At 61.9% G+C, this 54,226-nt stretch overlaps 2 protein-coding genes across 3 annotated transcripts; one reads left to right on the plus strand and one right to left on the minus strand.

Annotated features, from left to right (window-relative positions):
* The first annotated feature begins 10,113 nt into the window (after positions 1-10,113).
* Positions 10,114-27,055, plus strand: ADGRD2 (adhesion G protein-coupled receptor D2). The gene is given in 20 exon segments (XM_045845907.1): positions 10,114-10,188; positions 11,055-11,118; positions 11,454-11,548; positions 11,550-11,673; positions 11,952-11,989; positions 11,992-12,289; positions 12,292-12,490; positions 12,492-12,610; positions 12,959-13,028; positions 13,383-13,494; positions 13,685-14,041; positions 14,258-14,364; positions 15,684-15,748; positions 15,751-15,802; positions 16,912-17,017; positions 21,558-21,601; positions 21,950-22,092; positions 25,464-25,567; positions 25,657-25,687; positions 26,979-27,055. Coding segments are annotated over 20 exon segments (2,280 nt in total).
* Positions 27,056-30,879: 3,824 nt separating this feature from the next.
* On the minus strand, positions 30,880-51,553 carry NR5A1 (nuclear receptor subfamily 5 group A member 1). 2 transcript variants are annotated; one of them, XM_045846340.1, is made up of 7 exons: positions 51,504-51,553; positions 49,990-50,106; positions 49,711-49,852; positions 47,022-47,647; positions 40,306-40,425; positions 38,487-38,634; positions 30,880-31,408 (listed from the first exon to the last, which is right to left on the minus strand). In XM_045846340.1, exons 2-7 carry the CDS (start codon positions 50,089-50,091, stop codon positions 31,161-31,163), a joined length of 1,386 nt encoding a protein of 461 aa, XP_045702296.1. In that variant the 5' UTR covers positions 50,092-50,106; positions 51,504-51,553; the 3' UTR covers positions 30,880-31,160. The 2 variants fall into 2 exon arrangements, with proteins under 2 accessions (XP_045702296.1, XP_045702297.1); XM_045846341.1 differs by lacking the exon at positions 51,504-51,553 and adding an exon at positions 51,301-51,329.
* Positions 51,554-54,226: the final 2,673 nt, after the last annotated feature.

Consider the following 54,226-nt stretch of genomic DNA (forward strand, 5'->3'; position numbering starts at 1 on the left):
CCAGAGGGTAAATGTGCGGAGCAGGGAACAGGCAGAATCACCGTTCTCTGCGGGGGTCCGACTTGAGTAGGTGGGCGTATGGTCCCTTTGGGACACGTGTTGGAGGTCTGGGTTAGGGGGGAGGGGTGGGAGTTCTCCAGCAGCAGACAGAGAGCCATTCAAGTCCTGAGTCTGAGCCAGACACCGCAGCAGAGTGGGCAGAGGGTGCGGAGCGAGCAAGGTCAGAGGTCGGGGGGCGGGTAGTAATCTTCAGGCAGGCAAAGGTGAAGGATGGGCGAGAGGTGGAGGGAGGAAGCAGGCTGGGAGGAGGGCAGGCCTGGGCCGGGGGAGAGTGACGTCACAGCTGCAAGGCTGGGGACGGAGGTCGGCCGGAGGGGTGGGGGGTGCCGGAGGGCGTGCGGGAGATGGGAGAGTCGCCCACGTTCCAGCAGTGGAACAAGATGAGTGAGGAACCATTCCCACCGGCAGCACTGTTTTTTCCTATCAGATAGGGCAGACTTATTTCTAGTAATAATCCTCAGGGTGAGGGGTGGTCTGCGTGAGTTTGCTCACGCAGTTTGGAGCGGGACGTGGTACACGCGTTCTGGAAAGCCATCTGCCAAGTAGTTCAAGATCCCCTATGACAGGGGCCTAGAGGTAACGTGTGTCCCCTGGGCAGCTGTCCGGTTCAGCGCTCTTGCCGCGCACGGACTCCTGGGAAAAAAGGGACCGCGGAGAGGGGAGGGGATGGACCCGTGTGTCGCCTGGACTGGGTGACGGTCCCCGGGGGGGAGGCAAACACCCAAACTCGTCAAACTGGGTACATTGAACCCGTGCAGTGTTTCTCATATATCAATTAGACTTCAATAAAACTATTTTTACAAAGTAGTAGTTCAAGGTCCTTGAAAAAAATTCAGAACATTTACTTCTAAAATTCCCCGTCTAGGGCTCTATCCTCAGACAAAAATCAGTATGTAAAGATGTTCGTTGTAGCGTTGTTTATAATGAATATACTCAGATTACATTTTATAATGGATTATATCTTAGACATATGGACAACGGATTATATGTATTGGGTATATTATAATGGACTACATGTTACAATATGCAGCAATGTTACAATGAAAATTCAGAAACTGCTTTAACGTCAAACAAAGGGAAGATGGCTAACTAATGCATCGTGGCGTGTATGAGGTGATTAAAAATTGTGTTTTCAATGCACATGTGATGACACGGGAGAAAGGGCAAACACAAGTGGAATGTATGTGGTGCCAGCTTCACGCATGTGCGTGCACATTACATTATATATGTAAAAAAGAAATGCGTCCTATTGCCAATCATGCTACTTCCTCAGTGGGATAGCAGGTCATTCTTTTCCTGTTTGCGTCAAATTCTCCGCCCCGCATAGTCACTAGTTTCCCCCGTTTTCTTCTGAAGTGTTTCAAACCCTCGGGAGGTCCCAGAGTAGCACAATGAGCCCTTCCCCCAGCCCCCTCCCTCTCTCTCCAGAACCAACTGAGCGTCTCACGACACCCTACCCCTAAGTGTAGAGCATGACACTCTGAAAACGAAGGACATTCTCCTACACAACCACAAAACTGTTCTGCGGATTCAGCATTTTCACCTAATATTTAGCCCACTTTCGAATTTCCCCAGTGATGCCAATAATAATCACCATCATGGTTTTTGTGGTTCAGGATCCAATTAAGGATCGTTCGGTGAATACAGTTGTCCCTAAAAGCTTCAGCAAGAGTCTCCTAAAAACAAGGACATTTGCCGACAAAACCACAACATCGTGGTCACGTTCAGGAAATTGAAGACGGGTTCGGTGTTATTATCTGATCCCCAGTCCTCACCCCCATGTCCCCCATCTCACCTTTGGGGTCTTTGTGACCCAGGATCCCCACAAGGGCCCCACCCCCACCCCCCCAGTGACGTCATCCCGAGGCTGGTCAGACTCCTTCCGTCTGGAACCCTCTCCGGCCCTTTCTCCCTCTCCTCATGCGGAGGTCAGCCACCTGTTCGGCAGAATGCTCGTCACCGTGGATTTACCTGATGATTCTGGCAGCTGCGCGTCATGAGTCACGCTGTGTCCTTCTCGGGGCACCCCACCAGGGGGCGTGTGATGTCGGCTTGTCCCAGAGTGAGTGGTGTTCCGTGTAACCATTTCCGAGAGCTGGTGTCTGTCGTTTTCCTCCATCTGTACAGGCACCTTTTTCTCGTTGTCGTTAAAAAGTGATAATGTGGGTGACTCTTCAAGACTGTGCATCCCCTCTTCCCGGTCTTCCTCCCAGGGCTGAGAGCTAGCATCCACGTGATGTGTTTTGCCCAAATCAGTCATCGTGACGTTGAGTGTAAGATTTTCTCCGTCCTTGGGTGGCACTCTTCTGTAAGGAAGCGCTTCCCCTTATTCTGCTCCCTCTGTTTTTTTAATTATTTTTTTTTAATTCAAGGATTCTGCCCCAACTGGTGTGGCTCAGTTGGTTGGAGCGTCGTCCTGTCACCAAAAGGTTGCAGGCTTGATTCCCGGTCAGGGCACGTGCCTGGGTGGCGGATTCCATCCCCAGTCCAGGTGCATAGGTCCGGGCACGAACAGGAGGCAACCAACGGATGTTTCTCTCTCTCCCTCCCTCTCTCTCTAAAAGCAATGGGGAAAAAATGTCCTCTGGTGAGAGTAAAAAAATAACCATCATAAAATAAAATATAATGAAATTCAAGGATTCTTTTTTTATTCTATGTGTTATAATCCATTCTTTTTTTTTTTTTTTTTAGAGAAACATCAATGTGCGGTTGCTGGGGGCCGTGGCCTGCAACCCAGGCATGTGCCCTGGCTGGGAATCGAACCTGCGATGCTTTGGTTTGCAACCCGAGCTCAATCCACTGAGCTATGCCAGCCAGAACTATAATCCATTCTTGTTATTCATCATTTTGATCTCCCGTTGTCCCAGATCTAACCACTGGAGTTCTTTCAAACTGGCCCCCGGCAGTTCGAGTTCTTACTCGATTTCTGGCGCAATACGGTGTTCCGGACGTGGTGGGGAATGCTCGCTGGGGCCACCCAGCCTCCCGGACCGAGGGAGCAGCCACTCACCTCCGGACCCATGGCGGGCCTGCAGGAGGTTAGCAGGCAGCAAGGGCAGCAGATTCAGAATTCTTCATCTCAGAAGCAGTAATAGCCTAGCTTTCATGAATGGCTTGGCTTCAAGGAGACAGGGCACCAACCCATTTGGGCATTTCATCTCACATCTCATCTGTTCATTTCTGGCGCCCAGAAGGAGGTTGATGATGGCACAAAGATGAAGAAAAACTGTGTTCTTTTGCAGCTTCCCAAGGAAAGGAAAGAGTAGAAGGGAAAGCATGTGAGTGCGTGTGTCCCCAGGTTCTCTCGGCCTCCGCATCTCCTTCCTCCTTCTTTACCCCCCTCTTTCTCTTGTTGAGGCGTAGTGTGTGTGCAGTGAAATGCAGAGATTTTAAGGACCCTGCTGGCTGGGTTTTGAGAAATGTGTCACCAGCACCCCGACCAAAACATAGAACCTTTCGGCCACCCCCAGAAAGTTCCCTCATACGCCTTCTAGTCAGTCCCTCATAAAGGCAGCCAGTGTCTGAAATCTGAAACTTCTAGAACTTCACATGAGCAGAGTCGTACCATGAACCCACCACCTTCCTGCCACATAACAGGGCGGTGGGAGCGCAGCAGCACCACACTCGCTCCCAGCGTATTTCTGGGGCTCTCCCGGGGGGAGAGAAAGGAGCAGAGTGCTGGTGTCCGTCCGTGGGTTTTCTCTCCACCCCTGCTCCCAGGGCGGCGGCTGAGAAGGGGACCTAGCTCCGGCTCATTCCCCTCCCCGGAAAAAATCACCTTCCTTAGCCAAGAAACTATGGTCAAGAAACCCCACCGGACATGGCAGGAGCCTGTCTACCTGGCAGTGGGGCTCAACCACTGATGCACCCCCAACCCTGTGCCCCTTACTGTGGGGACCCCCCGCCCCAGGGGACTATGGTTCTGTCCCCCCTGCCAGCAGAAGCAGCGAACAGCACCAGTGACCGGCCCATCCTCCTGCATCTCTGCTGTCAATCTGCCCGCTGCCCTGGGTTGTTTACTGGAAGCTGGCCTCCCTGCGAGGGTTCAAAGCCCTGGCCCTGGGCACGTCTGCGGCAGGAAGCAGGCCGGCCAGTAATTGGCGGCGCGGCTGTGTTAAGCGGCCAGCCCTGACCCAGCATCTTCCTCCAGCCGCCGCCTTTGAGTGGCTCCACGCTGACCTTCTAGCCCGCAGGGACTTCCTGCCGAACGCCAAGCCGGCAACAGCAACAAATTACTCGTTCCCCAAGAAATCTATTAAAAGGTGACAGCAGTTTGGGGGCCAGGGGGCCAGGGGGCCCCCAGTCCAGGAAGCCTAATGTCTTCTGTTCCCAAGAGCCCAGAGTGAACTCCTGCTGAACTGAGAGGGAACTGAACTAGAACTCGACACTGGGGCTGCAGGAAAAATGACTCAGAGCTCAGGAGAGGCTGGGGCCCGTCCGTGGGTCCACAAAGGGAGAGGAGGCAGGACGTGGAGTCCCCTAGGTCTCGGTTCCGACCTGCCACTGCCACTCGGTGTAACCCTGGGCAAGCCGCTTGGCCTCTCCGAGCCTTCCACGCCTGTGAAGGAGATGAGACGCCCACCCTTCGGCTTGGCAAAGGCAAACGAACGCGCGTGAAGTGCCAGGCACCGTGAGCCTTGCTGCATCGGAAGCGGGCTATGTTTATTTCATTCTCCAGCCGAGAGAGAAAGGAGCCCAGACTGACCTCCACGGACGTGCCCACATCCACAGTGATGCGGGGGCCGAGCCACGGGGTCAGGTGGGGTGGGGCTGCAGCCACACGGCTTGGGGTGGGGGCAGGACACGGCAGCCTCTGGTTTGCCGTGGGTGAGGAACTCCTCCCACCTCCAGCAAGGCTCTGGCTGAACACTGGACCATTGGATGAATGAATGGAATGAATGAATGAATGCCCACATCATTGGTCGGTGCAGCACGCTGAATAATGCCCCCCCAAAGATGTCGACACCCTAATCCTCAGAACCTGTGAAGATGTCACCTTACATGGCAAAAGAGACCAAAGGGGACTTTGCAGATGTGACTAGGTTAAGGGTCTTGAAGTGGAAGATCAGCCTGGACTCCGCAGGGGGGGTCAGCGCAACCACAAGGGTCCTTAGAAGAGGGAGGCAAGAGGCTCAGAGACCTGGGCCTCACAGGCATACGATTTCCGTCCTCTGGGCCTGGTGGGGCCCAAACTCCAACGTATGATTTTCATCATTTGAGGAAGAGCGGTTGTGCCCACATGACCTGATGATGTGGAGGACCAGAAAATGCCAGCTCTGCCCTCGCCGATGTGGCTCAGTTGGTTGGAGTGTCGTCCTGTAAATCGAAAGGTCATGGGCTCAATTCCCAGTCAGGGCACATGCTTAGGTTGCGGGTTTGGTCCCATAGTAAGACGTGTACAAGGGGCAACCGATTGATGTTTCTCACGTTGATGTTTCTCTCCCTCTCTCTCCTTCCCTTCCCCTCTCTCTAAAATCGACAACAATGTCTGCAGGGGAGGGTTAAAAAAAAGAAAAAGGAAAAGAAGGAAGAAAGGAAGGAAGGGAGGGAGGGAGGAAGGAAGAAAGGAAGAAAGGAAGGAAGGAAGGAAGGAAGGAAGGAAGGAAGGAAGGAAGCAAGCCAGCTCATGACGGACAGACAGTTCCCATCTCACAGCTGCCCCACGTCCCTCGTCCCTCAGGCAGATGCTCAGCGGGAAACCAGAAGCTGATTTCCTAAGGGTGAGCAGTTCTCTGCCACAGTCATGGACTTGCTTCCAACCCCCAGGTAAAAGAAACGATTTTTGTTTAATAGATGCATCTGATTCATTTGGCAAATGGCCCATTTCTTAAATGCGTTAATCATTTATTAATTGACTTTTGGTGACCTGGCCTTTTGGATCATTGGTTGCTAGCAACACTGACCGGTGCCGGCTTCAGAGCCGGCTGATCCAGGTGCAGAGAGATTGGCCTCGAGAACTCTTTTTGGGCAGCTCTTACCACACCGTCCCCACAGCCCGAGAACCACCCATCCCTGGGCCGACGCTGTCCATGCAGCACTGTGTGAGGGCGGGGGTGGCCGGGACTCCCATCTACCCCCGGCACCCAGCCCCGGCAGCTGGTGGAGAGGGGACAGAAGAGGGGAGAGGAAGGAAGGGAGATGCAGCCCTGCCCCCTTCCTTGTTGAAACGGAGGGACGCACCAAGTCCCGCAGGAACCCACAGACGGCAGCTCACTCCTCCTGGAGCAGCAGGAGAGTGGCCAGTGACACCAAGCTGAGCCTCGAAGTGCGGCTAAGAACACCCCAGAGTTTCTGGACGTCCACCAGGCAGGGAAACAGGGGAGCGGCCATTCGGACGGACGGCACGGCGCGTACAAAGGCCCGGCGTCGGGCGAGAAGCAGCACGTCTGGGCCTTCGAGAGAAGCCTGGTTCCGTCCCAGCGGGTGTTTGGAGAAAAGAGGGGACAGGAGAGGGGGCTTGGGACATCAGAAAGGACTTCCTGAGCTGGGCAGAGGAGTCAGGACACCATCCCCTTGATTTCAGGGAGCACCTGCCAGGTGCTCGCTGAGCCTTGGTTGCATCACAGCGACGTGGTCAACCATTAAACCAGATCAGGAGGAGGGAACCCCCAAGTCCAACCACTGGGGGGGCAGGAGGCCCAGGACCCCGTCCCCTGCCTGGGCCTCCACGCACCTGCCCGCCCCCCTCCCGCTCACTCCAGCCTGGATGTTTTTCTCTGCGCTTGATGAAGTTAAAATAAACCCTCTCTGGGGTGAATCACAGGCGTTCAAATTGGATTGGCACGCAGACATGGAGCAGTTGGTGGCAGGAGCCAGGGGACCCAGAGAGCAGGTTTTCGCTGGAGGGGACGTGAGCTTTATTTCCCTCTTGGTTGCTGACAAGGAAGCAGCTGTCCTTCCCTGATTATTTTTACCTCAAGTCACAGGCGCTGATGCCGAGTCTCCCAAGTGCCCGCCCGCCTGCCAGGGCCAAGGTGCGGAGCCCAGCACCCGGCCCGGCTCTGCCGTGCACCTCGAGCTCCACCTACCGCCAGCTCCTTGCGGGACATCAGCAGCCCCTGCCCCGGGTCCAGACCCTTCCACTCTAGGGTGGGTCACCGCCTAGAAGAGGGAGAGCCAGAGCAGCCTTGAAGAATGTTTGAGACCAAAAAAAAAAAAAAAAAAAAACCAAGAAGAACAAATTCATGATCATTTCCCTTCCTCTCACATGATAGCTCATTTCTTTCCTTTGTTTTAGTTCAGATTTTTAGCTTAATTCAACTAAACCTAAACAGCACTGTTAACGGAGCTCTTCCAGGTCTGTCCTGTCTTTGCATCCTTGAAAAGCCTGGCAGGTAGGCGCATTAGCTCCATTTTACCGCTGAAGAGACCGAGGCTCAGAGGGGAAGTGGCTCGCCCAAAGTCACACGGTAACAGAGTAGAAGTGGGGCTGGAACGTGGGTTTCTCTGACTCCGAATCTTGTGCACCAGCCGCTGTGTTTTCAAGTCTCTGTCCGTGTATCGGTTGGAAATGCCCGGCTGCAACCAACCTCAGGGCCGTGAACAAAGGGGCTGTTTTTTCCCTGGCAGCAGCGGGTCTCCGGTGGGAGGCAGCCCAAGCACGTCATGGACCCGGGTCTTTCAATCTTGCTGCCCCAACGTTCTTCCCCCCACCCTTTAAGTTGACTTTATTTTTTGAAGTGGTTCCCAGTCCACTGAGCAAAAGGTACAGAGACTTCCCAACTACCCTCTGATTCACACGTGTGGGGTGTCCTGTACCGTCATCAAGACCCTTCCCCAGAGCGGTGCCTCCGTGAAGCTGGTGAACGCGTATGAACGCGTCACGACCACCCCAAGTCCACGGTTTACGTCGGCGTTCGCTCCCAGTACGGTGGGTTCTGTGGGTTTGGACAAGAGGGTAGCCACTTGTCGCCATCATTGTGGGGTCACACGGAGTGTCTCACTGCCCTACAAACCCTCTGGGCTCCGTCCGTTCACCCCTCCCCTCCCGCAGCCTCTGGAAGCCACTGGTCTCTTCATGGTCTTCGTGGTTTTGCCGTTTCCAGAAGGTCATATAGTCGAAATCATATGGAATGCAGACTTTGCAAACTGGCACTTTCCCCTTAGTACCACGCATTTCAGTTTTCTCCGTGTCTTTTCATGGTCTGGGAGCTCGCTTCCTTTAGACACTGAATAATATTCTGTTGTCTGAACAGACCACAGTTTACTTATCCACACGCCTGTGGAAGGGCATCTTGGTTGCTTCCACGTCTGGGCGGTTATGGGTAAAGTGCTATACGCTTCTCCATGCAAGGGCCTCGTCATGTGTGACAGGTTGCATTTGGACACGCTGGCTGCCTCATCATCACACAGAGCTGCTGCTGCTCCAGGCATCTTAACTTGCATTCATTGTTTTTCCTTTACTGCTATGTCATTGGCAGTTTTCTTTTCACTATGTTGTTTTTATAATTCTCACTCTCAATGGTTTCATAATATTTCTTTAAGGGGCCAAGTCATAATGTATTTGTTGGACATAGGTAGCTTCCATTTTTTTCTGTATTATCCATAATATGGCAATAAACATCTTCATGCTCACTTCATTGGGTGTCTCCCAAGCATAAACTCCATGCGGAAGAATTAGTTGGGTCAAAGGTGTTAACATGTTTGGTGTTTTTAATGGATTCCTCTTGCTTCCCCAGACAACCATGCTCCCCTACACTGAGATGCGACACTCACACGGCTCCTCTGGCAGTGCCCTGTGTGCGCCTGAGAGGCAGCGTCTCCCTATTCCCTGGAGACGCAGAGTAGAGAGACATGCCCAGTCACCTAAGAGCTGATGACCAAGCCCCACTTCTGTGGGTTCAGGGCAACCCCAAAGGGAAAACACCCCAGCTGCTAGCTCCTCCTTCCTGGCCCTGCACTGGGGACAGTTTGGCTGACAGGCCAGACCAGACTAGGCACAGGGATGAGGACGCTGCCCTCCCCACCCCCACCCCGTTGACAGAGACAACGAGCCCAAGGCCCCCTGGCCATCGCTCAGCCACGGCCTCCGGGCCTTGCCCATGGAGACAAGGGGCCTGTCAGAACCGCCCACCAGGAAAGCCAATGAATGACCCTTGGCGGCCAGGCGGACAATACCCAGGCCCTGGGGAGGGGAGATTAGGCCAGGCCTCGCCCAAACTGCTCCTGGTCCCTGCAGCGCCCCCACCCTCGGTGCTGGCCATCTCCAGGAGTGACTCCTGGGAAACGTGAGCCCACAGGAGAGAGGGACTTGCACCGGGGGCTCCAGGGGCAGGGGTACCGCCAAGGACGGGGGTGGGGATTGTAACTTAGCTACAGGGATGAGATTTGGGGTTCTAAGGCAAGGAGGGCTGGGAGACATCCAGAGGAGATGGGGAGGGTTGGCATCAGCGGCCCAGCCGCAGAGAGAAAGAGCGCAGGCGCAGGAGGAAGGCCTGGGTCCACGCCTCCCCCGACGCGAGAGCCGGGCCTTCTTTCTGGACTCGGTTTGCACGGGTGTAAAACGGGGCCGTGGGGGAGCCTGTCTTCAGGGAGATGGTCCGTGTGTGGAAGGGCCCGCCCAGGGCGGGGCACGGCAAGGGCTCCTCCCGCTTCTCCTGCCCGCCCTCCTCGCTGGCTGGGGAGACTAGGATGGGGTGTGGGCAGGTCACAGACACGGGGAGCAAGTTCTGCCTATTTCCTGCCAGCCCAGGACGTGTTTGACTTTCATGCTTATAGACTGTACCTGGGAGAGGGAATGGGAATGAACCGTCACTGGTGAGGGCTCCAGGCCTCCCGGGGGCGGGGGGCCAGCTGGGGAGCCCAGGGGAGCAGTTTTCCTCTCCAGAGTTTCCTGAGACCCGTTTCTGCCCGGCCGGGCTCTCCCCTGCCTGAAGAAGCAAACAGGCCAACAAGAGCAACCCCCCAATCCCCTGCAATTGGGGTTTCCTCGGTTTACCCAGCGCCTGGCCGTGGCAGGCCTGGCCTTGGGCTGGGTGGATGAAGGGACAGCCAACCGGTCTTGCAGGTGGCGCCCCCGAGGGACTGGGAGGCCAGTCCAGCAGGAGGGACGGCATGGTCAAAGGTCCGGAGAAGGGGATGCTGCCCGGGGAAAAGGGGACATGGGAGCGGCTTCGGAGCAGGGGAAAGGTGACCGCACGGGGCGATGGGGAGGCCAGTGAGCTTAGCAGAGGCCTGACGAGCAGAGCTTTGAATGCCCAGCTGTGAACCCCAAAGAACTGGAGGAAGCCTACAGGGCCCTGAGCTCCCCGCCCCTCTGTGGGGGCCCAGCACTTCGTCCCCCTTGCCCCCAGCTTACCAGGGCGACAGCGTTTCCCAGCGGTCCTGGAAGGGGCTCCTAGAGACCATCCCTTTGTGCAACTAAACGTCATCCCCGGTGGGTGGGCCATCCCATCCGGGCGTCCAGCCCAGTGGGGTGTGGGAGCCAAACAAGGGACAGGATGGCCCGGCAGACAGAGGGGTAGCGAGGCAGGACACTGAGCTGATTTTCTTTGCTTTCTTCCTTCCTCAGCCCACGTGGGCCACACCTGCAAGCCCCACAGCTCCTCACCGGCCCCGCTGGGCCCAGAATGGCCCACTCTGCCTGCCACTGCCTCCCCTCCCTCCTGGTACCTGAGCTTCTGGGATGGGGGTGCCAGGGAGGAGGCCGAGAGGACTCACAGCCAATAAGGTTCCAAGTTGCCACCTCACACCATGAGGTCACTGCAAAGATTACAAAAGACAAGCCCCTGGCATAGAACTAGAGCAAAAGCGTGTACTAGATGCTACACCTTTTTACACTCACTCACTAGCTTCTTGATTCCTCGCACGGAGGAACCAGGCTCAGGACAGGGAAGTCGCCCACCCAAGGCCACACTCTGCACGGGCCTTGAGCCAGGTCTGCCTGCAGAGCCTGCAGCTTCTACCGCACCCCACTGGGGCACACAGTCGGCATTCAGTGTCTGCACATGTGGGGGTGCACACCTGACCCAGCCCCCACCCGTCTTCTCTCTCAGACACGGGGTCTCTCTGGGACCCCCTCCAACTCCCCAGGAGAATCGAGGAGCCCTCGGGACACAGGTTGGTGTGAGGGAATCCCCCAGAGGATCCCCCTCCCCGAGTTCCGCCAGTCTGTGGTCCCTGGGCTGCGGAAGTGAGGAAATGCCATTCGGTTCAGGCCCCACACACCTGGCCTCAGGCTGAAAGTTTCTCTCCTGTCCATCTCGCTCCTGCCATTACACCGATGACGAAACAGGCTCAGCAAGGGAGACAGCATGGCCGGAGTCCGTCCCCGTCCAGCCCAGAGTGACTCCACGCTGAGTGTCCCTGTCCTCCCACCCCCACCCCCTGACCCCCGACCCCCATCAGTTGCTCACACACTGCTCTCCCACACCACCCCTCCTCTAGCCCTGCAGCCCCAGTGGCCCTCGGTGAGGTGGTGGAGACGGCAGGTGGGGGATGCAAGTTCCCAGGGCAGCGGCTGAGCTGGTGGCACGCCCAAGAGTCCTGCGGCGCAGCAGTTTGGCCACTCGGCACTGGGTGCCCCAGGTGGGGTCCTCGCTTCACCGCTGCCCGACACCATCTGGGTGGCCCAAAGAAAAGCCCCTTTACAAAGAGGCCCACGGAGGCATGAGTGTGGGCCTGGGTAGTTGGGGAGGTAGAGGCTTTGGTGATCTCCAGAGACGGGAGCCCACCGTGGAAGTCCTTGCAGATTGAGCCCAGAGGAAGTCCCTGTCACAGAGAGGGTTGATTCCCCGGCATGGGCACTGGAGCCCCCACTCCTTCCTTCCCGAGGGAGACAGGCAGGCACCCAAAGCCAAGGAGGGACGCTGCAGCGGCGCCGAAGGGGCTTCAGGGGTAGGGTGGTGTGCGCAGCTGGGGAGACTGAGGTCCCAGCCGGTATATCCCGGCAGGCGCGCGAACCACAGCGGCGCTGGTTCTCCAAGAGAGGGGACCACAGACCCGGCGGCACAGCTGCGGAAACCCCTGCCCGCGCTGGGGGCGCTGACGGTGTGCGTGCACCTGCAGTGGGACGCTGCCTCTACCGACACCGCCGCGCTGTTCTCTCTCGGCGCGCCAACGCTGGCTAACGCGCAGCAGCTGCGCGCTTTGGCCGAGCCTGGCAGCGCCGTGCCCGTCGTGCTTCTGGTGCGCGGGCACCACGAGCCCTTCCTCGCTGCCCTCCTCGCGGATGGCCGCTGGCACCACATGTGCGCCACATGGGAGCAGCGTGGCCGGCGCTGGGTGCTGTTTGGGACCGGCGGCGGCGCGGAGGAGTTCAGGGACTGGGCGCAGGAGTTCAGGGACTGGGCGCAGGCCAGCTGGTGCCACCTGGCGGCATCCTCGTGCTGGGTTAAGATCAGGATTCTCGGTGGTGTCTTCTCCGTGGGTGATGCCTTTGGGGCAACCTCACCGACTTCCACCTCTGGGCCCAGGCACTGAGCACCACGCAGCGCACAGGCCTGTGCGCCGCCCACCGACAGCCTGCCCTTCTGCTGGGACTCGGGCGTCCCCGACCTCACACCCTGGCGGCTGCTGCTGCCACCGGTGCAGGTGCGCCTTCTCTGTCCCAGTATGGCACGCCCCGCCCTGTGGCTGCCAGACCCCGTCCTGCCCTTTGACTCAACTCCCCACCCCCTGGACCCCTTACCCTCCCTTCTGATCTTGGGACCCTTGACAACCTGGCCACCGGCAACTCTGGCCTGCCCTGTCCTCTCCAGGAGGCGAGTCCCCTGAGTATTCGCCCTGTGCCAACAGCTTGAGCCGCTCACCCCCTGGCCTCCTTGCTCCACCTTCTCTCAGTTCCCAGGCCATGAGTCCTGGCACCCTCTCAGGGGTGCAGGCACCTTTAAAGAAAGTGGGTCTTAGGCACCGATGGGGAGCCAGGATGCGGCCCTGACACCTCTCCCACCGTGGCCAGTGCCCTCAGAGGAGTGCCCTGCGTGGGACTCAGGACCCTGCATCCAGGGCTCTTTGCCCCGCCTGCGGCGGCAGCTCTTCCTCTGCTGCTAGGGGACAGGTGCGCCTGCGCAGGGTGCTGGGTTCTGCTGAAGGGGAAGCTGGGTGTGCACCAGCGCAGGCCGAGCGGGAGCCAGCAGTTGACACAGCCTGGGAGTTCAGAATCTTTTCAGAGTCTCAGGGCTTCCGGGGACCGCAGGTCAGTGGGTCCATATAGACCTGAGGGTGAATCCCAGCTATGTGACCTTGGGCAAGTGATTTTGCCGTCCTGTGCCTTGATTTCCCCACCTAGAACACCACGTAAAAGACTGGACACACAGCCGTCATAATGTTCCTCCCCATCAGCGCAGGGTGGGTGGGGCTTCTCTGGGAAGAGTGTTGCCCAGATCCCAGCCCGGCGCCCCTTCCGCGGAGACCTATCGGCGGCTGCAGGAGGCCCAGCCATGGTCTGGCCAGGATGTTATCAGCCGAGTCAATGCCGCGGACAAGGCCATCGTGGTGAGCCCCCTTCCGGGGTGCTGAGGAGTCTGGGGCACCATGGGTCACCTCCCTGCACCTCACTTTCCTCACTAGCAAAGGGGACACCCACCGAATGTGTCTGCAGGAATTAGGGTTGCTTATGCTCCCTATTTTGGAGTCCTTGAGAACTGGGGGCTTGTGACAAGTTAGACACCCACTCACCAAGAAGGAAGGCCCTGGCAGAGCCCAAGTGTGGGCCCCGGGGATCCCCCCCGACAGCCAGACCAGCAGTAAGTGGCCCCTCTGCCCACGGCTCCTCCCTGACCCTCTCTCGGAAGCCCATGGAGACCTGCCCCCTGACAAGGCCTCCAGCTTCCTGGAGGGAGTCCTGGCAAAGGAGGCCACTCTTCTGGGGCTGGCTGCGCTGCTGGCTGTCGTACACTTCCTGAAGAGGGTGACAGCCCTTGGGGCTGTGGGGCCAGAGGCCTTGACGGGACCCTGGGAGGAGCTGGGCCAAGGCGTCCCCTCTGTGGCCAGCATGGTCCCGGAGCAGCGGCCGGCTGGTGCGTGGCTGTCGGTCAGCGAGGTGAGGTTCACGGAGCCGGCGGGCAGGGGCCTGGGCTCTGGTTCCAACTTTGCCACCAGCAGGTGGCGCAGCCATGCGCTCCATCTCTCCGTCCAGCAAGAGGAGTTCCTCTTTGGTCCTATTTTATAAAGTGAATTTTCACATACAACTGCTCTTGAGCAAGAGTTAAAAATTATTGAGAGGCACTAATCAACATGGGCTTCCCCCATGTCCAAGAATCTGCTGACCGCCTCAAGTGCGATGTCCTCCGAGCTGAGTGTCCAGCCACCGTATCTGCCGAAAAGGCCCGGGCACTCGAGAACACCAGTGACGCTGTCCAGATGGTGAGGGTGTTGGAAGCCTCATCCTAGCAAAAGTGACTGCAGGCTTGGGAGTGATCAGCCTAGAGAAGGGAGAGAACAAGGGGTCACAGACATTGCCTGCAAATCTCTGGGGCCGAAGGAGCAAAGATGTTCCCCCTTGGGCCCCAGAAGGCAGAACTGGGACCGGGGCTTGGAAACTGGGCGGGGATGACACAGCACAGGAGGCTGGTTCCAGGGAATGGTTCACCTGTTCAGGTGGTGAGCTCCCCATCCTGGGAAGGGTGTAAGCCCACGTTTGACTGGGGATCCGAGGCTCTGTGGTAGACTAGGAAACGCTGGACTCTGAACCTCATCTTTTTCCTGGAGAACAGGGATGATATGCTTAGACACCGGAGAGAAGTCAGGGGGCACCAGGGGACTTGCCCAGCCCTGAGCGGGTGGGTGCCCGTTGGTGCACTGCTCCCCTCCCTGCCCTGTCCTTGCCGTCCCTGCAAGGCTTTCCTTGGGGGTCTGAAAGGCAAGCCCCTATTACAGGTCTAGCTCTGAGTCAGGCCAAAGAAGGGGGAGGCATGGCCCCTCCTTCAGAGCATTCAGAGTGCACACCCAGCACCGCCAGGCTGCTGAGGCTGCTACCCATCAGCCCCCACATCAGGGCTCTGGGCGGGGCCTGGGCTCCGACAGCCCCCTCAGCCCTGCTCCCTGCGAGCCCTCTGCACTCCCAGACGCCCCACTTGGTTTCTGCCTTTGCCCACGCTGTGCCCTCCAATCAGAACGTCCTTTCTCTCTGACCTGGCAAATCCCTGCATAGCCTTCAGAACCTGCTTAAGCATCGCCTCCTCTAGGAAGCCCTCCCTGGTTTGGGCTCTGTCCCGACAGTTCCTCCCTTCTCTGTTAGCCTAGCGTCTTGAACGTACCTCCTGTTGCACTTGCGGGGATCACGTCATTCCACCCGAGGCTTGCAGAGTGCCAGGGCAGGGCTCTTTCCCACTCCGTTCCGCATCTCAGGGCCAGACCCAAGCGCATACTCAGGGAGTGCTTGCAGACCGAATGGGGGAGCACTTCCGGTGGAACGCCAGGCAAGACTTGCGTCCTTCACGTGCCCATCGGTGTCCGATGGCTCACAGATACTCAGGCCCTGCCCATCCCTCCACCCCTGTAACTCCCTTTGCGGTGACGCCCTCCCCCTGGGTTCACCCTGAGCAAGTTGCCAAACCTCTCTGAACAGAACAGTGGCCCCCAGACCTGTGGCAGGTAGAGCAGGACCAGACTCTGCCAGCTGGGCCAGCCCCGCAGAGAGACCTCCCTGCGAGGTCCAGCCACCCAGCCCCATTTGACCCCAGGAGCTTGAGAGAGGCCAGCGCAGAGGGCTGCGTGTTCACAGTGCCCGGCGGGCACCCGGAGGGGCCGGCCGCCTGCAGGTCCCCGCAGCTGAAGTGAGGCGGCTCCTTGGGAAAGGCGGGTGAGGGTGGAGGGGCGGTGGGACCTATTGGGGTCTGGGCCAATCACAGCGGCCAGCTCTGCTACTTAGAATAAGTCACCTCACCCTTCAGAGGCCATTTCCTCATCTGGAAGATTGTCGCCGTGTTAGTAGTGGCCTCGTGGGTTGTTAGGAGGTTGAAAGCACCTGGTAGCAGGTGTCCACTGAACGTCCCCCACTGGACCCCATAGGTTCTCCCTCAGATGTGGGTGGCGGAGGGAGCCCCCACCCAGTGCCACCCGTGGGTGGAGGATTAGAACAAGGAGCAGAGGGCCCTGGAGCTGCCAGTTTAGACCTGTGAACTGGGGCTGGGATTCTGGCTCTGCCACTTACTAACTGGGTGATCTTCGGGAAGTCATGTGACCTCTGCGAGCCTCGGTTTCCCCATCTGTAAGAGGGGCAGAGCCTTTCCCTCGGGCGAACCCATGGCGCCTGCTCAGTCAGTCACTGGCTGGGGTCTCGGGCCCCCTCCCACCTAGCCAGGCCTCTCTGGAGCCACGGCGTCCACAGCTGGTTCTGCTCCAGCGTCTTCCAGCACGCCCTGGGGCAGCCTGGCCCGGGGCCCCAGGCCCCCAGCGGCTCTGAAGAGGTGAGCGGGATGCACAGTGCATGCGCCCCCTGGCAGGCTGCTGAAACCCTGGGTGCCCTCCCCGGGGTAGTCCAGGCCTCCATCCCCTCCCAGAACCCCTCGTTCTAGTGGGCAAATCTGCCCTTAGCCCGGGGCCAACCCCCTTGCCCCCGACACACACACACACACACACACACACACGATTCTGGGCCTGCCAGAGGTGTGTGCCTGTGGGGGCGTGGCCTGTGGGAGCGTGGCTCGTGGGACCCTGCCTGGGTCCTGGCTTCGGTGCTGAGACTCAAGGACGGGGCAGGTCCTAACTCGAATTACCAGCAAGTCCCCAAGACGAGACTGGATGGAGCGCAGGTGCCGCAGCCCCCAGCACAGGAAACAACCTCCTGGTGTTTCTTTGGACACAAAGGGTGTCGTCGCCACCGTGGCCTGGATGAGAGGGTCCCCAGCCAAACACGACCTCCCCCTCAGAGCCAGCTGGGGCCCTTCAAAGCTCCCTCTCTCCCCACAGATTGCGGCACACCCACGTGGGCTCAGCCGTCATTTCTTCTGAGCTCCGGGACGAGACCGGGGAGGTCACCACAGCTGTGACTTTTCACTGGCGACACCAAGCCCAGGTACCGGGGACACGTCTGGGAAGCAGCCACCTCGATACACTTATCTTGGGTGGGCCTCTCCCTCCCCCTAATATTTGTTCACTGGACAAGCAAAGTCTAAAACTGTTCAAGAAAACTCCTCATCCACAAGCCATCCCCATGTCCTCCAGGGGCGGGGCGGGGGGGAGGAAAGTGTATCCCACATTATGCCCGGGGCCTCAGGTGAGCCCCATTCATTTGCCCCTCCAACTGCCCGTACCACGTTCCCCGTAGGCAGAAAGGGAGCTTGGGGGAGGTGCTGTGATCGTCCCAGAGCTGGGGTGCCCTAGGTGCCCATCAGCAGGTGCCTGGACGCCCATCCACAGGGAACCATTTAACAAGCCATGTGGAGCCGCACAATGGAACAGGCAGCTGAAGTTGAGTGAGAAATGAGGTATTTTGCCGTACACTGACACGGAAATATCTCCAAGATCCGGTGTTTAACTCTATTACCTGTAATATACCCGTTCTTTCTTGCTTCTGAAAAAATATTAGCACATTTCAGAGAAAGCTAAAGTCTCCTTTGCTCACCACCCACTACCCCTGGACACACGCATGTGCACACAAGTGCACACACACACATAGCTTGCATACCGTCCCAAGACTTTTTGAAAATCAAGTGCACTGAAGCGCACAGATCCCCACACACCGATGAGCTGGGACCAGTGCGTCTGCACACCGCACCGCCGCCCCGGTCAACGCGGGGAACAATCCCACCTTCCCCAGACTCCTTCACACGCCCCCTCCCCTGCTCTCCGAGCCCCAGGAAACCACGGACCCACCCGCTTTCGGGGACTGTAGGTCATACCTGTCTCTTCTGAAGTGTCACCTGAATGGCACAATGTGGTGTGCGCGGTGGGCGGCTTCTTGTGCTCGGCTGGTGTTTTGGCGAAGCATCGTGGCGTCGCCGTCTCAACCATTCGCTCCTCTTCGCTGCCGGGCGGAAGTCCAGTATGTGGCTGTGTCACAATTTGTCTTCCCACCTACCTGCTGATGGAGCGCTGTTTCCACTTCAGGCTACTGTGAGCAGATCTGCTGGGAACACTCATATGCACCTCCTCGTGGACATGCGGCATCTTTCTATGGGGTGAGCACCCAGAAGTGGGCTTTCTGGGCTGTGTCAGTGTACGCTGAACTTCCTAAGAAACTGTCTGTTTTCCAAAGGGGTCGTACCATCTCACGTTCCCACGGGCAGCGTAGGAGAGTTTCAGCCGTTCCTCGTCGTGTGTCTGAGTTTTCCACGTCGTCGTTCGTCACGGCCGTGCGTTAATATCTCACTGCGGTGCTCAGCTGCGGTTGGCTCAGGACCGAGGGTTCTGCACATCTTTCTACGCGCTCACGAGGCGTTCCTGCCTTCCTTTGTTAAGTGTGTGTTCGAGTCTTTTCCCTGATTGTTAGATTGTTTATTTTTAACTTTTAAGAATTCTTGCCCTGGCTGGCGTGGCTCAGTGGAGTGAACTCAGGCTGTGAACCAAAATGTCTCAGGTTCGATTCCTAGTCAGGGTACATGTCTGGGTTGCAGGCCATGACCCCCAGCGACCGCACATTGATGTTTCTCTCTCTCCCTCTTTCTCCCTCCCTTCCCTCTCTAAAATAAATAAATAAATAAATAAATCTTTAAAAAAAAAGAATTCTTTATATATTTGGGATCTAAGTCCTTCATCATATATGTGTTTCGTGAATAAGTTCTCCTAGTCTATGGAGTGTCTTCTCATTTTCTTAACAGTGCCTTTGGGAGACTGTGATGAAGTCCAACTCATCCATTTTTTTCCTTGCAGTTTATCATTTTAGCTTTTACATGTAGGCCTATGAGATTTATCTCATGTTAATTTCTGAGTACGGTATCAGGTAAAGGTTGAAGTTCATTCATTTCGCAGAGACGTCCATTCCCAACGCATTTGCTGTAAAAGCTGTTTTTTCTTCCACTGAATTGTCTCGTCACCTTCATCTCGTTGAAAGTCAGTTGTCCACCTGTGTGCAAGTCTGTTTCTGGGCTCTGCTGTTTCGGCCCCGCTGATGTCTCTGCCTGTCCCTTGCTCAGCCCATACTGTCCTGATCTGCGTAGCTACATGGTAACCTTAAAATCAGCTAGCGTAAGCCCTAGGTGATCCAAGGTTCTTTGCATTGCCATGTAAGTTTTAGAATCAGCTTGTCTACAAAAAAAAAGCCTCCCGGGATTTTGACTGGGACTGCATTGAACTGGCAACCTCAGGATGAGTCTTTCATTCCTCGATCGAGGTGTGTATCTCGTCTATTGGCTTTCCACAGGTGCCCCTTCAGATTCAGTGCCCTTCTATCGAAGTTCACCCAAGGTGTCGTTTTCTCTCTTATTCTATTAATATAGGACATCGCATCGCTTGATTTTCACATAGTAAAGCCACCTTGGACTCCTGAGATAAACCTCATTGGTTATATTGTATTATACATTGCTGGACTCATTTCGCTAATATGTGTTCAGGATTTTTGTGTTTATGCCCATGAGTGTGACCTGTAGCTTTCTCTTCCTCTCTTCCTCTGGTTTTGTGATCAAACCAACGCCAACCTCATCGAGGGAGTTGGGAAGTGTTCTCTCCTCTCCCGTTTTCTGAAAGGGTTTTGCAGAGTTGGCACAATTTCTCCCGAAATGCTCGATGGTAGCGGAGACCAGTGAAGTCTTCGGGGCCCGATGTTTCCTTTGTGGGAAGATTGAAAGATGCGCCCGACTTATGTCACTGACAGGAGGCTATGTGGGTGGTTGATTTCTTCCTGGGACGGTTTGGTAATTCGTGCCTTTCCAGGAGCTGGTCCCTTCCACTGGTTTGCTGCCGTTCCGGCTGCTCGTAGACAATTACCATCCTTTTCCCACCTCGGCGTCTGGAGTGACCTTTGCCTTTTCGTTCTTGGCCGGTCTAGCTGAAATTTCAATTCTGTTTACATTTGCAAAAAGCTGTTACGATTGTATTTCTATATTAACTCTATGATTTTAAGTACCTTAAAATAAAAAATAACGGAAAGTGAGAGATCGCTCATTGTGGCAAATCTGGAAAACACAGGAAACGGCGAGGAAGACACGGCCCCCTGCTCGGAGATAGCCGCCGTGCACGCTTCCCTGTGTGTCCCCCCTCAGTCTTCCCCCGGGCGCGTGTGGTGCTTACATTTTCCCCCTTTTCACAACCACAGCCCTTGCTCGTTCAGCTGAGCCAAGCCAACGGTGCGTTTCCCACTTCCCCTGCAGGTGTCTCTGCATTGTCTCCATCACAGATGTCCCTCGGCCATCCTGCCCTTTCAATGCTGTGCAGGCCTCGACTGCAGCCAAGTCTGAAACCACCCCCTTCCCGTGGCAACGGTCCAAAAGGAATGGGACTCCCTCCCGGTCAGGCACACAAAACAGCGACAGGCTTTCCTTCGATCCCAGCTCACCCTGCGAACCCTGGGAACATCCTCGCTCCTAACACATGTTCTGGTGGCTTTCTCCTGGGGCTACACTGCCAGGTTCAGGGCCACTGGCCACAGACACCGTGGTGGCTTCTGAGTCTCCAGAAGTGCCCAGTGATGGCTCCGTTTGCCCCACTCGGAGGCGCTGTGGGTGGAATGATAGTCACCTGCTGTGAAAGCGTGCGGCAGCTGTCTTGGCGCTCCGGGCACCTCACCCAGGACCCGAGGCCCCGGACACGTGCGGTGAGCACGTGAATGCCTGGGGTGACGACTCAGTCAGCCCGAGCAGCAGCGCGTTCTCTGCAGGCGGCGCCACGGCGCGGCGGGAAGAGCGTGGCGCTGATCGAGTCGGGCCAGGCGTCAGCTCAGTGCTGCGTGGCCTTGGGCAGACGGACTCCCCTCTCTGAGGCCGTTTCCTCACCTGAATGACAGGACCGTATACCTGTCTCCAACGTTACTGCGACCACGCACACCAAATCGCATGAAAGAACTTTGCAGAACACGACGTTGTAGGGAGGTGACAGTGCCGTCACCCTCCCCGTTTGGGACACGGAGCCCAAGTCCGGCGCTCAGGCTGCCTCCCTGCGGGACAGGGGCTGGTACCGCTGGCCGCCAGCTGTCTGCTCACCGCTGGTGACAAAAACCCCTCTATCGTCACAGTTCAGGGGCGGTCAGGTAGCTGTGTGTTTGACTGCAGCCCCTCATGCCAGTTTTCTCACTACACCGCCCTCACTTTTTTCTACATAAATGGGTTCCTGCTCTGCACGTGGTCGGGCAGCTTTTCTCTTTACTGAGCAACGTGGCGGAGCTCCCTCCCCGTCAGAGGGTAGAGACCTGTCCGTCCTCACCTGGTGCAGAGCGTCCAGGTGGCTTCACCCCTCCCCAGAGGGCAGCTCGCTTGTCCCCGTGTTTCCACATCATGCGTGAAGCTCGCCTCGCTTTGCTTCTCACGGACGTTTCCTCCAGCCCCTCCACCCCTGACCCACGCTGGGCAACCCCAGCCCCTCCAACACAAGGAGGGGCATCCCCTGGATGTATCCCCTGGTCTCCCTCCTTTGCCACACACACCTGCCCTCTCCCTGTTCCCTGCCCTCGGGCCTTCTCGCAGAAGCTGGCGGAGCCGGTCTGCGCCTTCTGGAACTTCAGCATCTGGTGATATTCCCTTGTCAGGTTCCTTAACGGAGGCGATTCTTTAAAGACATCCATTCTGCCCGAGGATGAGGCAGGACTCAGGTGTTTTGAGCTTTCATTCACTGTCTGCCTTGTGGGGGTAGCTTCAGGCCCCACTCAGGGGGAGCCTCTTACCCGTAAGGTAGTGAGCTCCCTGTCATAGGAGGTATGTAAGCTTACCGCCTCTGGGTCTTGGGGAAGGGACAGCCAAGTCCAGCCACACCTGAGTCCTGAATCGGGATCCTGCTCTGCAGCTCCGCCCCCCCAGGCTCCTCCCACATGCTGCCCCTCCCGGAGCCCTCCTTCCCCAGCCTGGCCTGCTCTCCACAGGGCGGCTGTAAGGCCCCCGCGGGTCCTGCAGCCCGTGCTGGGCCTGACCTGGCTGCTGGGCACGCTGGTGCACCTCAGCCCGGCCTGTGCCTACGCCGCCGTGGGCCTTAATTCCTTCCAGGTACCTCCAGGCCCTGGAGCCGGTGGGACCGGGGCTCCGACATGCACTGGAACCCGGAGGGGGTGACTGGTTTGTCAGAGGACCGGGGAGTCACCTCCCCTTCATGGCAGGTACCAACAGCAACCGGGGACATTGTCAAGAGGAGGGGGTGGGAGCAAAACCTCAAATGCAAGTACTCCATGGCCCATTTAACAGTTGGGGAAACTGAGGCCCAGAAAGGGAATCGTTGAGATCCCTCTGCCCTAACGTTCAAGGGCGAGGTGGAAGTTCCAGCGCCAGGCTGGTGCCAAAGTCACTTTGGCCCCAGCAGGAAGCTGGGGATGGTGGTGCAGGGCAGAAGGGACATCTCTCCCCTCGGGGCCTGCGGCCTACCGTGTGGTAGGTCCATGTGGGCTGCTCCGTCGGTGGGGGCAGCAGGTTAGCCAAGGGCATGGCTGGGAAGGCCGCGCTTGACCCACGTGAATGAAGCAGGAATGCTGGGACCAGGAAATCACCCCCGCCCCGAGTGTTTCCTGTGGTTTGAGCCACGGAAATGGGACAGACGAGGTCCCTGTCCTCAGGGGGGTTGCACACCTGTGGGGACCTGGACATGGACAGAGACAGCTGCAGCCCAGGGGGGTGCAGGTAGAGACGGGGGTCCGAGGAGGGTTCCCCTGCCCCCACCCTTCCCCTCCACCTACCTTGCCGTACTCCCCCCTCCCCCCACACACATGTTCCTGTTGTCTGTGCCCACCCGGCGCGCCCCAGCCCAGGTCCCTCTCCGGGCCAAGAGGTGGGGCGGCCCATCACTACACAAAGGCAAGCTCAGAGACTCCGGTGCGAACTCCATCCTGGGTCCGCATGCCCAGAGCCGGGCCTCCTGCTGGGAGAAGGGGGCTGTGGTCGGGGATGGGGGGGGACAGTCCCCTCGGATGCGCCGGTGCTCTCTCTGAGCCCCAGCTCCTGTTTTTATCCCCGAACAAGCCTTAGAAGTGGAGAAATGGACACCCTGCAAAACCTGCCCAAGGCCTCAAGTAGGAAGGGGCGGCGCTGGGGACAGTGGGGAGACTGAGTTGTCAACCGTCGTGGGATTCAGCCTGGACCGCAGCGGAGCCGGGCTTGTTCCTGGAAGCGCCGTCGAGGCTGACCTGGGGTGCGAGTGGGGAGGGGTGCCCCGACCCAGTCATTCACCCACCTTCTGGAGATGCGTTCAATGCCCACCAGCTGCCGGGCACGGCTCTAGGCACTGGGACCCAGCAGCAACGCGGGCTGCTGAGTGCCCTGCACTGACCAGTGTGGGGGTGCAGGCCATGACCAACGCGGGGGAGGGAGGGCTGAAGGAGCACTGAGCTTGGCGCGGGAGGGGTCCCCAGGGGGCTGGTCACCCCGGGCCTGGCCCGTGTTGTCTTCTCCCCTGGGCCTTGGGGACTGGCCCCCCTCTGCCAGCCCCGGGTGGGAATGGGGAGAGGAAAGGATCGCTGGGGAAGGGTGGAGGCCATGCCCAGAGAGGGGCCTGGAGAATGAAGAAAACTGGGGTTCCACTGCTGTCCTCAAAGAAGCACGCCCCCCAGAGACCTGTCTGGGCCTACGCAGTTGGGGACAGAGGGCAGTGCTGCACCTCCCCACCCCCCCCACACTCACACGCCCTTCTCCCAAGACCCAGCTCTCTTTCAGAGCTCCATGGGTTCGAATCCCAGCTCTGCACCCTCTGCCATGTGGCCTTGCCTGGGTTTCTCCACCTGGCACAGAGTGGGGCCTGCAGCACCCTCCTGTTGCCATGGTGATGACTCCAGCTCCGTCCCTGCCTGCGGCCCTCAGCTGGACACAGCTGCGGGCAGCCAGCGCCACCATCCCCGCCCTGGCCACCTCCCTCCCTTCCCCTTCTTCTCCTTTCCTCTCGTGGTGTCTCCTTTCTTTGTCTCTGTTTCAGAATTTTTTCTGAGAGACTCTCTGTCCCTCAGCCTCTGTCACTGTCCCCTCTCCCTGCCCCCTTCTCTGGCTTGCATCCCACCTAGCTCTTCCTGGGTCCCTCTCTCTCTGTCCCCCCTTTTGTGGATCTTTGAGCCTCTGCCTTTCTGTCACTCACCCGGCCTCTCCATCGCTCTGAGTGTGACCGCTCTGGCCCATTCCCAGTCAGCCAGGGGTGGGCTCAGAAGGGCCGAGGCTCTGTGCCCACCCCAGGCCTCACGGTCCCTCTCCATCAAATGGGGAGGGCGAATCCACCCACCTCCACCACGGGGTTGCTATGAGGGGCAAGTGAGACCCCAAGTGGAATGAGGCCTGGTCCTCCTGTGTGGAGGACGCAGCCAGCCACGCCCCAGCCCCTCCCTGTGTCCTGCATACATGCAGCCCCTCCCAGCCCCGTCGGGGGCAAGTCCTGGCCTCGGCCCCCTGCTCCAGATGTGATGACAGAGGCACACAGAGGTGAAGGCCACTCTGCCGGAGGCACAGTCAGAACGCAATCACAGTTCTGCTGTCCCAGGACCTGACTTAGCCTTGGAGCTTCAGGAAGGTGTGCCCGCTCTCGCCCCCCTCCCCCTGCGGCGGGGTGAGGCTGTGAGGGTGGGCGGGGCTGGGGCGTGAGGCCTGGAGGGGTGGAGGGTAGAGGCCTTGGCTCCACCCGAAGACACTGGGCTCTCGGAGGTATGTCCTCACCACCCTCCAGTACAAGTGCTACCCAGTGCCTCAGTTTCCCCAGGGCCCAGGTAGAGCTGGGCAGGCAGCAGCACGTCTGAAAGACAGAGAGCCTGAGGTCCAGGAAATCCTGCGACCTTGGGGCCTGAGGGATGGCTTGGAAATGGCTGCTTTCCTCCCACCCCCATCGGCAGCACCTCCAGGGAACAGCGGCCCCTGGCACCCAGCCCAGAGGTGCCGTTTGCCCTGGGTCCCCTTCCCTGGGTACCCGTGTGGAAGGGGCTTGAGGGGGTCCCCAAAGGCAGGTGGGAGGATGGGGACCAGGGCCCTGGGACAAGGTGTGGGTTGGATGACCTGCAGGCCAGGGCAGGCGTTCCAATCCCAGCTTCTGGTTCCCTGCTGTGTGCCCCTGGGCAAGTTACCTGCCCTCTCTGGGCCTTCCATTTCCCATCACTAACCTGGAGGGTAAACCCTTGGGTGGATTCTTAGGTTCTCTGATAACGAGGTCCCCACCCAGGATGGGGTAGCGCAGAGGGAGCTTCCCGCCTCCCCAAATGCCACCTCCTTGAGTGTGTTCCCCCACCAGGGCCCACAGCTCCAGGATCCCACAACCTTCTCCCCCATTGCAGAACCCAAGAGACCGGTGAGGCTGGGACAGGGGCGGCCGGGTTTTGCCAGGGGGCTAGTGAGTGTGTCCAGCAGGGATGGGGAACCACAGGCTTCAGGGTGGGGCTAGGGTGGTGGGTTCCCCCTGGGGATCCAAGGGCCCCCCCTCCTCAGTTACCAGGCTGGCAGGCTCTGGCAGCAGCCGGGAGGTGCAGACTGCATGCTGGCAGATCCTGAATGCCAAGGCCACGGTGCGGCGTGAGGGAGTTATCACCAAGGTAGCTGCGGGCCGCCAGGGCAAGCCACGAGGGCAGGGGGGAGCAGAGGTATCGAGGGCCCGCCCCCTGATGACATCCTCTGTCCTCAGGCTGTGGAGCTGATGGCATTCAAGTCTTCAGGTAGAGCACCTCCTCCTCAGGGGGGTTCCTCTTCCCCCCTTGGCGCCTGGATGCCCCTTCCCTCCAGTGTCAGAATATTTGAAAGTGATTTGAGAAGCAGCCACCCCTGACCACTCACAATTCGAGTCCCTTGCTCTCACTGTGCTCCTTGAAAACGCAGTGCTCCCTGGGAGGGGGTTACTTAGGGTCCCCTTCCCAGAGCTGGCGTGCCAGAAGGGGCAGTGAGCAAGAAGCCTGCCTTCCCAGAGTCCTCTGTGCACCTGCTCTCTCTGGCCCCCCAAGCCTGGCCTCATCCCCTGTCAGGGCCCCCCTGCTGATACCTCGGGTTCTGAGGGGCCTTCCAAACCAAGGGAGGAGCAAGTGTCCCCTCCAAGGCCTCGGCTTTCCCACCGGACAGCTGATGGAGGCATGCCGGGGGCAGCTGTGGGCAGTGGGGCCAGGCTGGGGCCACCCGAGGCCTGCTCAGGTTGGGCAGCTCAGCCCGGCCGGAAGGGAGCTGCGGGCACCCAGGTCTGTCGGCCTCTCTGGGCCTGAGCCCCCGCCATCTGAGGCCAGAGGCCCCCCTGCCAGGCGGTAGCTCAGCTCTGCCCCCCGCCCGTCGAAACCCGTAATTGTTTTCAGCCAGGACAAGAGGCCCGTTTGCTGAGCTCTGGGGTTGGGCTAACCCCGGGGCATTTGCTGACGTTATCTGGAGACCCGGGCAAATGGAGATGCTGTCCTCCTCCCGTGGCATCAATAGGGAAACCGAGGCACGGGATGGAGCCAGGACTAGCCAGGGTCCGTGGCGAAGGTGGGGTCGGCTCCCCGCCCCGGCAGTTAGGACACTGAAGCGCAGGGGTGGTCACGTAGGTGTATGCACAGGCACATTCCAACCCTGGTCTGTGTGACCCCCGAGCTCCCAGCTGGCCGTCACCCCTGCCTAGTGTCCTCAGGCCCTTGGAGTCTCAGCTTCTCGCCCTTTTGCAAAATGGGCTGGAGGCGCCCCCTGCAGGCCTGCAGGGAGGACGCAGGCGCCCAGCCCAGGGCTGCATTCCCCGGAGACCCGAGCTTCCCCAGCCCTCGCCCCGGACCCAGCCTTCCCCCGGACTGCCCCCCGCGCCCGCACAGCGTGTCTGTGGGAACAGGAGAGCGGCGCGGCGCCTCTGTGCTCAAGTGACAGCGCCTTTGTTTCCGCTGAATGAGTGGGTTGCTAAGGCCGCTCCTAGCAACCGAGCCTCCTCCCCTCTGCCCGCGGCCCGGCCCCACCCTCCGGACGCCCTAGCCCCCCAGCTCCACCCCGCGACCTACTCAGGTAACCTGAGCCAGAGGCGCGAAGGAGTGAAGGCTGCCAGCTGCGTGTCCTTCGAAGAGCCTGCCCCACCCTCCTGAAAGCCCACGGAGCCATCGGGGCACGCAGGTGTTCTTTGGATGGAGAAACTGAGGCTCAGAGGGGGAGCGAGGAAGACTGACCAGGGTCCCCAGGCCAAGACTCCCACCCAAGGTCTTAGCCCAGCCTCAGTTCCCAGCCCCCTCCTAGTCTTGGGGGCTGCCGGGGTCACCCACCCTGATTCTCTGCCAGCCCAGCCCAAAGGGTGCCCTTCTCTCCCAGGTTTCTAGAGAGTGCTTGGGGACTCTTCTCCAAGCTCCTCCTGGGGATGCCTGGAAGGCCCAAACGGAGGCCCCGAGTGGCAGACATCAGCGTGGACCACCGCCTGCTCCCAGCCCCCAAAGCCTCTCCTGCTCTCTCATGCCAAATCCCCCTCCTGTGCTCTCACAGACCCCACCAAGGTCCCACTGCTCTGTCCCCCTTTCTGTTTGTGACTGCCCCCCCAACACACACACCTGCCCTAGAGTTCCAATGGCCCTGAGGTGTCTCTCGTAATAAACCTCTTGTGACCTGTCCCTCTCTGGGATTGCCCTGGCCTGGGGATGGGGACAGGATGCCAGGCTCCCTGGGAGAAGAGAGCGACAAGGGAAGCTGCCACTTTAGCTTTGGGACTCTAAGTCCCAGCGTCACCATCAGGGTAGGTGCAGCCAACGCCTATTAGCACCTCCTACATAGCTGGCTGGTGCTGAGCCCATCACCGCCCTAGAGCCCCAGGTCGTCTCCTCAGACCGCAGGCCACCGTCACCCGCCGTGCAGAGAAAGAAACAGAGGTCCCCGTGGCTCAGCCCTGGGTCTCCCCAGCCGGGGGACGGGGTGGCTGTGGGTGTGAATGGCAGCCGCTCAGGCAGACTGCTCAGAGGAGGCGCTGGGGTGGGTGGGACTGGCTCAGGTCCGTGAAAATCATGCCTCCAGAGGTGCCCGACCCAGCCAGGCTGTGCAGCCGGGTCCTGCCACTACCCGTTCTGCGGCAGGAGCCTTCTCCACGTCTGGGTCTGGGTCTTTTCTTGGGTTGACGACTTCAGAGCCAAACACTGGTGCTGTGCTAGGGCGCGGCGCCAGGGCAGACCCGCGGCCAGGGCCAGTCAAGGGGGCGCCCAGGGACTGGGACTCGGGGCACAGAGGCTACCTGTCCTGTTGGCTCCAGCCTGGCTCAAGTGCTGCTGGGGCTGGAGGACGGCAGTGGAAGAGTGTCAGAGCGGCCACCCTGGGGAGGCAGGTGATCACGCCAGGCGTGGGTGGGGGGAGGTGGGGCAGGGCTGAGCCAGCCAGAGCCCTGAGGCCCTGCAAAGTGCAAGCTGCACCTAGCTCCCTGCAACACCTGTGCTCCCGCCCTGGGCCCTGCCTGGTTTTCGTCTGGGACAAAATCTACAGGGGGTGGAGTGAGGTCGGGGGTAGACCCTCCACGCAAAGACGGAGGTCTGGGTATTTCATGCTGGGGGTGAGGGGCGCTGGTGAACCTCTTGAGGCCAGTTCATCATCTGCAGAACAAGGGACATCAGCTGCGCTGAACTGGGCGGGGCAGTTGGTAGTCCCTACTGCCTGTCTTTGCAGTGTCCTCTGACCCCTCCCCCTCACTTGCAAAGGGCTCCCCCCTCCCCTCCCAAACTAATATGGGGCAGGTGGGGGGCGGGCCCCCAGGCTGGGACCTGAAATCCCTTCCTCTCCCCTCCACCTGCTGCATACTTCCTCCCCACGCACTCCCCTTGCTCCCCAACCAAAATTACTTCTCTTGGGTCCCCAAACACCGCTGGCTGACCCCCCTCTGCCTCCTTGCTCACGCTGTTCTGTCTGGACTGCCCCCAGCAGCCGTGGTCATAGAAAAGGCACAGGGGACCAGGAGTGGCCCTGGGCATGGACGAGATTGGCCAAGGTGGGTCAAGAAGGTCTGCATGATGGCTCTGCCTCTTCTTCAGTCTGTGACCCTGGACAGGCCACTGCGCCCCTCGGCACCCATGCCTAGAGCTGTGAAGCAGAGATGGGACAAGCTGGACACTGCAGGCAAAGCCCTGGGAAGCCTCCTCGGAGGTTGGTCTGCTCACTGCTGCCACCATGCGGTGGGGGAGGGGGAGGCAAGGGAATCAGTGAGAAGGCCAGGCCGTGGGGCCCCAAGCTGGCCACCAGATGGACAGAGAGGGCCCGGCCGGTGCTCTCAAGTCAAGGGGACCCAGGTCTGATTCTGTCCCTGCACATCACCAACTGAGAAGCACTTGCCGAGGGCCTCTCCTGGATCATAGCTCCTGCCTCACGGGGCCACCATGGGGGCGGGTGGATGGGGGATGGCACACAGTAGGTGCTCACGTGAGGGTTGCTCCCTCCTGCCCAAGGTGGGATCTGAGCCGCACCGCCAGGGTGAACGGAGGCTCGAGCCACAAAGGCCGAGCGTTGCCCAGGCCTGTGGGGTGCGGCAGCGTCCAGGGAGGAGCTGGAGCCCAAAGCTCCCCCACCCACAGCACCTGCTACTCCCCTGCACCCCAGCCTGCCTCCCCAGAGTCCCCAACCAAAGGTTACCTGCGTGTCGCCTCCATCCCAGTGGGAGCGCTACCCCACCCTAGCCCGCCCTAGCCCGCCCAGGCCCCCTGCAGGAGCTTCTGCTTTGGCCCACAATGTAAACAGCCAAAGGTAGCTGGAAACTAATTGCAAAATTTATTCCAGGGCTGCAGGGGCTGGGGGATTCTTAAGGGCACTTCTCGTTTGGGGCTGTGGGTCTCTGGCTTTGGTGGGGGCACACGCTTCAGTGGGCGGGGGCGGGGACTGAGACAGGCGGGCGGGGGCGGGAACGCCCAGTCGCCTCGAACTGGGCAGACTCGGCGTGAGCTGCAACGGCAATGAGAAAGCAAGACAGGTGAGTGCCTGGCCAGGGGCCAGGGGGCAGCTGAGGCCTCTCCCTGGGGGCCTGGCCTTGGAAAGCGTCTTTTGGGACACAGGGCAGAAGGCCAGGGTGTCGAGGTCCAGCCTTGAGGGTTTGCAGCAAAGGACCCAGTGGGACGGAGCCAGTAAGGGGGGGGCTTATTAGCAATGTCCCTGATCTGGAGAACCGTACACCCTCCCCAAAGTCACCCATATTCCCACCCACGGAATCTCTGAACCCCCCACAGGGCATGCTGCTGATCACTGAGTGAGGGGGTCCCAGAAAGTGACCCAGCACCATCGGTGCGGTCCTTGGTATGAGGGGTTGTGTGTGGGGGGGCATGGACTGTATTCGGTGCTAATCCCCACACCCCAGCTTCAGTCCTCAAATCTGTCCCCTACCCACCACACACACACCTTTCAAGGAGCATCTAGATTCAGAAACAAAACAAAGCAAAAAACCTCTTTCCCGACTGCCTTGCGCAGCCTTGCAGATAAATACCAGCCTGGCCGGGCCAGCTGTGGGCGGGGCTAGAATGTGGAGTGTGCCAAACTTCTCCTCCAGTGGGAGGGGGGCAGAAAGACGATTGTAGCAAAATTCTTTCCGGATAACAAGTCGAAGTTCTCCCCTGCGAGGCCAAATGGGGCAGAGGGCTGGGGAGGGGTTCTTTCTGTCCTAGCCGGGCCCCCAGGGCCCCCAGGACCCGATAGGCCCCGTCCAGCTTCGCAAACTCAGTTATCCCCGGGTCACAAAACAGAGGACTTTCCTCCTGGTCCCTCTGAGGGGACTCTGGAGACCCCTGCTCCCCCAGTTGGTGCCATTCAACCCCTTTCTACCTCTGTTTCCAGAAGAAGGGGGGGATGACCTCTGACCCAAGGGACGCCAAGGCCCACCAGGGGTTCCTGAACCTGCTCCCCGGACCTGTGCTCCAGGCTCCAGCACAGACGGCGGGGAGCGGGGAGCAGGGGGAGGGGGAGGGGAGGGGGAGGGGTGGTCAGCAGCCACCACCTGGGGACACTCTCGAGTGGCAGGCAAGTGCCGGTGGCTAGTGGGGGCCACCCCAACGCAGCCAGGCCCCGCCGCCCTCACCCGCTTCCCAAACACGGGGCTTCCCAGAGCTCAGGGGCATCAGCCTACAGACAGGACGGGGCTCCTGGGTCGGCAAAATAAAAGAAGCCGTCGGGAGGGCCTGGGGGGGTGGCTGCGCCCCCACCCCCACCCCCCCACCGGGTCCTGGTCCGGCCCCGCCCCGCCCTGGCTCAAGTCTGCTTGGCCTGCAGCATCTCGATGAGCAGGTTGTTGCGGGGCATCTCGTTGCCCAGGTGCTTGTGGTACAGGTACTCCTTGGCCTGCGTGCTCAGCTCCCGCACCTCCACCAAGCACAGCAGCAGCTGCTGGAACTTGTCCCCGAAGTGCGGGTAGTGGCACAGGGTGTAGTCGAGCAGGGCGGAGTTGGCCTTCTCCTGAGCGTCCTTCACCAGGCTGTGGTTGTTCAGGAACTTCACGTCTGCAAGGGAGGGGCTCCGTCAGCACCGCCGACGCCAGCCCGCCCGCCGCCGGCAGCCCTGTGACCGCCGAAGACATAGGCACTGCCACCACCATCAGCAACAAAACGCAGCCGCAGGCTTGCTGGCCTCACCACAGCACCATCACCATCGCCACCACCGTGGCTGGCGAACACCGCCACCATCATCAATCCCCAGCACGGACACCCTGGTGTTTTCCCCAAACGTGGCCGCCGCTGCTGTCACCCACCAAACCTCAATCGTTCCTGTCACCAGCACCACCATCGTCACTGTGGTTGGACACTGTCACCTCAGCTGTCACCAACACCTGCATCCCCGTGGTTACTACAAGCCCAGCCCGTGTCGTCATCAACCACCTGACCGCAGTCACCTGTCATTACTGTCATTGTCATCACCACACGGGTCACGGTGAGGACCTCCATCATCCCCAAGACTGTCCCCAGTGTCACCAGGTGGATCCCTGGGCATGCTATTTAACCTCTCAAGTGCGTCACCTGTAAGACGGGGGGCGGGAGGGTGACAACAGCGCCTACTCCATAGTTCAGGGAATTCGGGGCGTCGATACGTGGAAGGTGCTCAGGAGAACAGCGTCTGGCGCGTCTCCAGGCCCACACGATCAGTCCTCAGCACTGTCACCCCAGCCCCCAGCACATCCATGACCAGCCCCATCCCTGTCCCAGTCCCCGTGGCCACCCCCGTCCTGCCGGTGTCATCCCCGTGGCGGTCACCACCAGCACCACCACCCGGCCACGGCCACCACTGTCCCCGCCACCGGGGAGCTGCAGTGTGGGTGAGCGGGTCCCGTCTCACAGCTGCGAGGCGTGTGCGGCGGCGGCCACGTTCTGTAGGGGGACAGGCACACCCGTGGGTCTACCCGCTGACCGATTAACAGGCCCCAGCACCCCGAGGAGACTCTCCGTGGCCCCTGTGGCCCCGTGGACGTCCCCAGTGGCAGCATTCACGGTGACGGGGAGGGGCCCGGGGGCCCACACGGCGGCTGCGCCCCCACAGAGCCCTATAGGCGTCAGTAATGGAGCTGGCGCTAACACAGAGACAATGAGTGCATCTTTAAAAGCTGGAGGCTGAGTGGAAAAAAAAACAACGGGCAGATTCAGAAGGAGGTCTATAAGGCAGAGATCTCTACATAAATTTAAAAAGCTGCACACAAAGCAGGCGCGTTATGTAAGAGCAGGGACGAACGGGGGCGGGGGCTGCGTTCCACAGGAAGGGACAACTGTCCGTGGCGGGGGGGCGGGGGGCGCCTGGCTCCGCGTGGACCCACGGTCCTTCGTACCGTGGACAGGAGTGCGATCGATGCACCCACGCGCGCGCACACACACACACCCCCCAGGTCCAGGGAAGAGACAAAAAAATAAAATGTCTTTGGAGACAGATGGGGGTTCAAATCCCGGCCCCACTGTGTAGGAGCAGTGGCCTGGGCCCGGCCCCTCCTGACCTGGAAGGCCCTCTTCCTCTGAGAAAGGGGCTGTGCCCGTCTCGCAGGGGCAGGGCATGGGTGCAGAGGCCGGCACAGGTGCCTGGCCCCCCACGGGTGCCCCACAAGGGTCAGTTTCTTGTCACCGAGTCCTCTTTCAGTTCCCAGGCAGCACCGCCTGGAGGCCAAGGGTCCGCGGGAACCCACACGATCGGTCCCCCACCCGCAAACCCTAGCCAGGACTTGCCTGGGATGTGGCGTCCAGTGGCTCAGAAAAGGGCCACCTGCCTGCCCACCTCCCCTGCGCCCCCTCTCCCCCAAGCCCCACTGCTGCGGGGGAGCCGGGAGCCCAGCGTGCGCAGCCCTTGGCCCTGCTAATCCCTCTTAACACCCAGTGCGCCGGGAGCGCTGCACCCTCCTGGCAACCCTGATCCCCGGCCGCCCCCGGGCGCCCGCGGAGGCCTGTGTTGTCCGAAGTCGGATTTAGGGAAACCCGAGCTGGGCCCCGGGCGGACGGCAGGACCTGGCCCCGGCCCTCCACCCCCGCTCCCGGCCCCCCACCCCGCTTCGGTGCGTAAACCAGGGTCACCTTCTTCCTCGCCTCCCCAGCATCACCATTAGCCCGAGAGTCCACCGCTTTTGTGCCAAGAAGGAAGTCCCCCCTTGTCCACAGAAGGACAGCTCGGCAAGGGGTGTACAAGCTGGGCCTCAGCCCCTCCTCGTCCCCTGTCCCCAGCCTAGGGGCCCCTGTGCGGCGAGCAGTCCGCCCAGCTGCCCTCGGGCTGGCCGGCTCCAGACACACTCAAAGGCCCTTAAAGGCCGTGGGAAGCCCCCCCTCCTCCCCCCCACGGAGCTCCATCCCTATCCCAACCTCTCTCCATCTTAACACTGTTCCCCTGCCTTCACCCCGGCCACTCCCCAGGCCGGGCAGCTCTCCCGACACTGTCTTCTGACAATTCACAAGAGGAGGCTGGGGGCCCAGAGCAGGGTTGGGACCAGCTCGAGGCCGCCCAGCAGCGGAGGGGCCCAGAGGAAACAGCCGGGGGCGAGGGGAGGACTGGCCGGGAGGCTGCAGTGGAGGCCGGAGGGGGAGGCGCAGGAGGACCAGAGCCTTGGCTTTACCGGGATTTACTGTTCTCAGCAGCGGGGGACCAGGGCCAGCGGGGCGGAGGGCAGGGGCTGGGGGCAGAGGAGGCACCGCTTTCAGGGACAGCCCCCCCCCCCCTCCTAGCAGTCCCCTGGGGCTCGCAGCTCTCTGCAGACTGCAAGCGCCCACAGTGCCCAGGCGGGAGGTGGGCGCCAGGGCTGCGAGGGGAGCCCAGTCACTAACTGAGCCCCAACGACGGCAGTGGAAGCGGACCCAGCTTCCTGGGCTCCTGCCACACACCTTGCTCCCAGCCCAGTCGACCCCCGCAGACACCCAGGCAGGCAGCCCGTGCGGCGGCGGCCCCCGCCCCTGCAGGGGCAGTGGGCGTGCCCGGGACACACAGTAGATGCCGGGGCCCTGATTCAAAACCAGGTCTCTGGCTGCAAAGCACTGCGGGCGGGCAGGGGTGGGCTCCTGGACGGCTGGACATAGCAACTTCCTGTTTCGTCCAGTGCAGGGGTTCCCATCCGAGGGCCCCCCTTCGGGTCCCAGTTTCCCCAAAGAGGCTACTCTAGGCTCCAGACTCAGCCTCGTGGTTCTGGCCTTGGAGGAGGCTGTGGTCAGGTCCTGCCCCTTCTCCCAGCGTCCCAGTGCCCCCGATTAAAGGGGCTAAGTGACGGCTGTGGGAGAAAATATGTGACAGAGCCAACACCCCACAGAGCGCCATGCGCTTCACCCACCCGATGCGGGGCAGGGCTCACACACACACCTGGAGACTCTCCTTTAGGGTGTCCCGGGTTCAAATCCCAGCTCCACCACCAGCTGGGCGACCTCGGTCAAAGTCCCGCCCCCTCCCAGGGCCTCAGTGTCCTGTGACCTGGGAAGTGAGGACAGAGGACCGTCTGCTGCAGGAAGCACCCAAGAACGGGGCCTAGTCTGAGTGCCCCGCCGTGGGCCCCGAGCTGCCGTGGCTTGGTGGTGGGCACCTTCCAGAAAAGCCTGCCTGTGCCTCCCAGCCTGTGAGCTCCCAGCACTCCTGGTGGTGGGGAGGCGGGAGGGGGCTGGAAGCCGGCACCCCCCCCCAGAGCAGCCCGCTAGCTCTGCGGAGCTGGGGGCCCCCAGGTTCTCAGAAAAGCCCCCTTTTCACGGTTTAATTGAATATTTGAATAATCCTTTCATTCCGGCGAGGCATAAAGAATGTTGTCCCAATAGCGGTGACTCAGGCAGGCGCCCCCGCGCACAATGGCCCCTCGAGTGGGGCTGCTATTCAGGCTGCCTTTTGTTGGCGCGGAGCAGTGGGTAAATTGCAAACGCTTAAGGGAATGCTGCCGCCGCCGCCTCAATGGGAGTCAGGAAATCGAATGTTAGGTCGATCCATTAAGCTTCGATTAAGTCCTCTGCGGAACAATGCCCGCCCGGCCCATCTTCATAAACACCGTGATTGCCAGGAGAGAGGCACTAATTTTAATTAAACCTCCTTACCTGCCTCCTCGCCTGCCTGAGACGGCTATTTAGACGCCAAATGGCACCCTTCTGCAGAGGCAGGCGAGAAGGAGGCGCTGAGTGGGCTGGAGGGCAGTGCGGTGGGGCGTGGGGGGGCGGGGTGGGGGGGCAGGCCTCACGTGGGTTCCGGCCACCCAGCCCAGGGAGGCGCTGCCGCGAGGCTGGCGTCCACCACGCCGACTGGAGGTCTACGAGCAAGTGGCCATCTTCTCTGGGCCCCGGGCCCCTCGGAGACCCGAGCCTGGTGGTCCTGGGAGGAGCACCCCCACCTTTCCAGACTCTGGGCAAATCTTCTCCCTCCTCGTGCCCAAATTTCTCCACCTCACCCAGAGGCTGCACCTCTCACAGGGCCCTGGGCTGCCCGCCACCAGCCTATCCCTGGGGCAGCCAGAGCACCTTGCTGAAATGCCAATCCAATCGAGTGGCTCCTCGCCGAAGACCCTTCCCAAGGGAAGAGTCAGGGTACTTGGTTTGGCATTCAAGGCCTTGCACGGGGCTCAGGTGGCCTCCCCCCTCGCTGCTCTCTGTCCGCTCAGGCAGGCCCGGGGCCCAGAGCCCTCTCCGTTCATAGCCCAGCCTCCCCAGAGCTCCTGGCCGGCTGGGCAAGGTGCCCTCCCCCAGCCACCTCGGACCCCGAAGGCCAGGCACCGTGCCGGCCGCAGAGCGCGCAAGAAAGACGGAGACGGACTCAGTCATTCCTTCACTCACTCCGCCCATTAACTTGTTCGTTTGCACGTTAGCTTCATAATGATGGTTATGATGAAGGCAATGCCGGCACAGGTTCTCATTAAATCCTCAGAGCGAGTTAAGGATTGCTAGGGTGGTCATTTTACAGATGGGGCCGTAGAGGCTCGGAGAGGGGAGAGACTAGCTCAAGGGCGCACGGCCAGAGAGAGTCCAGACTTAGAATCGAGGTGGGCTGCACCTGGCCCCACCCTGCCTGGCATGGTGCTCACACACGCAGCCACTCCTACTCCCCCGTCCTACCCTGCCAGCCGGCTCCTGCCCAGCACTGTAGACTCCCGGGCTCTCGGGCCCCAGCTTCCTCCTCGGGAAAACGGGAGGCAGGTGAGCATGAGGGGGCGGGTGGGCACTCTTGGCTCCTGGCCTGGCCCCTCGCCCGGCCCAGCGAAGAGGGCTGGGCTCAGCCGTGCTATCCTCTGTGAACTCCGAGGGCGAGTCCTGCATCAATCACTGGCTGGAGGCCGAGCTGTGCCAGGCCTGGCCATCCCCCGGGGCCTGGGGCTTTGGTGGGAAGAGGGGTTGGGGGCCACAAAGCCTGTGCCTCTGTCCCAGGGAAGTCTGGAAAGCCGAGACCTGGTCCCTGCTCTGCGGGGGGCGCCCAAGGACAGACGGAGCCCTGGACCAGAGGATGCGAGGCTGGCAGCCCTCCCTCCACCCCACCCCACCCCTCAGAACCCCCCTGGTGGCCTCTTGATGGTGGTCAGGCCACCTCACAAACCACCAAGACCACCACAGAGCCCACCTCCAACGCTATGGGTCCCAAGCACTTCCCGTCAGTCTAAGACCCTCATCTTCCGTCTCCTGTCACTCCCCAGTAACACTCAGACCCTCCACAACATGACACACCCAAACCGCAAGCCTGCAGAGGTTCACAGTCTGTCCTTGCCTGACGACAAAGACACAAACACGGAGGCACACACACCCGCCAGACTCCCGGAGTCCCCACATCCCCAGCCACAGCCGTTGGGGCTTCCCAGCAGCGGGCCCCCAGAGCCCGGCAGCTCCCAGACGGGGCCGGAAGAAGTGTACCCCTGGAGGCAGAGGGAGGACGGGGCTTCTTCCCCCAGCTGGAGCCAGCCTGGCCAGGGCCCCTGAGTCTCCTCCAAGGGCCTCAGGTCCCAGCTCCTGACTGGCTGCCTGAGATCCAGCCCCGAAGCCCAGCGTGGCTGTCCCCGGCAAATTCTGCAGCCCCTCGGCTCCCAGCTTGTTGAGTCAGAAGACCCAGCCCAGGCACCCAGCCCCATGGCCACGGCCTGAGCACAAGCAGCGCCTCACACCCGCCCCTTCCCAGCCCACTTCTGTCCCCCGCGTCCCCAGTGCCCGCTCTCAGGCAGACAGACTGTGGCTAAGACCCCACCGGCCACAAAGACCAAGTCTCAAATGCTGCCCCCGCCCCATGCGACAAGGCCTTGATGCCCCTGTTCCAACCCTCCAGCCCCCCTACACCTCTGCGAAAAGATTTATGTCCCCAACAAACTCCTGTTCATCCTCCACGACCCTGCGTTGTCCCTCCTCCAGGAAGCCTACCAGGCAGCCCTCGATCCCCAGCCTGGGCTCCCCGTCTCTCTGTCCAGCCCTCACGGCACTGGCCAGAGGCCCTCCCGGGCTGGGAGCTGCCTGACAGCAAAGAGCAGCATTGCTGGGTACAGGGGGGACACTGAGCAGAGACGGCTTACTGGATGAGGCGGGCTGGAAGGAAGCTGTCCATTTCACTAATAATTCCCCTAATTTACATATTTTACAGCCACCTTAGGTTCATGTCTCTCTCCTCAAGAGAAGGTCAGCTCCTCAAAGACAGGGACTTGGGTCTTTTTTTGTTCATTCTGTCCTTGGTGCCTTGCCCAGGGCAGTTGCTCAGCAAATGTTTGAGGAATGCATGAGTGAGTGAGTGAGTGAGTGGGCAGGGGCGCCTGGGCCCTGGGGAGCTCACAGTCAGATTTTGGATGCCCCCTGCACCCAGAGCAGGGCGTTAGGAAATAAAGGGACCCCAAGAGGAGGCCAAGGATCAGAAGCTCCTGAAATCACACGGGCCTATTCTGGAGGTGGTATGGGCCCTCTCTCGGGGTCTCAGCTGGGAATCCACCACCTTCTCAGAAGGGGTCCTCGTTTCATCACGGCAAGACTCAGACCTGACCTCGGCCTCTGGACTCTCAAACAGAGAAACCGGGGCCCAGAGAGGAACCAACACCCCGTTGTAAGAGCCAGGTCCCCTCCCCAAGGGCCCCCAGCGCATAGCCCCTCTTGGGGTCTCAGTGCCCCCTCAGCCATCGCCCGGTCGCCTGCCACTCACCGAGGCTGAAGAGGATGAGGAACTTGAGACAGACGAACTCCTGGCGGTCCAGCTGCAGCGCGTGCATCTGCAGCGCGATCTCCTGCGCCCGCAGCACCAGGCTGTGCAGCATGGAGCCGGCCTGCGCAGCCACCGTGCTCAGCTCCACCTGGGCGGGCAGACAGGGGCTCAGCCTCCGGCCGAGCGCAGCAGGGGCAGTGTCTCCCCGGGGCCCGAGCTTGCCAGCCCCCCTCCCACAGCCCGCCGCAGCGGAGGGCCGCTGTAGCAGCAGCGTTGACACAGGGCAGGTGTGTGCAGAGCGAGACTGAAGGGCCCTTCACATACAAAGACCCGCTGCCAGGCTCAGGGGCACGCGCCGCTTCTGTGTTTGCGCGGCGTCTGCGGCACACACTCCGTCGTGCCGGGCGTGGGGGCCGGCGCGGGGCAGGTCTGCCTGGGTACGCGTGCATGGGGCCACACCTCAGCAGCTCACATTCACATACACTCCCAGGGTTGCCCGCCCGCTTTAAAAAGTGAACACACACACGTATGGTGACATCAAGGCAACACAGGACACACGCCCATGTATGTGTTCCCACTGACCTGGTGACAGGCAGATCTCGACACCCACACGTGTATGTGCCTGGAGACATTTGCACAATAAAACACAGGCAAACACATACACACAAGCTGTTCTCACGGCCTCAGAGACTTCCACCTGCATGTCAACATGGACCAACACACACACACACTCAGGCAGCCTCAGAGTCATCCCTGGGACCAGCACTCCCCTGGCCCTGGACACGCAGGACGCCTGGCCTGAGACACCCAGAGTGAGAACAGGATGAGGACACAGAGCAGAGGGCCGAGGTGGAGGCTGGGCTGGGGAGAGGGCCTCAGCCTCCCGCCCCCACCCCGAGCGGCTGGAAGCCCGCTCCCCCCACCCCAGGATGCTCCGTCCTCTACCAGGTGAGACCCTTCTTCCTCCACCGCCTACACCTCCTCTCACCACCTGGGGGTCCTCCTCCTGGAGTGGTGCCCCCCATTCTGAGCAGCGGGCGGCTGCCTCGTGTCTTCACCTCCCATCTGGCCCCGTCGTGTGCCCCGTCCTTCCCCACTAGACACTGTCTCCTTGCTCCCTGCTCCGTTTCAGGAGTGTCTGCGCCCCGAGCTCCCACCTTAGCGCCCTAATTCCCTGCTCTGGGATGCTCAGTTTTGACTGTGAGCCCTTTGAGGCCCCTCCGCTCATTCAGATCCCTCCGCTCGTTCAGATCCCTCCGCTCGTTCAGATCCCTCCGCTCGTTCGTTCTTCCGCTCCGTCACTCACTGAGGATTTAGGGCCTAAAGGGTCTTGCCCAATCTAGCCCCTGGCAACCTCTCCAGCCTTGCCTCTTACCTCGTCCCCCCACACACACAGGGTCCCCCAAACCCATGGTCCAGCATACCAGTGGCTCCTGGTGGCTCAGGGTTTCTAAACGTCCCTCTCTGAGCCTTTCTCTCCCGAGCCTGCGGTGGAGGTGGGTGGCCCCCAGCACCTTTCCACTACATGACCAAGACCCAGTGTCACCCTCACCTCCTCCAAGGGCCTCTCCACCCTCCTATCATCCCTGAGCTGCTTCCCCCAGGCAGGGCTCCGAGGGGCGGCCTCCTCTCAAGGCCACGGCCAGGGCTGATCAGAGGCAGGTCAGGCCGGTGGCTATCCCATGAACTTGGGGAACAGCCTGATGGTCAGGGTCCCAGAGCCAGGTCCGGAGAGGCCTGGGACCTCTTCTTGCCCAGAATTCTGGGAGCGCACGTGGGGTGGGGTGGGGTGGGGGCGGGGCACAGTGGGGCTGGTCACCTCCTGGCCGATGACCAGCAGGATGCTGTCCTCCTTGCCGTGTTGCATCTGGCGGTAGATGTGGTCGAACACTAGCAGCTCACTCCAGCAGTTCTGCAGCAGCGTCATCTGGTCGGCCACCTGCAAGGAAGAGTCACTCCGGGGTGGCGTCCCGCGTGGGCCAGCCAGGCGCCTTCCTCTCACCCCTCTCTCCTCCCACCTCTCAGTGCCAATGGGGTGTGTGACTGGGGCAAACTGCTTAGCTTCCCTGCGCCCGCTCTGCCTGTATGCCTACGTCACCCAAGTGTGGCAGGGGCCTAGCAAAATAATAACAGGGACCAGCTTCCTGCCCCAGTTCTGCCTCTTACAAGTCATGTGACCTTAAGCAAGCCCCGTGACCTCTGCGGGCCTCAGTGTTCTGATCCGTAAAGTGGGCAAAGCACTAGAAGGTGGCCTGGCACACAGCACCCAGGAAATGCTGGTCTCATTCCCATGCGAGGAGAGAGCATTATTAATTTGAACTTGTGCCCATTTGTCCTGCGGTCACATCTCTAGCAGCTCCCGTCCCTCGAAAAGACAGCCATGAGGAGGAAACAGGGATTTCCCTGGGCCTCGTGCAGAGCCTTCCTTCACGAGAAAGGAGGGCCCTGGGTCCAGCCCCGGCAGTGACCGGTGGCGGGCCGAGGTCTGACGGCAAAAGCAGGAGCAGAAGAGCAACAGGAGCCAGATTCTGAACCCTCGGGCTGCAGGCGGGGCACTCAGCAGGAGGGTGGGGACTGACCGGGCAAGCGGCCTTCCGCTCTGGGCGATCGAGGCCTTCACAGGCCAGGCTCCGTCACTCCTGACGGTGGGGGGTGGGACTCAGAACCGTGAGCCAGAGCCAGGAGGGCGGAGACAGAGCCAGCAGGGCCCCGAGAGGTGCCCGGATCCAAACCCCTCTTTTTCACATGAAGAGTCTGCCCTCCAGGGAGGGCAAGGGACCCTCCTGGGGTCACAGGGAAGCGCAGCCAGCCCAGGGCCGCGGCTGGCACTCAGTCCACTACTCCTCACGGCGGCGAACCCTGAGCCCTCCTCGGTGTGCGGGCTGCCCCTGGGCGCCGGAGGTCATCCGAGGAAGACACCACGCAGGCCCTAGTCCCTCTCAGCCTCCGCAAACAGCCCCCATCCCCCAGTACCTCCTGCAGAACTGCTGGAGGTACCTCCCAGTACCCTCCTGGGCAAGTGCGAACACGGCAGCTAACGCCGCTGCACTGCAGCTGCACGGCCCTGCGAGGCCGGTGTGGCTCTCCTCCCCACCAACGGAGAGAGGGCGAGGCGCCCACAGGGGTCGAGGGCTCCGCCCAGGGTCACATGACCCCGCCTGGCTCCAGAGGTGCGCTCTTAGCCACTGGGTGTGGAAAAGACTGGGCCCCGGCCGCCTGAGGTTTCATGGGACGCTCTTTACCGGCCCCTGGGGCCCTCACCATCCTCTGGATGCGGCACCCGCAACATCTGATGGCGCCTGCTCACGCCTCTGCTTCCCCCAGGGCCTGGGGGGTCTGGGAAGGCAGGACTGGGCCCCCATGGGGGGCGGTCAGTGAGCAGTGGATGGACAAACCCGTGCTCCCCAAGACATACGCAGAGAGCGCTGCAGAGCCACCCCTAAACCAGGGGCCAGAAGGGGCCAGGCAGCCCCGGTCTGAGCAGAACAGCCTGGGCCTAACGAACCGCTTTCTCGGCTGTGGGGTGGAAGCCCCTCTGGCTCCCTGACGCCCTCCTCTCCTGCCTCAGGCAGACAGAGGGGGAGAAAACGTGGACACAAAGCTAAGTGAGCAGCAGGACACACAGCTCCCTCCAGGCCTCTCCTGCCTGCCCCTTCCCGAGCCCGCACAACTGAGGACAGGAGGGAGGGTCAGTCTCTGTGCGGCTCGGAGGCCCCAGCCATCACCAGGTCGAGAACCCAGCCCCCTCCCTCCTCTCTGGCAGAAAGCTCTTCCCAGAGCCAGTCACTGTCAGAACAGCAACGCAGCCACGGGGACCGGGGCTCAGTGGCAGCTCGCCCGGGTCGCAGGGGCCAGGGGAATCACAAAGATGTCTCTCCTCCTGCCCCCTTATCTGTCCTCCGGAAGTGGCCAGTCCCCAGAGTGCTGGCAGGAAGCCTCCCAGTACGGTGTCCGGGGAGGGAGGCAAGGCTCAGAGAGTGCCTGTGAGCAGGCCCGGGCCCAGCTCGGCCAGGACTCCTCACCCTTGCCCTATCACCGTGCTGCCCATGTCCCAGATAAGGAAACCGAGGCTCTGCCCAGATGCGCCCCCAGCTGGGCTGGTCTTGGGAGGGGGGCCTGGGAACCACCAGAGGCCCCAGCCCAGGAGCCCCAATGGCCCACCTTGGGAGGCCAGTTGGAGGCAGAGGAGGAGGGAGAACGTGCAGGGCTGGGCTCTGCCCCCCACCCAAGGGGGCCCTGGGGAGCAGGCACCCGAGTGCCTGGATTGAAGGAACAGGGGGTGGGGAGAGGGAAGGGTGAGAGGAGATAGGGGGGAGAATTAGGAGATAAGCAAGCTGAGCCTCGGGCAGAAAGCAGAAGGGGTCACGGTGACCTGGCTGGCCGAGCCCCGGAGCAGACTCCGTACCCAGACCTCAGCCCCCCGCAGCGGGGGCGGCCTTGCCCAGGGGTCTGATAGGGTGGCAGGGGCAACGATGGGCAAGATGGTGGCAGAGTCTGGCACCCCCGAGGCCTTGTGCGTCATTTCCAACTCGGCCGCACACCCTTCTCTGCCCTAGTTTCCTGCTCCGGGAAACGGGAAAGATAAATCCTCCCTCTTTCGGTTACAGAAAACGCGTGGATGCAGGGATGTCGTCGTGAAGAGCCCTGTGGACCAGGGCCGGCTCTCTCCTGGGGACGGGGCCTGGCCTGGGTTCCCGGCACCCCAGCCAAGCAACCTTTCCTGCCAGACTTTGTACTCGCTCTTCCCCTGGACGGACAGATGGACACATAAAGACACGGAACTCCAAGACACTCACCACACAGACGAGCACACACACACACCTCATTTTTCATTGAGAAGAAACCCAGAGGGCCGTCGCCGCCAGCCTTTCTCCACGGAAAAGCAGGTGGCTCAGGGGCTCACTTAGCCAAAGAGGGTTGGTTTTTACCTCCCGGACGTTTGTTTCCCCCTAAGCGGAAGGTCCCTCCTCTCCCCAGCCCTCCCTGCCGCCCCGGGAACAAGGACATTTGCCATGCGGGCCCCGGGGTCCCTCCTCAGCCCGGCCGTCCGCCCAGCCCGCCAGCCTCCCCGTGCCCCCGCTGTCTGCCACAAATCTTCCCGGAGCCTTGACACTTTGCCACCTGCCTCGGAGACGCGGTATTTATGGTCGCGGAGCTGACCTCCCTCCCGGCAGGCCCCCCTCCGGGGCCCCCTGGGATCGGATCAGTCTGGCGGCCGAAGGCCAGCGGGCTCCGTGACTCTGTGACTCTGCAGTGAGGCCAGCCCGGTGGTCGGCAGGCCCGGCGTCCGTCAGCCCAGGACAGACAGAGTTACTGCCGCTTACGCGCGACCATATATCTGAGCAGTTAAATCTGTTGCCAATCAGGGGCCTCGGAGCTGGGCGTCAGGGATGAACCGATGTCAGGATGGGTCATTAGGGGCTCCCGGCCCTCGCCTCCCCCTCTCTGATTCCTATCTTCCATCCTCCCGGCCTGTCCTTCTCCAGAGCCCCCGGGCGGGCGGGCCTCCGGGCGGGGGGGGCGGGGCTGCACACTGCCCCCCACGGAGCAGCAGTGGGCACAGGTGGGTTTCTGCTACCTGACAGGGACGGGGTTGCTTCACAGACCCAGGGCCACCACGTGGGCCCCATTTCCCCCAGAGCCCTGCGCTTTCTCAGTCTTTCCAGCCAGGCCTGTGCGCCGCCTGCCAGGGCAGGTCAGATCGCGGAGCAGCGGACGGACAAGCGGTGAGGAAGGGAGCTGCTCCCGCGCTGAATCCTCTCCCTGCCCGGGCTCACCGGGTCCCCGCCAGGGCCCTGTGTGGGGCGGGGCGGGGCATGGAAGGGGTGCAGTGTCAGCTCAACTCGCCCCCTCCGAGGAAACGAGGCCCCGACGAGTGAGTGACTTGCCCAGAGTCATGCACCTGGGAAGTGACAAAGCTGGAACCTGAACACAGTCCGCTCTGACCCTGTTCTGTGCTATCACCCCTGGTGCCACTGTCCGGTCTGACATGCCATGAAGTGCGAGCCAGAGAGACAACCAAGCCGGGAGGCCGGATGGAGGAGGAGGACCCCCGAAGAGCATCCGGAGCCCCCACATCTGGGCTCCCGGCATCACCGACAGCTCAGCAAAGACCCCAGGCCTCCTGCCGGGCATCAGGGCAGCAGCTGCGTGGAGAGCTGAGTGGGCCACTCAGAAGAGGAAGCGGGGGCCCCAGGCAGCCCGGTCGGCTGCCCATCACCGGCTGCCAAAGGACCCCCTCCTGGTCCAAGCTCTGCTTCTGCAACCTCTCCAGCCGCCCCCCCCCTTCCAGAGGGCCACCAGAGCTCCCTGACACCCGCCGCCTGCCCACACTTCCCGGCCTTCACCTGTGCTCGTCCCACTTCCTGAAATGCCTTAACCTTTCAGGCTGCTTTCTGGAAAGGCGGAGAGCAAAGAAACCTTCCCTGCCTTCCTTAGATGGGGCCACTTCCTCTCCCACCGGGCTCCCCCGGCCCCTGTCCATGGCTCTCGGAGCCCGGGCACCCTGTGTGGGTGTTATCTGTGTGCACCTCTGTCTCTTCCTCCAGCTTGGCCGCCTCCTGGGTCCAATCGCTTCAATGTCCCCAGTGCCCAGCCCAAGGGCTGCCTGACTCTCAGAGCTGGGAAGCCCCCGTTGCGTCTGCTAAAATGTATCACGCCTGCAGGTGGGGGGATGAATGGTCAGCCCAAAGGGAGGACAGGTCACTTGGCACGGCTGCCACCTCTCTGCCTCCCCACCTGTGGGTGGTGGACAGGTGGGAAAGAGGTTCCTCACGGCTGGTGAGAGGCCCTCTAGGGGCTGGGCGGGGACTTCTCCGCAAGGCTCCTTTGCAGAGGGTGGTGGCGGCGGTTCATATTCCTGGGCTCAATTCAGAGACTCTGGGAAGGGGAAGCAGGAAGGTTTGGACCACAGAGAAACCAGAAGCAGGAAAAAACACTCAGCAAAGCCGGGACAAAAGCCCTTCCCATCCTGCGTGAAAACCCCCGAGAGACTAGGAGGGCGGCCAGAGGAAGTGCCCCACCCCTGGATCCAGGGTCCTGGAAGGCCAGAGTGCTCTGCTCCTCCTTCCCTCTGCACAGGGGACCGCGGGGAGTCTGCGGGGACCAACCCAACGGCGCTGAGATCCTCATCCCCACCAGAGCCTCCAGCCACGAGTAGAAGGCAGATGGGATTGCTTGAGGCCCCGTCTCTCGTCCCATGCATGAGGGCAGCCCCAAGAGGAGGCAGGGATGGAAAGGCCCACCCACGACACATGGCGTGTCCCCAAGCCTCAGCCAAGACAGACCCTCGACAACAGAATCGGGGGCCGTCCCCAGCAATTCCTGACTCCCACATGAACCCAGGCCCCCGGCTCCACGATGCCTCGAGGGCTCAGTGCCCATCCCCACCTCATTCTCCCCTGTGCCCGGCCCAGCAGGCAGTGCCCCTGGCCCATCCGGCCACCTGCCCCGGAGGAAGCCCAGGCCCGAGTGGCGTCAGCACTGACAATGCTGCTCAAGGCTGCGGTGGCCCCAGCAGGGGGGCAGCAGGTCCTGCTGTTTACGCCCAGCCCGGAACAGCCAGGGGCACCGGCCTGGGAAGGGCGAACTTCGGTGGGCCGAGACTAAAGACAGCCTGCGTCCAGGCCCGGGAGGATGCGCCTTGGCCCGGCTTGGAGTGCCTCTGAGGGCAGCAGAGCGCCCCGGTCACAGGGAGCCAAGGTCCGAGGGGCGGCTGCCCGGCCACGGGCCCTCAAGTCACGAGGCGGGAAGACCGGGAAGTTCCTCCTGTCGGGCTTCAGTGTCGCCTGCGGCTTTAGCTGCAGGGCCCTCAGCCTGGGGGAAGGCCTTGCTGTAGTGGAACCGGGCCTCCTTGGGGGAATCCGTGGCAGGCCTTGCACCCCCCCCACCTACCCTCCCACCTCGCTCCCCACACACACAGACACGCAGACACACGCATGGCACCAAGCATGGTGCACGAGACAGCCAGACACAATAAGATCCTTCGCCTCAGCTGGGGCAGAGAAGACCCAGAAGCATTCCAAACTCAGATACTAAGACTCTCATCTCTGACATTTGAGGCTGGCAGGGACCGGCAGCCTCTGCAAATGGAATGACGGGAAGGGCCGGACCCTCTCCCTGACATCGGGCTGCGGCAGCCAGAGACCGTGTCCCGAGGACTCAGCTAGTCCTTCGGGGGCCTAGGGTCTCAAATAAGTACCTGCAGAGACCCGAAGAGAAACAGGGATGAAAAGGGGCTGCAGAAACAGAGAGTCAGAGAGACGGCACACCAGGGAGAGCGAGAGGGAGACAGAGATGTGAGAAGCAGAGGCTGTGACAGCCAGACTCCAGAACTGGGAGGGGGTGGAAACGAGTGGGGAGGTCAGGAAGGCTGTGATGGGCTGGGGACACCCCTCAGGGTCTCCCTGGCACCAGACAGTTGCCTAAAGCCCATGCGCAGTCTGGGCCCACCCAGGGAGTGACTGAGATCGAGGCTTGGGCAGCCAAGAGGACACCTCAGATGCAGCTGCCAGGCAGGTGGGAGGAGGGACTCACCTCCAGCTCCTTGAAGACCATGCACCTGCGTGCCCAGTCCACGATGGAGATGAAGGTCTGGTCGGCCATCCTGCACAGGAGGTTGAAGGGTGCGGGCTGGTCGGAGCGGCCCTTGGCGGGCTCCTGCAGGCAGCCCAGGATGCGCGCCCGCACCTGGTCCTCGTCCGGCTCCAGCTGCAGTAGCTGCAGGATGAACTCCGGCACACCGGGCCCTCCGGAGAAGGGCTCCGGGTAGCCGTAGGGCGGCCCAGGCTGCGGCGGGCTGGCGTAGGGCTCTGGGTACTCGGACTTGATGGCCCGGCCAGGGAAGCTGGGATAGAGGTAGCCGGCCAGGGGCCCGTGGGCGCCAGGCATGGCCATGGGCAGTGCTGGGGTCCCGAAGTCGCCCAGTGGCCCAGCAGGCGGACCAGAGGCCAGGCCCTTGGGCTCTGGCGCATGTAGACTGGGGGTTAGCATGTAGTCCGGTGGGGGAGGAGGAGGTGGGGGGACCCCCACTGGGGGGCCCGTCTCCATCTTGAAGCCATTGGCTCGAATCTGTGCCTTCTTCTGCTGCTTCAGGGCCCGGTCCCGCTTGTACATGGGCCCAAACTTGTTCCGGCCACCCCGCATGCGGTCAGCACGGACAGCTGTGGGCACAGGTGAGGGTCAGGCCCCCCTCCAAGCCACCCCGCTCACAGAGCTTTCCCAAACAGATCTGACCGTGCCACTCTCCAGCTCAATACCCTTTTACGGCTCCCTCCGCCTGTGGGTAAAGTTAGTCACCTTAGTGCAGCACTCAAGGCCCTGCTTACCTTTCTAGGCTGTCCCCCACAAAACCCTGTGTTCTTTCTACCCCACTTTACTCATTTCTCTGTTCCTCGACATGGTGCTCCTTCCACCCCCCCTTTAATATTCCCTTTGCCTCAAACCCCTTCCCTCTCTTCTGCCTGATGAACACCCAGCCCTCAGGTCACCGCCTCCATGAAGCATTTCTAGATTTGTCCAGGTGGAAGCCACTGTCCTAGCCCTGGAGGTCCTGCCCCTTGCCCACTCTCATCCTGCTGAGAGGTATCATGCCACATGACCCAGTCTGAGAGCTCCTAGGGGCTCAGTATGGGTTCAGGTGCCCAGCCCGGGGCCTGGCCAGGAAATGGTGACTGGAAGTAGACCCTGGACAATTTTTTTCGTAGCTGGGTCCCAGTGTCCAGCTGGTTACCCACTGACTAGTTGACTCTGGCAAACCCCTGTTGCAAAATGACTCCCGTTCAGGCTGCCTCAGGCTCTGTGATGGGGGCAGAGTCCTCCCTTGCTGAGCAGATGTCCTTCTGCCCAGCCAAGAATATGTCACTAGCCAGGCCTGAATGTTGCAGCTCTGCAGCTACAGGATGGCCCCGGCCCCTCCTCAGATCGGGAGCCCAGCCTGGGCTCTGGGAGAGGGGAGAGAGCAGGAGGCAGAGGGCAGCACTCAGCAAGGGATGGGGCTTGGGGGCCCGCCCAGCCCCCCTTCCTGCTGCGGGGGTGGGCAGCTCTGCTCCCAGAGGTTGGGCCCCACCAGGGGTTTCTGCTGCTCACAACAACCAGCTCTGCTGGCCGCTGAGGGTCTGGATCTGGGGACATGGGATCTGGGCACAGGCTGGGAGACCTCCCAGCAGGAGTCCTCCTCTAGGTGGCAGGACGGTGGCCTGCAGCTTGGAGTCACCAGGGGTCTTCTACGTCTTAAAAACCTCCAGCTGACAGCTGCCTGCTCCTGCACAGCCCGGCCGGCCGGGGCCAGCAGGGTGGAAGCCTTCCATGTCCACCCTCAAAGAGCTTGAGTCCTTCCCGCTGAAATGTCTTTCCTTCTCCTCTGGACTGAGAGCTGGAGGGTGGGGTGGGGTGGGGGTGGGGAGGCAAGGATGGGCCTGGGTTCTCTGGGGGCAAAAGTTCCCCACTCCCCAGCTCCCTCCGGGTCTGGCTAAAAATGCAGCGGGAAGGAATCTCACCCGCTGAGTGAATGAACTGAGTGAATCCTTCGGATGGATGGAGAGATGAACGGGGGGGGCGCCCGGGGGTGCTGGGCTGGACCCTGATGGCAGACAGGTGATAACATGAAGAACGGTGGCCATGATGATAACAGCTAACCTGTGGAGCACTGACCATGGCCAGGCACGGAACTGGGAGCTGTTCACACAACTCTCTCCCACGAACTCAAGAGGAAGGCACTGCTGTAAGCCCATTTTGCAGAGGGGGAATCTGCAGCTCAGAGAGGTTAAGGAACCTGCCTAATGCCACCCAGCCCATAAGTGGCAGCACTGGGACTCGAACTCTGGCAAAAGCATCGCAAGCCCTGGCTCTGGCTGGTGTTGGGTGTCAGTCCCGGTGTTGCGGAACTTTTCGCACGCAGAGAGGGCGGCTCAGCGAGGCTCGTCCCTGCGCTGCTCAGCCCTGTCGGGGGCTGGGGAAAGGCCCGTTTCCCTGGGGCCCACACCCAGACACTTCTCCACCTGGCTCTGGCGGGTCCCGCACGCATTCCTGCCCGGGGCCTGAGCAAGGCCAGCTCTCACCCCTTCCCGCAGAGACCCGCTCGAACGGTCACATGAGGGGCCACGGCCGCTGGGCCCCAGAGACTTTAAGAAGGCCAGCGGCGCCCTCCCCTCGCCGCTTCTTCCCACCCACCGCACCCGCTCGGCCCGAGGGCAGCGGCCGGCGGCGGCGGCGGCGGCGCGCGCACCTTCCAGGCGCATCCCCACGGTCAGGCACTTCTGGAAGCGGCAGAAGGGACAGCGCTTGCGCTGCGTCTTGTCGATCTTGCAGCTCTGGCTCTCGGTGCACGTGTAGTGCTTGTTGTTCTGCACCGTGCGCTTGAAGAAGCCCTGGGGGGAAGGGGAGTGAGCGCGGGAGCGGGCCGGGCCCTCTCTGCCGCCCCGGGGGGCTTCGCCCCGCGTCCCCCGCCCCCAGCACTTGCCAGCCCGGCGCGCGCTTGCCCCTGCCCGCCTGCAGCCCCGCTCACCTTGCAGCTCTCGCATGTGAGCAGCCCGTAGTGGTAGCCTGACACCTTGTCCCCACACACAGGGCACAGCTCGTCCAGGTCCTCGTCGTACGAATAGTCCATGCCCGCGGCGTCCGCCTGAGGAGGGAGGAGGGGGTCAGCGCGGGCCGGACGGCGACCGGCGACGCCGCACGCCCGGTCCCGGGGGTCCCACAGCTCCGCGGCCGCGCCCCCCACGGCACCCACCTCGGGTCCGGCCCCTGTCCCCCGGGACCGCGCCCTGGGCCAGGCCGCCCGAGGCGGGCCCCCATTCGAGCCCCCTGCGCGGCCCGCGCCGGCCTCCCGCCCGGTCCCCGCGCCCGCCCCAGACTCCTCGTCCTTCCCGGGGGCTCCTGGGGCGCTGCCCCGGCGGGGCCCCCGCCCGGACCCGAGGACTCGATGCGCTTCGAGCGGGATTCGTTTGTCTGAGAACAAAACCCCGATGCTAAGAAAACGAGGTGGGCTGGGCCGCGAGGGAGACGCCAGGGAGCCCGGCGGGAGCGGCGCCCGGCGTTCTGGGACACGGCGGGGAGACCAGGGACCCCGAGACGGAGCCTGAGCGAGACGGGGGGACAGACGGGCCGAGACCAGAGCGAGAGACGCGGCTGGCGGCGCGGGACGAGAACGGCCCGGAGCCCACAGACGCGACCCTCCGAGCGCCGGGCGCACGGCGGGGCCGAGGAGACCCGGGGAGACCCGGGGAGACGGGGAGACGGGGAGAGAGACGGAGACAGAGACGGCGAGAGGACGGACGAACCCACGAGCGGCCCGAGACGAGACACCGAGAGGCAGAGGCCAGAGGAGAAAACCTGCGAGACGGAGGCAGCAGCGGAGACGCCGCGGTCGCCGAGACGGAGCGAGACGGCGGGAGAGACCCGGAGAGAAGGAGGCGCCGGGCCGGGGGGTCGGGACGCGGAGCCGCACGGAAGGGCCGGAGCTCCCCGGGGCGGGGGCCCCCCGAGGGGTCGAACCCGCGCGGGGGGCTGGAGCCGAAAGGGTCGGCAAACGACGGCGCCCGGGACAGAGGGCCCCGGGCGGGGACAAAGCCCGAGGCGGAGGCGGAGACGGAGACGGAGACGGGAGGCGCAGCCGGTGCCGCCGAGCCCGAGACGTCGGGCGGACGGACGCGGAGAGGGCGCCGCGGAGCCGCGGGCGCAGCGCAGGGAGCCGCAAGCCGGGCGGCGGGCAGAGACCTCGGGCGGAGAGTCCAAGTCCCGAGGAGCGAAGGGCGCAGAGCCCAGGCCGGGGAGCGCCAAGGGGCGCGACGGCGGCCGCGGCGCGGGAGGCGCCCACCTGGCGGCTCTTACGAGCAGCAGCGTCCGCGTCCCACCCGCGCGGAGCCCCGCACCTCCCGGCCGCGCCGCCGCCGCCGCCGGCGAGGAGCCGCACCCGGGCGCAGCGCCGCCCGCCCGCGATGACGGCCGCTCGGGGCTTGGGCGCTCCCCCCACCCGCGCCTCCCCGCCCCCGCCGCCACCAGGGCCGCTCCACCGCGCACCTGGGACCCGGGCCCCTCGGCAGCCAGTGCGCGCCGCGCGAACCCGCCGCGCCCGGCCCGGGGCCGGCCCTTCTATACTGGCGCGTGCGGTATCCGGGGGCGGAGGGCCGGCCGAGTCCTCCCCACCCCGCGCCGGGCCCGCGCCCGCCCCCGCCACCTCTGTCGGCTGCGCCTTTACCCCCATCCCCTGCCCCTCCCACCCCCGGCCTGTTCCCCCGGAGCCCGCGCGCCCCGGAATCCAGGCAGGTGCCGGGCGCCTGGGAGCCTCGTGCCAGCCGCCGGCGGTGGGAGGAGGGGGCCCCTGTTCGTCCACCCAGCTCAGTGGTGGCGAGGGCCACGCGGGGGGCGCTGGCCGTTGTGTAGCGTGGACGCGGGTGAGGGCAATCGTGGGGGCCGTGGCCACGGCACGGGATCAAGGCGACAAACCGGGTTCTCGCCCGGGACCTGCCACGTTTCTCACTGCAGACTGAAGCAGACCTCCCCCACCCGACTCCTTCTCCGGCCCTCAGTTTCCTCATCTGTGAAATGGGACTAATGACTGGCTTTCCCTAAGGGCGGTCGTTCGTTCGTAGGAACCGAAGAGGAGTCGACAAAGCCCACGCTTGAACTGGGAGGCGATCGCTAATGTCCAGCGAAGAGACCTGGGCAAACCCCTTCCCCTTCTTGGGCCTCAGTTTTCTCGCCTGGAAATGGGAATCTTAGTTATCCCACCCTGCGGATAACTGGTAGAACAGACCCTGGGGCGCAAGGAACCTTCCCCGCTCCCGAGCCGCGCCTGCACCGGGCTGGGCGCGGGCGGGGGCGGGGGCCGGGGCCGGGGCCGCCCGGCAGCCCCAGGGACAAAGGCGTCCCCTGGCCGTGCCCGGCTGAGCTGTCGCTCTGCGCTGGGGAACGTCGTGGTCATTCTCGGCTTTTCAGATGGGAAAACTGAGGCAGGAGCCGTCTCGCGTCCTGCCCCCGCCCCCTCGGTCACCTAGGGCCCCAGAAAGTGTTGAGAGCGGCGGGGCCAAAAAGCCGCAATCTTCAAGCCGAGAAACAGGACGGTTATGCGCCGCTGCCGACCGAAAGGCCGAGATCTGGAGGCTCAGACCCCAGGCGGCCTGCGTCTGGGCCCCCGGACCCGAGGTTCCGGCTGCAGTCCGAGCTGGCGCCCGGGTGCTGCGAGCCGAGGCCTGGAGGCCCCGCGCAGACCGCTTCTTTCTCGCTCACCACGGGGGGCCGGGACGCAGGGCAGAGTCTGCAGCCGACTTGCTGTGCAAGCTCGGGCAGGTCACTTCGCTTCTCTGAGCCTCAGTTTCTCGTGTATGAAAACGGAAAAGACCGGCCCTATAGAAGGAGTTCAGCGGTTTCCATGAGATTCCGTGGATGAATCTTGGTGAGGAGGAAGGAGGACCAGAGGCCCAGTTGGCTGCAGAACTCCCCCCGCCCCACCCCCCTCCAGCCCTAGAAAGAACCGCATTTGCCAGAGCTGGAGGGGGACTGGGCGCCACTGCCTCTGAACAGCTCCCCGTCAGGGAGGGGCCCGCAGAAAGCGGGGAAGGGGGAGGAGCACCGCCTCTGCAGGGGAGTGAAGCGGCTTGAAGGGGAAGGCTGGGCTGGGGGTGGGGGGTCAGAGTCGACCTCTCCAGGGTAGAGCCCCCTGGGGTCTCCTGGACATTGCTGAGAAAGACCTGGGCAGTGTAAGCACAGCCTGGGCCCCGGGGGGTGGGGGGGTAGGGGAGCAGGTCAGGTTGGGGCTGCCCTCCAAACTAGTCCCCCCTTCTCCTTCCAGCCTGACCCCCCTCTTCTCGGGAGTTTCTTGGGCTGAGCCTCCAGGCCCCATGGCACCCACCCCTCAGTCCCAGGTCCCAGTCCACGTGGGGAACCACAGCCCCTCAGCAGCCTGCTCAGGGAAGCAGCACTGATCTGGCCCAGCCACAGACCCCAGACTGACAGACGGACGCTGGAGACGGACATGCAAACCCATATGGGCCCCCGAGACACTCAGAGAGGCAGCACAGACATGCAGGCTGGGAGACCCGGGGAGCAGGGACACCTTCGCAGACTGCGAGGCTTGGGCCAGCACAGCCCCAGGGACACTGGCCACGGACCAACAACGGTGACCCCCACAGTGCCTGTCCACCCCCGGAGGCCTAGCTCCTCCCACCAGCCCCCGGGGAGGGAAGAAGAGGGAGCAGCAAGCTGGGAGGGCAGGTCTGGGGAGATCCCTGGCCCCTTCTCTGCCCGGAGCAGTGGGCACCGGCCACTCGGCAGAGCAGGCAGTGGCTGGGCCGGGCCGCAGGGCGGCACTGAGGCGGGAGGCTGGCCGCTGGAGGCCTGGGCCCGGGCCTTCACTTACGGAACGGAAGGCGGCTCTTGCGCCGGAGGAGGGTGGACAGTGGGCACCGGGGGTCCAGAGGGCGGCTCTGGAGGCCCAAGTGGGGCAGCGGTGACCGTGGGCACACGGGAACTCCTTCACGCCACGGCGGGCGGCGGGCGGACAGTAGGCTGGCCCTGTCCAACCGTCCTCCTCCTCCCCGCCCTGGGGGGGGGGCACCAGAGGCCCAATTGGTCTCTGCCCCCACGTGACTCTGCAGGCCTCTCTCCTTCTTTGTTGGTATTTCTCTTCATTTAGGTCTATTTTTTTCTTCTTCTCCTAAAAGAAAAAAAATACACCCCTATCTATCTGGGGGCCGCGGGTGGGGGTGGAGGCCAAGGCACTCCGGAGGCCTTGGCCAGCTGGC

Source organism: Phyllostomus hastatus, unplaced genomic scaffold (genome assembly GCF_019186645.2).
Source record: "Phyllostomus hastatus isolate PE091 unplaced genomic scaffold, TTU_PhHast_1.1 phas_contig_495, whole genome shotgun sequence".
NCBI classification, from domain to species: domain Eukaryota; kingdom Metazoa; phylum Chordata; class Mammalia; order Chiroptera; family Phyllostomidae; genus Phyllostomus; species Phyllostomus hastatus.

Coding starts and splice junctions, on each gene's coding strand:
- NR5A1 (XM_045846340.1), bottom strand. CDS start 50,091: ATGGACTATTCGTACGACGAGGACCTGGACGAGCTGTGCCCTGTGTGT. Junction 49,853..49,989: donor TCACATGCGAGAGCTGCAAG/GTGAGCGGGGCT, acceptor CCTTCCCCCCAG/GGCTTCTTCAAGCGCACGGT. Junction 38,635..40,305: donor TGCTGGTCATCGGCCAGGAG/GTGACCAGCCCC, acceptor CTGCCCGCCCAG/GTGGAGCTGAGCACGGTGGC.